This window comes from Mytilus edulis, chromosome 14 (genome assembly GCF_963676685.1).
Source record: "Mytilus edulis chromosome 14, xbMytEdul2.2, whole genome shotgun sequence".
NCBI classification, from domain to species: domain Eukaryota; kingdom Metazoa; phylum Mollusca; class Bivalvia; order Mytilida; family Mytilidae; genus Mytilus; species Mytilus edulis.
This window is the reverse complement of record NC_092357.1, coordinates 45,988,453-46,060,541: the sequence shown is the minus strand read 5'-3', so window position 1 is coordinate 46,060,541 and position 72,089 is coordinate 45,988,453. Positions and strand designations below refer to the sequence as shown.

The 72,089-nt window shown below is 32.2% G+C and overlaps 3 protein-coding genes across 3 annotated transcripts; 2 read left to right on the top strand and 1 right to left on the bottom strand.

Annotated features, from left to right (window-relative positions):
• Positions 1-3,089: 3,089 nt before the first annotated feature.
• Positions 3,090-4,145, bottom strand: LOC139504258 (putative nuclease HARBI1). Its single transcript, XM_071294326.1, has one exon. It carries the CDS (start codon positions 4,143-4,145, stop codon positions 3,090-3,092), a length of 1,056 nt encoding a protein of 351 aa, XP_071150427.1.
• Positions 4,146-31,925: 27,780 nt separating this feature from the next.
• Positions 31,926-60,070, top strand: LOC139504257 (obscurin-like protein 1). Its single transcript, XM_071294325.1, has 7 exons — positions 31,926-32,004; positions 37,136-37,372; positions 38,760-39,032; positions 44,824-45,096; positions 50,398-50,655; positions 54,509-54,766; positions 60,039-60,070. Exons 1-7 carry the CDS (start codon positions 31,926-31,928, stop codon positions 60,068-60,070), a joined length of 1,410 nt encoding a protein of 469 aa, XP_071150426.1.
• An 81-nt stretch (positions 60,071-60,151) lies between these two features.
• On the top strand, positions 60,152-71,681 carry LOC139504256 (probable serine/threonine-protein kinase pats1). Its single transcript, XM_071294324.1, has 4 exons — positions 60,152-60,398; positions 68,401-68,613; positions 69,715-69,845; positions 70,458-71,681. The coding sequence occupies exons 1-4, from the start codon at positions 60,170-60,172 to the stop codon at positions 71,679-71,681; spliced, it is 1,797 nt and encodes a 598-aa protein (XP_071150425.1). The 5' UTR covers positions 60,152-60,169.
• Positions 71,682-72,089: the final 408 nt, after the last annotated feature.

Genomic DNA, 72,089 nt, shown 5'->3' with positions numbered 1-72,089 from the left:
AGGCCAATCAAAAGACGGCATTTTTACATGAAGTATAATAAAAAAAATAATAATACACAAAAAGATCAAAGTAATATTTAAGAAAACAGTGATGAATAAATATTATTTTATATTAAAAAAAGAGTTAATTGCAATATATATTATCACAGATATTGTGTAGTATACCTTTGCATATAAATCTTAAATAACTATACAAGGAAACAAATTTCACTTGTAAAAAATTAGTAGAATTATCTTGAAAGTACCCTGAAATTATAAATGCATTTGATTGTCTAGTTAACACTTGTATAGCATACATAAAATTGTTCCAAAATTTAAATGCACATGTAAAAAGCAAATTTACAAAAATACCAAATTAACTGATCACAGTTCAATCACTTTTAACATCAATTCTCTGTAAGCATGGTAAGGATGACCCAAATTTAAAAATTAATGGCCAAATTAATTTTTTAAGAGTTATGTTTTTTTGGTTTAAATTAAAGGAATGAACCATGAGAACATAAAAAAGACCAACATTTTTATTGCCGTGGTCTTGTTGCCATGGAAACCGGGCTGTCTTTGGATAATATAGCCAGGGGGAGGGGGGGGGGGGCTGGGTCATGACATAAGAGCTACATGTATGGTTTCAGAGCTAGGTGGAGGGTACATTGTATCAATGGGGTCCTTCATTTCTGTATTATATAAATTTAAGGACATTTTTCATTATACTTGTTTCCCATTTTTATCCATTCTTTAAATTTTAGGACCTCAGTCATTATTCTCTATAGTTTATTTTTAAGGTCTATTAATTCATATTTTCCTACATTTATTTTATATTATGTAAACACCCTCATTCAGAATTCACAATACACATTATACAGCTCATTTCCATTATCAATTTTATGAAATATTATTTTATTTATGACTTATTGCTTTCCTCTATTAAATATCAAATGATAGGACTCTCATTCAGCTGCTCTAATTTGGTTTGTTTATACTCAACATCTGCTAAAATATACCTTCTCCAATTTACCAATCAATTGAATTCTAAAAGAAGTTGATTTGTTCTTTGTACGAATACATGAAATATTTCTCACTGGACGTTATGTTTGCAGCCGATCAAATACAAATCTATAGTATTTAATGAAAGAGACTAAATAATATATTTCTTTATTATTATTCTACAAATACTTGAAGGATCGAAATAATCAGTTCTACAAATGGATGTTATTTAAAGACTTGAAATTTTACAATTATCACATGCATCTATGAAATGTTTTATCGACGCACCAATCTTTTCCCTTTCATCGTGCATGGCTCATTTTCCGATTCACTTAAGGTTTTTAACGATCTTCTTACTTGTTCATTACATTCTAAAATTAAAATCCTAAACAAATTGCAAAAACTTTTATTCTCCGGCTAGACAGAGTAAAAGATGAATACTGTTTTGTTTGTGTTTTGAAGGCCGACATCCAGTTTCGCTAAAAACAGTATTAATTTGCGCCACAACTTAATTACACCCAGTTTCGCTAAAAAAGAATTAATTTGCACCAAAACTTAATTACGCCAGAGACATATACATGCACTCTTTAGTATACATGTCTCTGATTACACCAATTCTTTTTTTGCATCACTGTATTGTAAAAACTGCAGCATTCATTTGCGCCAATAAAACAATCATTTAATTGCGCAAATATTATATACTTGTTTTCAAATGTTTGTTCTTAGTGCACTGAGGAGGTTCTTTCCGGTATTTACAGGTACAGATACCACAAAGGGCCTTCTTAGTGCACTTAGAACAAAATAGTGCACTAGGAACCTGATCGAAAGATAGAATTGACAGAAAAACATGGCATACGGAAGGAGAAGTACAACTGAGAGCAGAATAAAAAAGGAAAAAACCAATTTCTGACAAGTGCAATTAGAGGCTAAATTTGGACCAGAACGTAATAAATTTATTCTATAACCCATGTATTTGAGAAAAAATCATGAAAAACAAAGACAATTCTGTTATATTAGTATTTATTTGTTACATTTCAAAATAAATTTATACTGAATTCTGCACTTAGCTGTCCATTTTTAGTCAACTCTCTGTAAAGGATGCAACATAGAATAAATATGTTCTAAATGCATGGTGCTTTATGTATATGACCATTTATAAAATAAATTTATTATATAGAGCCTTTTTTATATCTGTTATTAGTTCGAGAAAATCATAGAATAAATTTATTCTACATTTAATGTGATTTATGATTATAATAATATATAAAATAAATTTATTTTGAAAGTAAAGTAATCTGTATGGTGAGGTTGAGACACAGAATAAAATTATTCTATGTTCAATGTGATTTTTGTCTTGTATAATAATATATAAATTAAATTTATTCTGAAAGTAAAGTTAATATATTAAGGTGGAGACACAGCATAAACTTATTCTACATTCAATGTGGATTAAAAGTATTATGATATATAAAATAAATTTATTTTGATAGTACAGTAATTATGTTAAGGTTGAGACACAGAATAAATTTATTCTGGTTATAAAAATATATAAAATTTGTTTAGGAAAAAATACACTGATCTGTATGATTTGTTTAGGCTACATAGAATAATTTTATTTTAAACCAGCGGTGTTTTTGATAATATTTGATATGTTCACATAATTTTACCTTGAAAATACATTTAGGTCAGAAAAAGATGTGTTCCTATATAATTTTCAATCTTTCATGTCTATTTACATGTCAGACATTGAAAGCCAGCGGTTTAACATTGAACAACAGAAACACCAACTGTATTTGGCACAAATGAACATTAATTTAGCACAAATGGGGGTTCAGGTGTTAGACCAACAAACACTGAGCACACCTGATGATGACTAGGTTTAAACTTTATAAAACTAGTATATTGTTATACATGTATTACACCTTTTTGTTAATGTTTCTTTCTTTAAATTAATGATGAGTCTACAGTTGTTTTTTTTCAAAGTTGCCAACCTAAGCATTGAACGATTAATAAACTTTTTGCACAAAGAGTTAAGAAGCTAAAAAATATGTGGTAGTGGAAAAGGTAAAAAATACAACATGTTAAAGTAGTTAGATGATACAATTTATTTAATGTCCAAATCTTCCATTTATCAGCCTGTTTCTAACATTTGCACCGTCATTCAAAATGCCCATATACTGTTGTCTGTCTATGTGTCCTTGGTCTGGGCGATTCACGTCAATGTCTGCCGGCAATGGTATTCTATTTGCTATACACATGTTATGTAATACAGCAACAGCAATAAAAATGTCACAGCATTTCAATGGTCTGTAAAGCAATGTGCCAGCACTTGCATCTATACAACGGAAACGTGATTTTAGAAGTCCAAAACTCCTTTCGACAACGCTCCTCGTCTTCATATGGGAAGCATTGTATCGTTGTTGATTCCTCGTTGTTGGGTTAAGCACAGGAGTTAGAAGCCATGGTCGAAGTGGATACCCACTATCTCCTATCAGCCAGCCATGATCGATTGTTCCGTCCTCAAACATTTCACTTAAGCTAGAGTTAGCCCAAATGAAGGCGTCATGCGTTGCACCTGGCCATTTGGCTACAATGTTGAGAAATGTCATGTTTGAGTCACAAACTCCCTGAACATTAATAGAGTGATAGTTTTTTCTATTTACATATAAATGTTCATCTTCTACTGGCGATTTAATCCTAATGTGAGTCCCGTCTATTGCTCCAACGATATTTGGGAAGTCATCAGTGCTATAAAAGCCTTCCATGATGTCATGCAGCTGTGCTCGATCAGTTGGCATCTTTATATAATTATTGCATACACTTTTCAGACACATTGTCACATCACGGGTAATTCTTGAAACACTAGAGATTGAAATGTTGTGAACGTCGGCATTGACCAGCTGAAAGCTACCAGTTGCAAAAAATCTCAAAGCAACCATGACTTGTAAAGAGACGGGGAAAGCGCGAGATCTCCTCGTTGGCCTTTGAAGATCATATTCAAACATTCTGCACATATCAATTATCATAGGACGTGATAGTCTGTATTTTCTTACTATATCTATGTCATCTAGGTAATCCAAAGGATTGTCAGGGTCTCGGAAAATCCGATTTCTGCGTATGTTTTGATTTTGTCTTCTAAGGTGCATGAACACTACAGCTGCCATATTTGTTTACAACTCATGTTAGGACATCGTAACGATGTCTTAACTTAGGACCATCATAAGACCATCATAAGACACCTCTTGTGTAGTCCTAACTTTATGACCAACTTTAAGAGATGTCCTAATTTAGGACACCTTTGTGAAACCCACTTAAGACTAAGACATGTCGTAAGACCATCCTAAGACATGTCTTAGTCCTAAGACAGCTTCGTGAAACAGGCCCCAGATTCATAAACATGTATTTTATTAGAAGTTGCGATGTGACTGTTTATAAACCCAACTTAAGACAATGCATATATCTGCTATCAACAATGCAAAAGGACACTCCCCTTGAAATATGAAAACATCAATTTCTTCAGCTGATTTTGTTATGTGGGACTGAGTAGAAATACTGTGCAGCAATTTAAAAAAAAACAAAATATCAATATATGAATGTAAAATAAACAGATAAGAAATAGTAAAAGTTCAACAGGTTTTTCTTAAATTTTTAAAACATGTCTCTCTCTGTAGATGCACGTGCTAAAAATTGTCTTTTTTCTTGCTACTGGATAGGCCTGGTCTGAAAGAAATAACGACAAATTCAAAACAGTTTCAAATAATTTTAGTAACCATACCAAAATTTATAATCTTTAATAAAGAAATTGTCTGTCTTTCTTTTAATCTTACTTATGATGTCCATTTTGTTTATATAATATTATTCACTCTCTTTATTGTAATTAATAATAATTTTTAGTCTTCCTCTGTGTTGAAGTCCGTACTTTGACCTATAATGATTTACTTTTTTAAATTGTGATTTGGATGGAGAGTTGTCTCATTGGCACCTATACCACATCTTATATCTATTGCCTCTGGATACAGAAAGATAAAGATGGCTATGCTATGCACTTGAACAGTAATTATTGAATTTTAATTTATACAATAAATGGATTAATTTACAGTAACTAATTAAACTTTTACAATTTAAAAGTCAACAATCTATCATATTAAAACCTCATTATTACATACCTAATCTTCATAATCAGAGACACTGAATAAGTCAGGACTGAATAACAATCTAGTCTTTTTTGCTGGTGTTTCATAACAGTTTTCTCACTCTACAAGAAATATTTGAAGTTTAAAATGCAGGAACACTTACTCTGTTATTGTTTTTCTTCAGGCATATTTCTTTATTTTTATCAGGATTGGCATGTATCATTCCCAACTTCCTGAATATGCATGTAATATTTGCCATTGGACATTCAGCCAGTCATGATCAATCAATCAATCAATCATAGAGTCTTTAAACAGATGAGTGGTTCATGCCTAGGAGACAGCGAACTGAATACACACATAACAATTAAAATCAGGTTTCATTTAGTCTTAAACAAAACACAGGACTGGTGTTAACAATACTTTTACCTATCCCAATTAACATACCAGAAAACAAGTAAGACATGTTCCAAAAGGAACAGCAGCTTCCTCAGGTAAAAATGTGAGTAATCATGTACCCAACACATTCTCCTTTCAACAAAATATTCATTTTCCTCTCAAAACGTTAAAGATGCGCGTTCAGCACTCTGATACAAAAATATATTGAAATTTAGGTACATGTACTTTAGTCAACACTTTACACATTTTATTACCAAAATATGAGTGCAAATGTCTCGCCTTTGTCTTACTTATCATTGAAATCATATTGAAAGTCTTTAGTACAATTATCAGGTATACAGTACTTAACTTTATCAATGCACAACTTACTAGTACTACAATGTATGACACAACTAAAAATTGTCCAATGAACCATAAAAATGAAGTCGAAGTCAATTGAGACCTGTCAGACGGACATTTCCAGCTGACAATGATTCCATACATGATACACCCTATATAGTGGTCCTACTGCTTAAAGTATCTGAGAAATTGACCATCCCACAAACTCTATACATTGGCCAATGAACCATGACATTGAGGCCAAGGTCAGACGGAACTTGTCGGGTGGATATGTACACCTTACATTCATTTCAACAATTCATACACCAAATATAGATGACTTACTAGTTATAGTATCTAGATAAGGTCTTGCTTAAGTTACTTTATTTTTGATAACTGATCCATGGAATAAGGTCGAGGTCAGGTTAACCCTACATGTACCTATAGCTGACGAACATGTCATGTTGCTAGGAACCCATATACCAAACAAAGTTATCATATTACTCATAATAAGTGAGTTTTTCATTTAACAAAACAAAATGTATCAAGCAGTTACTGACCATAAAAAATGAGGTTGCCGGGACAATGACATATGACAGACGGAAATTTCGTAACATAAGGTATGAAGCATTTAGATTGTCTAACTTATAAAATATAATGCAGAACACACACATTTGACAGATGAATACAAATGATACAAATAGTTATGAATTAATTCTATAAAATTGAGGGCGTATATTGCCTGTTACTCAGATATGTAGTACCTAGTTTGGTGAATCCAAAGTTATAATATAATGAGTACAGTCTGATGTGTAAATAATGGTATACTTATCCCCCATATATATATTTGCATGCTGTTTTTTTTGTGTTGACGTCCGAAATACTGCACTCACGGTAGACTTACAGTTAGGGTTTTTTTGCTTGTGAGAGAAACATGTTTAACCCCGCCACATTATTTATGTATGTGCCTGTCCCAAGTCAGGAGCCTGTAATTCAGTGGTTGTCGTTTGTTTATGTGTTATATATTTGTTTTTCGTTCATTTTTTACATAAATAAAGCCGTTAGTTTTCTCGTTTGAATTGTTTTACATTGTCTTATCGGGGCCTATTATAGCTGACTGTGCGGTGTGGGCTTTGTTCATTGTTGAAGGCCGTACGGTGACCTATAGTTGTTGATGTCTGTGTCATTTTGGTCTTTTGTGGATAGTTGTCTCATTGGCAATCATACCACATCTTCTTTTTTATATTAGCTTATTGTTCCTGCTTTCCGTAAAAAAAGAATGGCTTTTCCATGATATTATATGTTACATTGCTCCTACCAAACAAATAATGAAGGTTAAGAAAACATTCGTTTATATGTAATGAAAGCATTTGAAGACTTATGTACGATTTAAGTTAGAATAATGTGTCTTGGCAGAGTGGCATGTCTTCTTACAAAGTTATTTGTATCTTCTGAAAAAACGCGTAAAAAAATCTGACGCAGTTTGTCTAGTACAAAACGTGTAAATAACATAAAGCATGTTGTCATTCTGGGTGTATGTATGTAAAAGCTACCACTGGACATCAGACATCGTTATTATCGTCATCCTCATCATTCTTTATATATATATATAAATAATGACCGGAGTATCTTATGGTAAAAAGGGACATAAAAAGGTGGTTAAAACTTTGCTCCATCATGGTTATCAATCTAAATATATATAATTCTCTAATTTCGTTATCCTCTTATAAAATACAAGCACTACATGTATCATGGTTCTGGAATGATTTATCCGGGCTATTGTTTCATATGTAAATTTTAAAATAATAAATGGCGAATTAACTAAAAAAATATATAAACTATGAAAGAACGAAGCACTTACTTCAAAGCTGATTAAACCCGCGGGGATTTCAAGAAAGCTTTTTACACAAGACAAAGTCAATGAAGAGATTTCATTACGAACCTATCTTCTGGATTTATTGTTATTTTGTTCAAGTCCTGAATATGCACGTAATTTTAGCCACAACACGTTCAGCAAACTTAAAAATAGTCTCCTTAAATATTTTTTTATCTGAAAACGATGAAAGCTCATTTAGTCGAGCGTTTCGTTGTATAATTAATCAAGCCCCCCCCCCCCCCGTAGTATCTTTGTCCGCACTGATGTCGTTTCCTGCTTCGACTCACTAAAAATCGAGGTATATTAGTCAAGTTACCGCCACTGGATATGAAGCATGTACAATGTACAGATTTATCATTAGCTTTGAAGAGAATGGGATACCAAACAACATATCCATATTTTTGTTTCGCCTATATATTTTTTCGCCTTAAAGGTCTTTTACATATTTTTAAATTGTTGAAATTTCTATTACAATTAATGCACTTTTGATTATAAGTTGAAACAATATATATATAATTAATTATATATAATATTACCTTAAAAACACATGCAAGCGATTTTTAGTTTCTTGATCTTTTCGTTTTTAGGGGCCTGAGGTTGTGATGGTTCAAACCTCGCACATGGCAGTTGCGTTCAAAATTCAGTCTTAAAAAATAAAGTTGAGAATGGAAATGGGGAATGTGTCAAAAAGACAACAACCCGACCATAGCACAAACAACAGCAGAAGGTCACCAACAGGTCTTCAATGCAACGAGAAATTCCTGCACCCGGAGGCGTCCTTCAGCTGGCCCCAAACAAATCTATATACTAGTTCAGTGATAATGAACGCCATACTAAACTCCAATTTGTACACAAGAAACTAAAATTAAAAATAATACAAGACTAGCAAAGGCCAGAGGCTCCTGACTTGGGACAGGCGCAAAAATGCGGCGGGGTTAAACATGTTTATGGGATCTCACCCCCCCCCCCCCCCCCCGCTCCCCTATATCTCTAGCCAATGTAGAAAAGTAAACGCATAACAACAGGCACATTAAAATTCAGTTCAACAGAAGTCCGAGTCTGATGTCAGAAGATGTAAACAAAGAAAATAAACAAAATGACAATAATATATAAATAACAACAGACTACTAGCAGTTAACTGACATGCCTGCTCCAGACTTCAATTAAACTGATTGAAAGATTATGTCTTCATCATATGAATATCAGGCACAATCCTTCCCGTTAGTGGTTTAGTATCATTTATTTAGTAATGATTCTTTATGTCGTATATTCCGTTCCCTTTTCAGGAATGTGACTCACCGAATTATTACCGAGTTTGAAATAACATGACCAATACGACGGGTGCCTCACGTGAAATTCTTCCCTATAGGGGTTTAGTATATTGATTGAATATAATTATCAGTTTTCACGACAAAAATCTTAGATTCTCTCTTGGCATTCCGGCTTTCTCCACCATTACAGTTTGATAACCACGAAATGAACAATATTGTGCTGAAAGTTACGTTGAACACTAATAAATCGGTATTTCGGTTTTAGCACCCAGACTCAAGGCATAGGGTTTGAAGATCGATTGGAAAAAAGCAACCGTTTCTAATCACAATGTTTCATAATCAAAATAATGCTTTACTTTGAATACATGGAGGGCAAGGCCTTAACCTATATATACGTTCTCACAAGTACGAGGGTTAGGATGGGGTCAAATTTCAACCATTTTTCTCTTACTATTCTCTCTATTTTTTTGTTCATTATTCTCTATTCTGTAAATCCCCATCCACAGCCTCAGGTATAGACGAAGTGTCATATATGTGGTCTAGTAATGTCAGCAGTGTGATCTGCACATTTATCATTTTGTAGAAAAAGATGAACGGGTGGTGTTTATACATTGTTTTGATGTAAGATATGATACATCTTTTCTATAAAATCGATTGATTGACAGATTGTTGGTTGCTTAACGTGCAGTGTCAAATAGTTCATGCATGCATGCATGCACGGAACGAGAAGCTATTTTAAAACAATACATACCATGGGGAATACCTGTAATAAGGGTAGACCGGGATGAAGTGCGGTAAGCTTTTTATAAATCTTTAAAAACAAATAAAAGAAAGGATAAGACAAAATGGTACGCATTCTCAAACGCCTATTTATCGGTAATAATACTTGAGGGTCTTGTTGAAGTTGATAGAATATCGAATCACGGGACTGGGAAACGCAGAATAAAGGACAAAAAATATAGCATATACAAAAAATATAAAGAATAGAAAATAAAAGGATGATCAAATAGAGAATAATGAGCAAAATTATAAAGAATAGAAAATAAAAGGATGATCAAATAGAGAATAATGAGCAAAATTATAAAGAATAGAAAAAATGTTTTAAAAATTAAAAGAATACCAAATCGAGGGACCATCCATCCAGACCATTATACTTTTGTAGTTGTCAATTTTTGATTAACTGATTTTTTTATTAGAATGATATAAAATGACCACACATTAATAACCTCTATGAAATGACACAGATTCAAATAATTTACAATCTTCGATTTGTTTAATTCATGTTAGCAAACAAGTGCCGCATATCTGTCTGAAGTTGTTAAAATAATTATTGCTAATTATAACAAACGCGGCTTAACAGCCTTATCATTTTATGTAATGCACGCGTACGTTGATTGTAGGCCCCTAGTGTTACCACATGCCGAGAAGACTTCAAATGGAAACACAAGATAATTAATGACAAGACGTAGGACACTGATCTGTAATTTTGTATGATATGATCACTTGGTATTTCTCTCTATGTACGTGCAATGAAGATGACAGACAAGTGGAAATTAAAAGGAGGGAAGACAAGTTGAACATAGACAGAATAGTTTTCCAGTTTCGTTTATGAAACATTCAGCACAGTTCAAGAAATTGGAGGTTAGTTTTGCTCAGTATACTAGAGGTGGGATTAGGGGTGGGGTCAAGGATACTGGGATCCCCTCGTAGATCCCCGACATATATGCTAAATGCATACTAGACGTTTTACAAGTCTCTGCGTATGCCCCTTTTCAAATCCTCGATCGATCTGCATCTGCGAATACCAATTTGCATATTTTTCTACGATATTACTATTACTAGATTTATTTCACTTGACTGGGCGGAGTTTAAGAAGTTCGCTTATTTAAGACCAGTCCATCTATAAACAGGAGTTTTGGGATAAGATCATCAATGAAGTGTCCAGTTATTCGTCTCATATCATACACTCAGTTCTTTTGTATATGCGTTTGGTGACACTGATTAGTGATTAGAATTCAATAATAATTATAACGACAATCATCCTTATCACACACATCTTCAAATAGACTGTCCTTATGCGAATTAAAACATAAGCTCCGCCCGATCAGTTGAAAAAAAACGTTGGTAAATATACATCAGAATATCGATCATTCCATAATAAACAAGAACAATTTGGAATATAACATTTATGGAACGCCACAACTGCCTATGATAACGATAATCATATCATTAAGGAAAGAGGTATAGGATATAAAGTACTAAATGGTGGCCCCATTGCCGGCAATGCTATTTTAGCAATTATCTCCTTAAAAAGCGCTTTTAATAAACTAATTATGGAAAAACTGCTGTTGTCTAATTGAAGCTCGATATCTATTTGCGATTTTACCGCACTCAAATATATATGGTCCCATGGCTTTTCTTGGTGAATTTTGGGGTTTTTCACGATACCTGACGATTTCGCAGAAAAATTTCCCTAATTTTGAGCAACATAAAAAAAATATTTCCGGCCCTTCATACTATACATTTAAGGACAATTTTGTGCTTGCATGAAACTTCATTCATAATGCTTTCCAGAAGAAAAATATATAAAAGACATAACAACCAATCACAGAGAGCCATCTATTTTTATCTCTATGTCATGTTCCCTTCATAAAATGGCTGCGCCCATGTAATTGTATTTGTTACATTGTTACCTATATCATGAAGCAAATTAAATTAAATGTTCATTCTATAACTAAATTTGACTATACTACTCTGACAATTTGTTATATCACTAAGATAAATTTATATACTACAAGTGTGGACACAGATCAGTGTGGATAGTATGTTTGGATGTTTGACAGTGTTTTGTAAGACAAAAGAAGTTCTATGTTTTTCCCATAGGGTTCTATATTATTAACTATGTTGCATAATATGACAACCAACTTGAGCATTAGGAGAGTTGTATATTTTATATTTAGTTTTTTATGTTCAAGACGGGCATACAAGAGCTCGAGACACTAATTGCATTAATTACCAAATGATTATGTCAGATAGAGTATGTTCCAAATTCTTGATTTTGGATATATTTTGAAGCTAGTAGAAGAGGAACACATAACAAGTTAATTTTTTCATGGTGTGATTTTTTTTTATATTGAAGATGGTATCTGAAAACATGTATTTGCTTACTATTTGTATGGTTCTATTTATATTACTTTGTGGAGAATCAACATTATCATAAGTAAAAAATTTCGTTTAAATGTCGAAATTGTTTCTCAGATAAGAAGACATTTAATAGTTTTTAGTAATTAATTTACTCAGATTAGAAGACATTAGTAATGACAATGCCTGACATGATGCTTGGGGCTTATTTAGTTTTATTGTTAAGTACCCCCCCCCCCCCTTTTTAACATCCCTGGATCCGACTCTGAAGACTATTAATAATGTTTCTAATTGGTAATCTCATTATTATTTACTACGGGTGAAAGTTGAAGTAATCTTTAAACATTTAAAAAATTAAATGTTCACCTTCTTTACGCTTAGTCTAAGAACAGCTGTTAGGACACACTAGCTATGAAATTGTTGCATAGAAAGATGGAACATGTACCTATTATTTGAGCAAAAAGTGAAAGATACCCAGGGGCGGGACCAGCCATTTTTAAAAGAGGGTTCTAAACATTTGTTCCAATTTAAAACCATTGATCGTCAAAAAACGGGCGTTCAAAGCACGGAACTCTAACTGGCTCCGCCACTGAATTCAAAGGATATTTATACTCATAAGTCTATGAAACAATAAAACATCATTGCGAAAAACAAATAAACGACCAATAGACTATTTTATGTAAAAAACTAGTTTTGAACATTTTCATAAGTACCTAAAGAACTGTACTCACACTCTTATGCAATCTGTTTGGCACACAGAATAATTGACAAAAAGTCTCCATCTTCATGGATAATATGACCATTTCAGTCAAAATATAATACGCTGTTCTTTATAGGTCACCAGACACTTCTATCAAAAGGAATTTATAAAGAAATACAAAAGTTTAGAAGACAGACAAAATGACAGAAGTTACTACAACCACAGAGAACATTAGTGAAGGATACATTTTGAGAAAAATCTACAGAGGTAATTTAAAAGATTAAACTTGCTGAAATTAATTAAGAATCACAATTGTTGTTTTATTAAAAGTGTTCCTTATTATCTCATCGCAAAAGGTTTTGAAAGTGCTAATATAATTCATATTTTGACAATTGTAGTTCGGCCGGAATTGTTATTAGTGAATTAAAAGTCATTATTTCTTATGCGTGCAATGTATCGGTTACTCTATGAAAAGGAATATATTATGAATTTTAGAGCGAGGGCCTGATATGTGATGTGCAGTTGTACAATCATTTGCATATCTTATTTATACGGCGATCAGATCCGGCTGCTCCTTTAGTCCTTGTACATCTCTCTGAAACATTTGCTTACTTTACAAGTTACAGTTCGTTTTTGACAAGGTTAGTGTAAGATGTTGCATGGGTGGCACAACTTTTACCATCTTGAGTTATGCCCATTTATAAACAAAAAAAATGCTGGATTTTTCGCTTCTGTTCTCTAACTTTAGTTTGCCTCAAGCAAATGTAATAAATCGTATACACAATGCATATTACCATAAAACACAGATCAAGGTTTAAATTGAGTGGCATCAATTCTACCGTTCTTGAGTTAAGGCCATTTATAAACATAAAAAATGCTGAATTTTTCGTTTCCGTTCACTAACTTTAGTTTGTCTCAACCGAATGTTAAAATCACAAATCAGTCTTAACTACTTTAATCCTGTACATGTATCTGAATGTGGAAGTTGACACGTGTATATTTACGAGCGGGGGCATTTGTAGCCCATAGACACATTTTCCAATTTTTTTTATATGCACTGTATTTTTTATTTGATCTTTCAGATAGTTTTGGTTGAACGGAACAATGGAAACATGTATTTGGGAATATTAGAAGATAAAATGTTGACATTTACAAAGATAATTGTTCGAAAAGTTAAGAAGAGTTTGAAGATGAATAATTCCAACTACAGATCTGTATGTCACTAAAAGATCAGATTACTTAACGATTAGTACCAGTTGCATTATAACGAAGCTTGTCTCTTGTGTGAAAAAAAAAACAAAATTATTCTAACAGATGACCAGTGACAAAACATTGAACAAAATCTTCAGGATTATATAAGCAAACAAAAAAGACTTAGATGTATTTTTGAACTGTTTGTATGCCATCACATGACAAATCGAAACGATAAGGAAATTGATTTTTGGCCATATAGCAATTCTATTGTTTTACATGCATTCTGAACTGTTCCGATAGAATATTTGTGATAAGATAAACTTGACAGAAATTTGGTTGGCGGGGGGGGGGGGGGGGGGAATAATTTTCACTCAATACAGATTTCAGAAATTGAAAAAGAAAATTTCAAATATCATGTTGCCAAAAAAAAAGAGGGGCAAGGGTATATTTTTTTGGGGTGAGGGTTCAAATAGCAACAGCATAGTGTATTGAACAAAAGCATAAAAAGAGGTAAATTTATTTATTTATATTTTTTTTGGGGGGGGGGGGGGCAATTCGCAACAGCATAGCGTATTGCATAAAAGCCAAAAATTAAATATAAATTCAAATGATATAACCAATTCTAAGTTTTTTGGCTACCATTATTCTGTGTCAGAAACCTATATTGCATCAAATATTTAATTACAATCCAAATTCAGACCTGTATCATGCACGAACATTGTGTCTATTTTTGTCCCAAATGTTTAGGATTTGACCTCTGCGGTCGTATCCAGCTGCGCTTGGCGAAGCAATTTATTGTATCAGTTTGTCTGTAATAAATAAGACCGATGGAATTTTCTTTTAAATTATTTTAATTTTTTATCATGAGATATTTTTAAGATTATTTTTATATAGAACAAAATTCATATTGAATGTAGGATAAATTAATTCTGTGTCTCAGCCATACAGATAACTTTACTTCAAAATAAATTTATTTTATATATTATCATAATCCGAAATCGCATTGGAACTAGAATAAATTTATTCTGTGTCACAGCTTCACCATACAGATAACTTTACTTCAAAATAAATTTATTTTATATATTATTATAATCCGAAATCGTATTGAATGTAGAATAAATTTATTCTGTGTCTCAGCCTCACCATACAGATAACTTTACTTCAAAATAAATTTATTTTATATTTTATTATAATCCGAAATCGCATTGAAACTAGAATAAATTTATTCTGTGTCACAGCCTCACCATACAGATAACTTTACTTCAAAATAAATTTATTTTATATATTATTATAATCCGAAATCGCATTGAATGTAGAATAAATTTATTCTGTGTCTCAGCCTCACCATACAGATAAATATTATCATAATCATAAATGACATTGAATGAAGAATAAATTTATTTTATGATTTTCTCGAACTAATAATAGATATTATGGCTCTATATAATAAATTTATTTTATACATGATCATATACAGTAAGTACCATGCATTTATAATAAATTTATTCTATGTTGCATCCTTTACAGAGAGTTGACTAAAAATGGACAGCTAAGTGTAGAATTCAGTATAAATTTATTTTGAAATGTAACAAATAAATACTAATATAACAGAATTGTCTTTGTTTTTCATGATTTTTTCTCAAATACATGGGTTATAGAATAAATTTATTACGTTCTGGTCCGAATTTGGCCTCTAATTGCACTTGTCAGAATTAAGAGTGAAAAAAGAGGAAAATTGGTTTTTTCCTTTTTTATTCTGCTCTCAGTTGTACATAATTTCAAATTTTTGTCATTTTAGTAATTATAAAGTTATTTAACAGTTGAAGTCAGTATTCTTATGTTACATGTACGTGTAAATAGGTTAATCGTTATGAGGTAAATATGACACAATTAATAAAATTGAGAAAGGAAATGGGGAATGTGTCAAGTTCCATTTATTGGCGCAATTCATATTATGAAAAAAAGAAGAGATGAGCGCGATTCAAACCTTTACAATATGACAAATTACTCCTAACCGTTTTGACAAACCAGTAAATTCTTCGCTCGGGAATATACACCTGATAGTAATCTTCATTCAGTAACTTTACAATACCCAGTCGTGTCATTTCCGTATATTGTACATGTAGATAGCACGTGTGATACATGTACATACACCAAAAATACCCATTCAAGTGATTTTTATTTTTAGAAAAACTCCATTTCGGATAAACATATATAAACATAAAATTACAATTGAAAAAATGTATTAATAAGTTCAAATGTTGTTTTATTAAATGCACCTAGGTATGTATTTGTAAACTTATGTTAATTCGTTATTTCATGTATCTTTTTTTTTCTTTCTTCAATTACTTTTTTTATCTTATTGTCTTATTCGTAAATCGAAAAACGCACACATCTGAATAGAATCATATGGTATTGAATGATTTCTTTAACTCAAAACTAGTTATACATGTACATGTAGATGCCTCTTAAATTTATTTTTTTCTCATTGGGTTGCTTGTCCATTATTTGACGTTTACGCTATATTCTTTTGTTCTGTATATTGTGAAAAACCGCTCATCTATCAATTTCACAAGAACTATAATACTCGTAAGTCCTGAACATTGAAGTTTAACTTGCTATCAATTTTTTGTATAGTATACGCACACACATAAAATAAAATGAAACACTTTAAGGCAGTCTAAATTATGCAGTGCATTTTGAAAATGTAGTTTTGAAAAACCGGTTATTTTTGTTTCATACTTTTCTCTCCCTTTTCTTAAAAATAAGGACACGTGTCACTGGTTAATATAGAACTAGTCAACCATGAATATTCCCAAACAACAAATTTTTAATTGGTTTGTCACACTTGCTTATATTGTCAATATTACCAAGGAGGTTATATTAGAAGGAGAGAGAACACTCTGCTTGATACAAAATTAGCATCCCCAGGATAGCAGTTCGATCAGAGAAAACTGATCAAATTATAAAGAAACCGACATGTTTATCATCCACTTGACATCGCCCTCTGATGTACCAGGCTGTTACCGCGAGCAGTTCGGGCTAATAGATAAATTGCATATGTCACGTGGTTTTTATCAGTGAGTGGGTCATTAAAGTTCAGGTGTATTTTGGTAACAATGCAGTATATAGGTGTTATTGATGTGGAAAAAGATTTGACGCGCAATTTCAAAATCAACCGTCTGTCTACGGTGAAAAAAAGATCAAGAAATGACAAAGTTATGAGGGTTTAAGGGAAAGTAAGTATGCAATTTTCATTCAACACTACATTGCTTTAAACAAAGATTTTCGCTTCACCTGTCAATTTCTGTTTATGAGAATTGGCAGGTAATAATCATAGAAAATATAAGAATATGAAAAGTACTTTAGTTACTTAAATGAACAGTTTTGTCCATATATTTGATATATTAAATTTACTCACATATTGAGATTTTATACCTTTAGGCAAAGTAATGAATTATATGTTAAAAGGGAAAGATAATGATTTGTTCAAGTTATTATCTTTTTCTCCACAAAATTTGTACAGGTTATTACTTGTACAATTATATTTATACAAGTAATAACCTGTATGATGGCATCATACAAGTAATTACTTGTACGAAAATTTTGTACAAGTAATAACCTGTTCAAAATAATAACATGTACACGACATATACAAGACATGTAATATACTTTGATAGACGGTAAGATTGAAAAAATTGTTACATACATTTGAAAATTGCCTAATTCACTCAATTTATAGGTGCAAATAATATTAAAGTTTGATGTAAAAAAAAAAGCTGATACATCACTCTTTCATCTGATACCAATTTTTTTTATGATATCTTCATTCGGGAATTTACAATTAGCGTTCCCGTGTTTGAAAATAAAAAAATAAAAAATCAGAAAATCTCATTTTTGCGCGTTTTACAAAAAACTGCACCGTGGGAAAACTCTACGACAGGGCTTAAATGAAAGTATAACGTTTTCTCCATCTTCATGTGCATTTTGAGCCGTGAGGTATCTCGGTCCAATCAAACTCTTTAAATAAGCGACTTTTCACGATTTGTCACTCCACTATTAGCCGTATTTGGCACAACTTTTTGGAATTTTGGGTCTTCAATGCTCTTCAACTTTGTACTTGTTTGGCTTTACAACTATTTTTAACTGAGCGTCACTGATGAGTCTTATGACGTAGACAAAACGCGCGTCTGGCGTACTAAATTGTAATCATGGTACCTTTGATAACTATATGCAATCGAAAATGCAGTTCGCACAGAGCTGGATTCTATTCCACCACGCAAATAAAATTCGAAGTAATAGATATCGAGTCATGCATCATAATCAGCTAATTAAAGACAGACAAACAAATTACACAAAAACTTATTAATATTTGGAAACAATTTTTTACAACATTCTCACAAGCATCATGCACATATTATCTCTAATAAATCAAAATACAATTGAATAATAAAACAATAACATTTTATTATTTGTCGCAAATTATATCATCTGATATAGTGCTTGTCTCACATCATCAGTCATGAGTTGTGTTATAATTCTTACTTTTGTTAATTTTTAGTAACCTCGATCACCGCAATTGAATACTTCAAAGTCTTTATCATCCATATGAAACAATATCAGACGTTTTTCACATTTGTATCCAATCAATATTTCATAACGACCTCCTGCTTGTTTCAAAAAAAAATTTGGAGTTAAATTTATATCAGTTGCCAGTTTTGACGGAAATATTTGTTAACTTTTGTCATTATCTTTCTTTTAATCTATAGCATGATTGCACACATTTAGATGTAGCAGATAAAATATCACTGTTATTTGCTTTTCTAAACGTAAATTCTGAAAGTACATCATCTCCCTTTTATTAATACATGTAGTATTTTTTTCAATTTTGTTAATGGATAATCCAAGTTTTACATTGTTATCAATTTTCCAACTTGCACAATTAAATGACACAAACAATTCTTTACCTGTATCGATTGAACACTGTTTTATATTTTGAGTTCTATACCGGTTTCAATGTTACCTGTACATGATGTAGCGGAATCCTCGAGCTCAGACGTGTCATCTTCAATGTCCATTATTTAATAGTTATCCCATAAGGACGCAGTGTGTCAGTGTAAGATCAACCCGATGGCCGGAGGCCAGAGGGTGATCTAACACTGACACACCAAGTCCGAGTAGGATAACTATTTTACATCCCAGCTCTTTTAGAATAGACGAAAAACCATTTACATTTCAAAAAAATCTAGTTTAGAAGGGCACACAACGTTCCATTACAATATACTTTATTTATTACTAAATGATGTATACCCTTTATGACCCCCAAAAACGATGAGTAGATATCAAATAATGATAACTCGCCCCAATTGCCAATCGGCCTACACTATATCGCCATTTTATAAAAAATCGCCCCACTCTTGTTTAATGACTCGCCACTTGAAAACGTGTTAAATCAAATAGAACAATCAGTCTGAAAACTCACTTATTAACGAAAAAGGTTTAAACCCCACTGAATAAAGGTCTGACAACTCGCCCCACTTAGTTAGTAAACGGTTCATAGTTTTAAAAAAATCCGATAAAATCGTTGAATGTAAATGATATGAACCTCAGAAGTCTTATATATTGTCTTTTGATATAAGACTGGAGGTTCATATCATTTACATTCAACATTTTTTTTCGAATTTTTGTTTACTATCAATGTTGAACGGTTGAACGGTTCAACATTGGAGTTAACAAAAATCCGATAAAAATTAACGGTTCAACATTGATAGTAAATAAATCCAATAAACATGTTGAATGTAAATGATATGAAACTCTGAAGTCTTACACTATAGGACTATCGTTTATTAGTTCGCTATCCTAACTAACTGATTTTGTGTGGTGTATATTACACAAAAAAAAGGGGGGGGGGGCTTTAAAAAAACACCAAAATACCCAATCCTACAGTATATGTTTCTGTTTACAGAATAATAGAGATATTTCGTATTCTAAAACTATTTTTTCTCACATGTTTGTTAGATATGTTGAAATTACAGACAAATGTTTAGGACGTATATCCATCCCCTCTTTTCCAATTCATTAGTTAAAGATACAGCTCTGAAGAATATGCAATAACATAACATTGATAATTTAGCTATTAACAATAAATTCAGTACATTTTTCTAACAAGTGAAGACCAATGAAAACATTTAATATGATTTGAAATTAAGTAGGATCTTGTGCATGGTTTCGTAGATATAAATGATAATTCAACATTTTCGATTTATGTTTTTCTTTATTTCATATTCTAGTATATTTCATAACATGTTAATATTTTATGATGTATCTGATGTATAAATCCAGTGGCAGATCCGAGAAAGCGCTCTGAGTTCCGATCCGTTTGTACGGGAAACATGTGGTTGCAATCCCCTCTTTAATTTTCCTGTTTGATTTTTTTTTTGCAGTGTCGAAAAGGGAGATAGACAGCAGTTTTATCAAGAAGTTATGTGATAATGTGAAAGTTGTGCTATATATCTGACAGTCAGGACTTATTCTGAAGTACACATGTCGACCAGAGGCATAGAACAGAGAGGAGAGGTTTTAAAGTACCAGATGCTGATCTAATATTCCAATTTGAACTAAAGAAAGCAACATATAAAGATATGAAGGAGAAATAATCTATATGAATAAAGTTATGCCAGAAAAAGAACTTGTTTTTTTTTATATACAGAATTTGTCAAAATATCCATAACAGAAGAGCTGAGAATGCATCCTTCATAGTTTTGTAATACTGATGGTAATAATTTATATAATTTATGAGATGATATAGCAGTGCCATTGGTTTCCCCTTTATCCCCGTTCAAAGAACTTAATCATCTGATTTTTTTAATTGGAGCCCTGTTCAAGAACAGTTTAATAAGCATAATTATGCTTAATTTCGTTATCTTTTAGAATCATCCTTTTTATCAAATAAAACAGGTTGTACATTCTACATAAAATATGCCAGTCAACCGTAAATATTAACACCCGAAAAACGTCTCTAGTATATTAATTTTTCACCTTACAAAACATGTCAAAGGTTTAATTAGGCATCCCAAACATTACCATGTGACTTGAGTTTTTGATTTGTCAATATTTAAGCAAACTCGATATTTTCCATAACATCATAATAGTTTCGTTTTTATTATTAAAACAACAAAGTACTAACTCTTGTACAAAACTGTAAAAGATTTGCAAAGACTGTCTAGTACGGTACAATTTAAACCCAAGCCGCTGCTCTTTTAAGCACCGCCTTAGCAACGACTTGGTTGATTGTAAGTGTTCGGTGCAGCGACTAAAGACTTGAGACAATAACATGGAGGTAAGTTTGTATAAGAACAACGTTTTCAAGAATATAGGCGGTTTTTTTTTTTGGGGGGGGGGGGTCTTTCGTCGGGAAAATATGTTTGATTTAATATAGGGAATCACTGAAGCATGACTGGAGCGACTGTAGTATAGGTAAACTATTAAGCAGAGAAAAAGATATACATAGTAAATTCAAATCGTATGAATCGTATGAATAATATTGGCGAATAAAAAAAGTAGCACATAATGGTGACGGACAAGTCATATGATGTTACATATATAGGACGGGTGTGTTCGATGCGTAAACTAATTAACAAAACCCCGTCATATAACATCCAACTTTGAAATTGCGTACACTTGTCAAATTTAAGGGTGCTACTATGGAAATGGTCTTAAACGATTGACAATTCATTTCTCAATTTTGGTAGTTTTTCCCATTTTTTTTTCAATTTCGGACAAAAATAAGTAGCAGTTTATAAAGAGACCCCCTAAATGACGTAATAACTTGACTTGTGTTCGTTATAAAAACGATTGCTTGCAAGTTGCATTATTAACCAATGTACAATATGAAAATTAAACAACGTAAATGCAACTATTTATAATGACTTTACGGAAAGTAACTTTTGTGACATCTTGACACATATTCAGTTCACTTTTCTACCTTCTAAACACAAGAGGTCGATTTCTTTTGTTCTATTTAAACCGCATATCGGACTGTATACACAGCTTCAAAAAGAAGAAAATGATTGTATCGACACAGTTTACATGTATAATTAGGCATTGGACATTTTGACAAAGGTTAAATATAACTTTAAATGTTTCTATATCTTCTATTGAAATTTAAAAATAACTCTAGTAAGTGTTTTTCTTGCTTTTTTTTAAACAAAATTACCTATGTAAATACTTTCAAAAGATACTTGTTTAAGTAACGCCCATAACTGATAGTTCAAATTTTAATAACGGCAATCTGGATTTCAGATTAATATCGACAAACATTTTAATCGTTAATGCTACCGTTCTGCTTTGTTCTTTAAAAACAAATAACCATTGATTAAAATGATAAAACGAGCTAAAATATATTCGATGTTAACTTCAAATTGAATTTAAAACCTCCACAAAGGTATCACTTGAATAGGTTTTGTAATTGACATAATTAAACGCATAGACAATCCGTTTTAAATGTCGAGGTTCCAAGAGGGAGTAAACTAATAAAAACGAGAAATGTGTATCTAACGTTATTCGTCCTGTATTTTGTATTGCAGTATAAATGTCAAACTGCTGCGTTATACATGTTATATTTCGTTAACATATTTTTTTTAAAATTAATAAGGCCACATTTGACAATCTAAGGAAACGTGTCTGCTAAAACTTTGAATCCCCTTATCCACGTAAAAGACGCCATTTCAACAGTCGTAATAATATTTTATAACTTTGGAACACCTTAACTGATTCGATGAGAATTTATGGACGACTGCAGTAAGTTTTATTTTTTTATATTAATTCTAGGTAAGGGCATACTATATCAAATAGCTGAAATATAAGAACAAACTGATCCTACAATGACAAATATTTTATAAAAATAATATTGGCCATTGTTATATTATAGTTCGTTTCTTTGTGTGTAACATTTAAACGTTTTGTTTCCGTTGTGTCGTTTGTTTTCTCTTACATTTGAGTGTGAATTCACTTTACTATAAGACGTGTCACGTTGATTTTCTATCCCAAATTCATGTATTTGGTTTTTGATATTCTCATCGGATTTTGTCTAATGCTTAGTCCGTTTCTGTGTGTTTTACATTTTAATGTTGTGTCGTTGTTCTCCTCTTATATTTAGTACGTTTCCCTCAGTTTTAGTTTGTTACCCCGATTTTGTTTTTTGCCCATAGATTTACGAGTTTTGAACAGCGGTGTACTACTGTTGCCTTTATTTATATTAACGTAATGTGTGTTATGCTTGTAATTGTTGATGTTTAACCATCCTTAATTTTTAGCTAACCTGATATGCTTAAAAAAGGCAAAACAAACCAGTGTAAAAATAGGTGCAAGATTTGTTTCTGTTCGGCAGAATGAAAAACTAGTTGAAACATTTTAGTTTAGAATAGCTCAAACGAATACCTGATTTAAACATATGTATAAAAAGTCTATTCATTTTGATGGAAACGTTATCACGGTAGGTATAGTGTCCAGCTAGGATCGTGGTTTTTCGAGTGATTTGGTCCGGGTTTTTTTCGAGTGCAGTTCGGGCGTTTCCGAGTGATGAAACGTGCGATAAGTTCAATTAATGGATAATTCGTAATAATAACAGTTTTTAACATTACTACCCATCTGATATTGAATACTTTATATGTTTTGATCAACAAAGAAGCGCAATTTCCTTGTATCTAATAAAAACAATCAGTGTTTGTTATTGTTTGGGTTTTTTCGAGAGCAACTCTGAAATCGTTCGGGTTTTTAGACAAATAGTCCGGGTTTTTTTACAGAAAATTTGAATATGAAAAAAGGTATTCTAGACTGAAAAAATTACCTTTTCTAGTTTTTTTACTGTAATCAAGTGAAGGACAATATCATATATTCCCAATAAGTCATCAAAAGCATATCAAAATTGATATTTTTTTCAATTTAATGCAAATTTTCTGTCCGGAGAGCGTTATAAAACTACTGTCCAATGTTTATTAGAAATTACTTGATCCTTATGGTATGTGTGTATTACAACTCCAGTTTCAAGTGCATGTCAAAACATGGAGGGAAACAAAATAGTGCATTTTATCTGAATTTTTTTCTTAACTCAATTTTTTTTTAATTGATTATAGGTTTATGCTGAATTGAAACATATGTATATACTTTCAAAAAATCTTGCATCTTTTGGGGGATATCAATTCAGGAAAATGGAAGGATATTATGTGTACTGGAAGTTGTGCGGCCTAGTAAATACAGCAAACAGAAAGTAGAAAAAATTATTTGACCTCAGGTTTACGTAACTTTTTCTTCTTCGTGGGATGACCCACTTCTTTTTCGATTTAATCCCAATTTCACATATTAAGTACATACATGATATAAACATGAAAACATTTGTTTATGTAGCATTTTTATTTTTGTTATTTTCAAAGATCAGCTGTTTTGCATGTAAGACTATGGAGCAGTCAATTACAAGACTGCAACCTGCATAGGGTATTATTTTCATATGTTATGCAAATAAGTAGCTCATGTGGACTTTTGTGGTCCCAGAATAATAAAACATCATGATTTAATTACTTTTAAAGAGAAAAAATCATTGGGTATCAAGTTTCACTAAAAAACTGAAATTATGTAATGTTTATGCTTTTTCACTAGACACTATTCAAAAGTATTTATAGATACAAAGCACAACAGTTTGAGGCAAATTGAGATTTTGATGGTATTACTTACATGATTTTCAATTAAAAAGAACATAGAAAGATTTTTTTTTCAATAAAATCTTCTTCTTGTGATAAAAATAGGTAGAATATGTATTAAATGACCTTTTGGTGAAACGATTTTCAAACAATTTTCATTTTTCATGAGTCTATACTTCTTTTCCTGTCCACGGCACTGCATGGTTTATTGAAATTTCTATACTTGGATTAAAAATTTCTTTAAAAGTAGAATTTTTCTAAAACTATCCTTCTTGACAAGGATTTTTGTGATTAGGTGTGACAAATAATCAATATTCTTACCAGAAACACCAACTTGAGTATTCATTTTGTTTTTTCTTGAATTATATTTCAAACTTGATATGCATTGGTGTGTCAAGTACAGTCTAAAAACCATTATATACATGTAGTAGTCATGTATAAAGACCAGTATAGTCAAAAAAGAGAAAGGTATGATCTTTCTAGTGTTCAGATAGTTGTATTGTAGAAAATTATTCAATATGAAAAAGTTTTGGGTAGTTTTTCAATTTTGATTTAAACAAGAACCCACTAGGGTAGATTTCATTGACAAATGGGGGAGGGTAAACTATTGAATGTGCTTGAATAAAACAGAAGGAAAAAAATAAAAATAATATATAAGAATATTACTCTTCTAGCTTCACAGTATCCAAATAATAAGAAAACATTCATAAAGATAGACTAGAATGAGATTTACAGATCATTTGAAAGACTTAAATATAGGAAGATGTGGTGTGAGTGCCAATTAGACAACTCTCCATCCAAATAACAATTTCAAAAAAAGTAAACCATTATAGGTCAATGTACGGCTTTTAACACCAATTTATACACTAGATACCCTTAGGAACATTCAGTTAAAATTTGAAGGTATTTGGCCAAGTAGTTTCAGAGGAGATTTCGGACCCGATGAGCTAAAACGATAAACGAACAACACGTGTAAATTACATAAACAAACGACAACTAAGATGAGTATATACTCATTTGGTTATTAACGAAACGAGCCATATGAGTATTAGGACTATATAGGTGTACATTCGAAACGATTCAATAATACAATAAATTTATCTATAACAATGACGGTTACATGAAATGTATTAATTTTATAGTTCAGAGGCTACCCAAAAACAACACAAGTTACAAGTTTAGACACATTGACTTTCAATTAATTGTCTTAACATTTGTGTATCAGTTTTTTGTGTGTTGCTAGTATTAATAATTAGATTCTTTATTATATTGACTTTTCTTGGTAGTAAGTAAAACAGTTGAACTCTTGTTGACATTTTTGGAAGTTATCTTCCAAGTCGACATTTTGCTGTTCAGTAATAGTTATCCCATGAGGTCTAACAATACTTATATAGTCCGGAACATTCACATTAGATTGTTGACATCACGGATATATACTGTACATGCAATTTATAAGATATGAGAAAAAGAATATATACAAATGAACGATACTTGTTAATAAAATGCAAGTGTTGATACACCATGTGCCTTGAAAATACTCAATTTGAGCCTTTATTTTATACTTTTTAAACGTAAACACATAATAAGTCTAGCTATAAAAAATGTATATAATCACTCGGTAAAAAAGGACACACTCGAAAAAGCCTGGACCGCTCTCGAAAAAGCCCGGACATGAAAAATGTATTTTAGTCTCAAAATGTCGTTTTCAGTGCAGTAACTATAGTTTTGGTAAAGTGTCTGTATATCTAAGGATATATAGATTCCATGTATGCATTTCCGTCGACATGTGTATTGGTATGTGAAAGAAAATGGCTATATTCTGCACTACACAAGTCCAAAAGTCTTTCCAAGATACTAAGTGTTTACAAATATAGTCCCTACTGTTGACCCTGTGTAAGTATCTTTTTATGCCCTTTCCATTATTTTTGGGCATGCTGCGCCTATGTTCTAGAAACAACTTTAACATTATTTGAATACATTTAGCACTTTAGTAAGATTTCAAATATCTTTGCTCGTATGATTTTCTAGTTTTTGAGGGTATGAATATATTTTTAACCGGAACTATTTGTCCCTATATCCTACTTGAGCCGAGTTGTTATTATTTTCTGTTCTTGAAAAAAAAATATAACAAAACATCGAACTCCAATGAAATTTTACAACGGAAGCAGAATAATTATGGTAAAAGATGTTTACCGCAAATTTATAGATTAAAGCATTATAGGTTGACCACGAAACACGGTTCATAAGTCCCAAATGTCCACAATTTAAAACATGTGTATCTATCGTTATGTATATAATGCATTGCGAAGTGCTAATGCTTGGAAATATTTTGGTAAACAGTATTACATGATTTGCAAGATGATATCAATCGAAAGCAAAAGAGATTTGGCTTTGAATTCGACTGTGCATTTGCATTGCCTTTCTTAAAAATGCATGACCCTTATAGTTTTAGTGTAATGGCATGCCGTATTTGCTATTTAAGGCATAACACATCAATAAATACATTTGGAAAGGGCATAAAAAGATACTAACACAATGTCAACAGTAAGGACTATATTTGTAAACAATTAGTATATTGGGAAGAAAACTGTTTTCCCGCCCCTAATAGGATAGAAAGACTTAACTAAAATTAAAAAAAAAATATGGTATGACCAAAGCGTAATAAATTGCAGTCTTTACGAAAAAAAACATTCTGTACAATTATACAAACTTCTAATTGTCTGTACCCAAGTTTGTTGATAACGTAGGTACAAAGAAACATGAATAATCGCGATGATGAGACGAATAACTTTTAACTAATTATACTTTTTTACCTAATCGCTAGACTAATGAGCAGGACTATTTTGAAGTTTGCAAGTCAGTTGTAAGTTGTCAAAGAATAAAATAGTTGCATGGACTTAAATTCCCAGACAAAAATGAGTATTGTATACCTTTGTTCTTAGAATGATGATATGTGTCAAATATGCAGATTTGGCTGTTGATACATGCAAATATAAATTGAATTATCCTTTCGAAAATATTCCGAAAGGTCAACAATTATAAAGTGATGAGTCGTTTGTGGGTCAACAACAAATATATAATACATTTTTGTTTATAAATGTCGCCTTCCAAATTGATATAAAAACATTATTTTACTTTCCCAAAATGTTACACTGTTTTAGAGTTGATTCATCGACCACCATCATGTGCCACTACTGTTACATGACACTCTCCGGAGTGTATCATCATCCTTGTGAGGATTCCGTAATATTCTTGTTGTAGGTAAATATTCTGAATATTCACGGTTTTTAAATCGTTAAATTATCTTAAATATTAATTTACAACCATTGATGTACCATCCGAAGCTGAAAGCGTCTTGCGTACCAAATAATCAGTCTGTATCTTTGAAGCATCTTTTCATCATCTTGGTTGATTCCATGTATAATGGAAGTTTAACCTATGCAGTAGTTATCTTCTATGTAGTCACATGCCCTATACTTGTAACTGATATACTCTACATTCTCTTTTTATGTCTGAATGAAATCTTCTAAATCAGAATGGGATGTTGATTTTTCGTATATGTTTTGAACGCTTACATTTAGTTTTAAGATAAGTTTTGCGTACCCCTAAAAAGCATAAGGTTTGTGATGATACTTAAATATTTTGTAGATGAAGTTTCTTCGTGAAGGACTATTGTAAAATCAATGTTGATCAGATTCTGGATTCTGGTAAGTGTCACTCTAAATAATATCTATGTGGAAAACAACACATCAATATTGTATCAAGTTTATATATATATATCATTTATTCTGGTATCACCTAAGTTGGACAAAGGTATACAGAAAAACACATTAGTTTACATTACATTACATATGAAATGCATGTGTCCATAGAGTTTTCCTACATTTATCTTTATTATGAACGCTAAAAGTCGAATATTTGAAATCTAAGAATGATTAGGAACTGAAGCATTTGAAGATATTGTGACAATAAGGACATTTGAATAGCTCATAAATCCATCTAATATCTTTATATCTGATTGTTTTGAAACTTCAATTCCTATCAATGTGTGCATTTTAAAACCAACCATTTCTGAAATGTTTGAAACAAAACATGTGAGTTTAAAAGTACTGGATTATATGCTGACGATACACTGAGGAGATAATAGTCCAAACTGACAGAAACAATCAGAAAGTAGTCAGAAAATAAAAGAACATCAATTACTTTACCACTCTTTCCCTGTACGGATTCCATTTTTTTAAAAGAGGTACTCACTTGGATCTATTTCATACTTTGTCTCTCTTGCTGTTGCAACTGTTTGCTTCGCTGTATTTATTATCTATTAATTATTTATTATTTATCATGTTATTGTTTTAAAGGGAAGATAATGTTTACAAATTGACAAGGTTGACCCTTTTGGTGTTCTGGATTTTGGTGAAATTTAACTAAATCAGCTAGATTTCACCAAAATAAAGTATCAGGAAACATAGAGCGCAGGCGTCGACAAGCTTAATATTCAAATAAGACATGTGAAATGTTTTCACAAACATTATTTGAAAAGATATTTGTTGTCGATGTATGCGCTCTATGTTTTCTGTCCAATAATCTATGGAAATTTACCCATTTTCATTGATATTTTTCGTGAAAAATCAATATGAGTACAACTTGTGACGTCATAATAAAACGCAGAAACGTAAAATTTTCAACAAAATGGCTTATATCCTATCTAGTCAATGTATTAGCTATAATTTATCGTGATATTGGTCAATAAATCCGAATTTGAAATTTACGCTAAAAAAGGGTGCCATTGTAGGACCTTATCGAACATACTCCTTTTTAACTTTGAAATACTTTTTAAATATGCACATTTTGAAATGGTACTGTATCAATCCAGGAGTATCCAATGCTAAAATGAAACTTGCATACACTCTTTAAATAGTCATATAACAACATATATATTTTAGGTTCACGTTTGTTCCGCTTTCCCATTAAAATGTCCATGTCCGGCACAGTGGTCACTCCGTGCAAGAAGTCATTGTCCTGATCCGTCTAAGTATTTCTGCCTTAAAGATGATCTTATCAACGGTTATTCTGAAAACTGTACAATATCCGATTTTCTACAGCCAGGTATGTTATTTTTTATTATGGAGATTATCACAGCAAAATTTTAAAAACTACTGTCAGGATAGATAACACAAACGCCTCATTTTGAAACAAAGCTGAATGAAATTCAGAATGAAAAATGGAAATGTTTCAAAGTTACAATAAACGGTCTTCACATGAAGTTTCATTAGTTATTGAACATTCACGTCACACTTAACTACAATTAAAACAGGACTAACAAAGCTAGAGGATCTAGGCTTGGGACAGCCATAAACATGAAGTTTTCTTCGTAATTATCGCATCGAAACACTTATTGAATCGTATAAGTCATACCAGTATAAATCGTAGCTGTTATCCATGATTGATAAATGCACACACAGTTCAATTTTAAATTATTTCTTAAACAGGTAGAAAAAATGTTCTTCGTGGAGGTTTAGATGCAGACGTATGTTCTTCAGCGCGTTACCAGCCATGGCCAATTACATTCTACACAAATGCCACTTCCAAGTGCATCTTTCTCAAAACGGCATGTAGTGAAGAAGGACAAGTAGTAAATGATAATGGAAATAAAAACACAGATACCACCTGCAAATGTGACTACACAAAAGGTTATGATTTCCTCGTCAAACCTCGAAATCCATGTTTTTGTGTACCATCAGAAGAAGATTGTTCATGTTACATAAAGACATGTCTTGATTCAACATTCCAACTTACATCAGGTAATTTTAAGGACTTTTTTAAGTTTGCATTACAACATTAAAATACTGACATGAATTACAAAAGATAAGAATATATATCTCGTGGCATAAACTATCGTCCGGCAGCATCCAACAATCAAACAACCAAACCACGAATAACATATATTACACCGTGTGTATATTTTGTTGTTCATACTAGAGGTTTTATGAGGTGCACTTTAATTTGAATTTGTCTATAACTTGTTTATTTATCTTTTACAAAATAACATGATAAACACACGTGGAGGTCGATAAATTTTTGTAATGATGCTACTTGTCATTGTTGTTTCTGTTTGTTTTTAGATTACAATTGCATTCATTCAAGACTGAACATAACGATGAGCCAATGCAGTCAAATTTTGATTGGAAGGTAATCAAAAATTAAAATTTAAGACAAATGAACATTTTGTCATACCCTAATGTATGTGTGTCTTTTTTTAATGGGTATGTTCCATTCACACCATCTAACCGTGATTGTATTCAATACATAATCTAGAAGGTTAAAACACTTGAAAAATAAGGCATTATCATTTTTTTGCAATCAGTCAGCGATTATCGATCAGTTACTGATCAGTCAAGTTCGGACCAAACACATGTCACCAATCCGTCAAATTTGAAGTTAAAATCTTTGACTGATCGGACTGACTGAACAGTATGGCAGATTGACCTTTCTGAGGTTTAACACTCTACTACGTCATATGTTGGACTTATATAAATAACCGGAGTTTGGAACCTTTTTCTCTTATCAAAATGGCGCCCCAAAATTACGGACAACTCAAGTACGGGAGACCGACAATCAATCATTGACTATTCTGAAAAAATTTAAGGATTTATATTTTGTTTTTTAGAACAGAACAGAGATATGCAGATAAAATGTATATCTTTTCAAAATGTTATCGAGGAATTTTGATTGTCGTATGTATTTGGCATGTTTTGATATTTTATTTCAATCCCGGCATATTATAATGTTCTTGTTTAGATCTGAAGACATTATGCTCTAATTCAGTATTATCGTTTTGCTGTGTATCATATGTGTATTGTGTAAACAACAGGCCTTTATTTTTTCGTTTTTCGATTTTATGCCACTGTTAAAACAAGTTTGCGGTTTGGCTAGCTATAACCTGGTTTAATCTACCGTTTCCTACATCATAAAATGCCTGTTTCAATTCAGGAGTATTACAGTTGTTATAGATTCATTTAATATGTTTGAGCTTTTGATTTTGTCATTTGATTAGGGACTTTCCGTTTTGAATTTTTCTCGGATTTCAGTACTTTTAATATTTTACTTGTTATACGATGATTTGTTTTGTTGATGATTTGTACTGATGTCAAAGCGTTTTCTATGCCTTTCCTGTTCTCTGGTAGATAGTTCTGCTGATATGTGTACAATAAATTAATCATGATGTATTCCAGGGACAACAAAGATAAAAATCAAAGTCAAACACAGTATTCACCGAGAAAAGACAATATCTCATCCCCAGGTATGAATAAATGTAACACTCAATTTTATTTGTATATATTTAAGCTTTTTTTCCTATCTATAAAATAGTGGTCTAATATCGCTCGCGTTAGTAATCTTACAGATGATTGATAAAAAAAATATTCATGCACATTTTGACCCAAATTTCTTGAATGACGGTAAATCTTGCATATACTTAAAGGGTTCAACATTTCAGCATACTTGTAAAATATAATATTTTTTTTATAATAAAATTTGAAGTTTTACACATTTTTTCAAATGTATATCTTACTCAACAATATGCAACGTATCATTGAATCGTGTGTACTTTGTATATGCTAATGATGAAATATATATTTGTTCACAGTTCTATGGAAACATTTTGCAGGGAAGGCTACCTTTTTTTTCTGTTTAGGTAAGACTTGATTAATAACTAAAGTCAAATGACAATTGATGAAAATATATTAAAAAGATACAATTAAAATGCTAAATATGGTAAAAGAAGATATATTTAAAAACCTTTTACAAAACAAGAGTCTAGTAATACATGTTAAAGATAAAATACTTGTAATACACACTTCATGCCGAAGTGACTGGAATGAAGTTTATATTATTAAAAGAAGGTAGTGTGTGGAAATAAAAACATAAACGAGGTTTGTACTGACTCTTTGTGTTCTTTTTTTTAAAGTCATCATTTCACGATTAATTTCATTTAAAACATCGAAAAATCTTTGTTATGTTTATTCTACAGTTGAAGTGTCCATTTTGGTTTCTATATTCAATATATCACCTATATTATGGACACAATTGAAATACTCGTATGCAAATCATATTTCAGCAAACGGACAACCTTATCTAAAACATATCACGACCAGTGTTAATATTGAACCGGATTAAATGTCCTTCTGGTTAAAAGTATCGAGAATAAACATGATGTGTAGACCTACTACCCTTTGTATGTGTAATCTCGATACTAGAGCATAATTATGGAGCAGTATTGCCAGCAAAAAATCGAAAACGTAGCTACATGTACTTAATAGTGTTTTCCTTTGTTAATATGTTTGACTTTTCCAGTTTTCTAATGTTATTCTTGTTAATTAATAATATAGAAAAAGAAGATGCGGTATGATTGCCAATGAGACAACTCTCTACAAATGACCGAACTAACATAGAAATTAACTATAGGTTAACGTATGGCCTTCAACAATAAGCAAATCCTATACCGCATGATCAGCCAAAAAAGGCCCCGAAATGACAATGTAAAACAATTAAAACGAGAAACTAACGGCCTTATTTACAAAAAAAAAAATGAACGAAAAACAAATACGTAACACATAAACAAACAATAACCATTGAATTACACTCTTGACTTTGGATAGGCACATATATACGTAATATGGTGGGGTTAAACATGTTAGCGGGATCCCTACTCTCCCCCTAACCGTAGGGAGCATCTTTAGAGGGACGAATCGTATGCTGTGTTTGTACATTTCGTGTTGCGCACACAAAGCATCGTTTTGTGACAATAAAAGGAATTTATGGCTTAATCAGTGACTCGTGTTTAATATAGTTTTCATGAGGATAGATGCAAAGCCAACATGTAGGATCGCTAACTAAAAGTACATATATCACCTTAAATAACTCAGCCTTTATATATTTAGGGTCATTTTTATTGTGAGAAGGGTTCCGTTACTACACAGATATATGTCAAAATGCATCCTTGGGTTAAGTTTATAAATTCTGAGCAAACGGTTTAGTTGTTTCGACGATGCATCTATAACTGTTTACAAAATTTTGAATTTTCTTTTAAATAATGAGGCTTTTCTACCTCAGGCATAGATTACCTTAGCTGTATTTGGCAAAACGTTTGGGAAGTTTGGTCCTCAATGCTCTTCAACTTCGTACTTAATTTGCTTTTTTAACTTTTTTGGATTCGAGCGTCACTGATGAGTCTTTTGTAGACGAAACGCGCATCTGGCGTATATACAAAATGTATTCCTGGTATCTATGATGAGTTTATTTACAACAACCGGGTCGATGCAACTGCTGGTGGAAATTTATTTCCCGAGGGTATCACAAGCCCAGTAGTCAGCACTTTATTTGCTGACATGAAATATGATTGATATGGTTATATTTATAAATTAACTGTTTACAAAACGTTGATTTGTTTTTTAGATACTAAGGCTTTTCTGCCTCTGGCATAGGTTACCTTAGCTGTATTTGGCAAAACGTTTAGTAATTTGGGTCCCCAATGCTCTTCAACTTCGTACTTTATTTGGTCTTTTTAACTTTTTTGGATTCGAGCGTCACTGATGAGTCTTTTGTAGACGAAACGCGTGTCTGGCGTTTATACAAAATTTAGTCCTGGTATCTATGATAAGTTTATTTACAACAACTGGGTCGATGCCAGTGCTGGTGGATATTTATATCCCCGAGGGTATCACAAGCCCAGTAGTCAGCACTTCATGTGCTGACATGAATTATCATTGATATGGTTATATTTATAATTAAACTGTTTACAAAATGTTGATTTTTTTTTTAAATACTTAGACTTTTCTACCTCAGGCATAGATTACCTTAAGTTAGCTGTATTTAGCAAAACGTTTAGGAATTTTGGTCCTCAATGCTCTCCAACTTCTTACTTTATTTAGCCTTTTTAACTTTTTTGGAATCGAGCGTCACTGATGAGTCTTTTGCATGTTTTGTAGACGAAACGCGCGTCTGGCGTATATACAAAATTTAGTCCTGGTATTTATGATGAGTTTATTAACATTCTTTGTCAAAATTGCAAACAAATATTTTGAGATATTGAGATGAAAAATTGATATGTTTTATTTTGAAATGTTGACCTATATAAGATCAGACCTTAAGGGGGAGGGTTGATGTTTTTTTTTAAAAGTTTTATACCCATCTTATTTTAATTTTTTTGGAGATGATCATGAAATAAGCATTTAGAATACAAAAAATGTATACATATGACCTTTATTTGTTTATTTCAACAAATATTCTATCGTCTTTTGTTTCCAGTTTCAAAAGGCATTTTTTAGGTATATTTCCTTTAGCAGAATATTGGTGGCTTAAGTAAATGTAAAAGGTGAATTTAACCTAGATACGCACGATCACAGAAAAATGTGGCTCCTACATTTAGACTAAGAGGACTGAGGACAAAATTGTCAAAAAACAAACAACATAAAACCACATCAAATGTTCCGTGGTGTCATCATCATTTGTCTTGATTTTGTAATTGTTATAAACTGAACTGCTGTTTAAGTTATAAATTTCATTTATATTTTATGACAATTTTCAATGCATTTTGTTCAGGTTTGGTACTCGTGTTTTGTGGAAAGGAAACATCGGACAAATACTACCGCAAAGGTAAGAATATTTGTGTTAGTCTCTCAGTACTTTTTTTTTATTCATATTTAATACGTTACAGATCTATAAGCATGATAAGTACAAATATTTCCATACATTGTGCAATATTTCTTTAGCTTTGCTTTCAAAAATATAACACGTACTGTATAAATCACAATGAATAAGGTGTAGTTAAAATCGGAAAAATATCATCAAGATTAAAGAGAGGCGAAAGAGGAACAGTCAAACTCATAAATCAAAAATAACCTGACAACGCCATGGCTAGAATTGAAAAATACAAACAGACAAATAATAGTGCACAAGAAACAACATAAAAATACAGACTGAGCAACACGGACCCCACCAAAACTTGGGATGATCTCAGGTGCTCCAAAAAGGTAAGCAGATCCTACCCTACATGTGACATCAGTTGTGTTGCCCATGTTATAACCAACCCGGTAAATAGTCTTATTTGGTAGGTCACATTCATGAAACGGGAAGGGATTGTGTTTATAATGTTCCCTGTTTTTTAATTATCCATGTTATGTAATAGAACGGCTTTTTTCGCGTTTGTGTTATAAACTATTATTCATTATTACAAAAAAAACAAGTCTGCTATTCAAAGGGCACAATTGATGACCCTATGTATACATATAAACTGTTGATAAATGTTATTGCAGAAAGGGAAAAAAATGTACAGCTTTGATCATCTGAATACACATCCAATACATATATCTGGTATATTTACTTTGTATAGTATATTTCCAATACGTTTCAAAAGTTAAAAAAACTTAACTTTTGCCAAATTTCGATTGATAGGAGCAGTTTAGTATTAATTTGAACATTGGAAGAGCAATAGAATCGTTCCTTTAACACATTAAGAAGATAATAGTATTCTGTTCCTTGTGTGTGTGTTTTGTGTGTACATGCAATACAATTGATATTCTTCTCTTGTAAATCATCTTTCTTTGAAATGATGAAAAATTCGAAACAAATATTTTTTTTCAACTCACAGGTATAGCTTAGAATTGAATTTACCGGCCAATCTGTTTAATTTTATTGCAACTGAGGATTATAATGTAAACAACATTTGCGTCTGGTATCATAAATAAGTTTTATTCATCAGCTATCGATCGTTTGAGCAGGCTAATTCTATGCTAAGTCATCATTCAAAAACATCGGTATCAATTCATAACATGGAATGATCCTGTTCGGTACTATAATGTTTGTCGTGTTCAGGGAATTTATTAAATACATTCAGAAGACCATTGTATTCGTCTACATTTGAAGTCTACCTCAATCAAAGATATGTTGTTTAATTAATTGCGAACACTTACTAATATACAGATAATGTGATTTAGTTCTTGTTTTTTCTAATCTCATACATATAATGCTATCTTTTTAAAACTAAAACATAAATATTTATGTAGGTGGTCCAGTGCTCTAGTGCGTTGGATATAGTGCAAGGTGATTTGGTGCTACGTTATATCAGTAGGATGAGTTCGACATTGGAAGAATAAAAAAAAGTTCTATATCGTGGCACCAAATCGCCTTTCACTATGTCCGACATATATGACGTTCATTTTCATTGGAGTAGTGCGAGATATTTCTCTCTGTGCTAAAACTAATTTGCCGCATTGGACAGTTGCTGCTCTTTGGTGGGCTGGTGACTCTTTGACAAATTATCCATCTTGATTCTGAACTTTATATATATATTTGTGATATAAGTTAAAGGGGTTTATCATGAAAGTGACATATTTGAATAATAGTTTTTTTTTATTATACTTATTTATTTGCAGCTTACTTTATTTTGGAGCCAACTGATGAAATTACGATTTTCGAGGGTCATTTTGTACGTCTAGAGTACAAGCTATTGATTAACAGATTTCCAATTGAATTTAAGAAAAACAATTGTTCTATAGAAAAAGCAGACCATATCGATATAACAGAGACTGGACGTTCAAAGACATTGCTGATCGAACCTATAGGTCTGGATGATGCCGGTGAATATTGTATGGATGTGGCAGGCGTCAAAAGTAAACCAACACACGTTATTGTTAAACGTACGTCCTAATATATCGTAATAAGATTTGGTTTTGTTTCAAATCGTTATAATGCAAAGCTCTAGTTCCTTCAAATATTTTTAATGAAAATGTTTGTGCTAGCTTGAATGGCTCTCTATTCACAATCTATTATGTTACAATTATAAACATGAAATTAAGTTGCTGTCCATATTATTGTAAATATCATTTTGCTTAGAAAAAATGAAACAGTAAATTTATTCATTCGCTTTTTAATAATAAAGATTATTATTATTTTTCCTTTATAAATACATGGATACAAATAAATCTTCGGCTTTTATAATCCCGCCGATTGTTATAAATTCAAAATCTTCGGCTTTTCAAAATCTACGGCTTTTCGAAATCTTCGGCTTTTCAAAATCTACGGCTATTCAAAATCTACGGCTTTTCAAAATTTGCCGCCAATTATTATTATATTATAAAATCTTCGGCTTTTAAAAGTCAAACTCCCGCCGATTATTATCAATTGAATATATTGAAAACATTAAACACGCAACCACATGCAGACTATATAGTATGTACATTGTATGTATGTATATATATGAGTGGGTGCGTTTTTAAGCCACCCTAACAAATTAGGGGATGGCATAATAATTTACTCCTCTCCGACTGTTCGTCAGTAAGATGCATTGTTTGTCCGGTCATATCCAGATGTATTGTTTGTCCGGCTAACTCCTATAGTTTTATAGGTGCAACTTTTATATTTTGTAGGATGTTCATACACATAACAAAGGTGTACATGGCCATAGGCATTTTGGATTCTTTCAAATATTCTGACAATTACAGCTGATCACAGCTGTAGTTTGACTTCGTTATTTTCTGGGTACTACAGCTACACAAAGAGATCTTGGTTTGTCCAGCTATCTCCTCCCTTCTTTAGTTAAATCACCATATATATAATTAAATTTATTATTTCCTAGACAGCTTACAACTATTTTCCTAATGCATGTAGTTTAAAGGTTTGGTTGGCTTGCTTGTTTTGTTTTGATGACTTTGCTCAAGCATTTTGAGTAAGTTTTACAATGCAATCAATTGAAAGGTTGTGCTTCAGCTTTTATAATGCTATTGGATGCTTGTGCACACATTTATTAAAACACAGCAAGCAAGCCACCCAAACCTTCAAACAACATGCATTTTAAAAATAGCTGTACAATTTCATGATTTTGACCCTTTTTAGAGAGCTTCATTCATGATTTATGAGTTTGGCTGTCCATCTGGTATCTTTCGTCTCTCTTTCTTAAAGCAAAGTCTACTTACAGGACAAATTTGACCAAACATGTATATTTAAAAACATCTTCTATCAAGTAAAGTATATGTCATTGTTATTTTTTGTTTTACACAGAACTATTCAAACGACCACTGACAGATATAAAACATATCGAAAGTTTACACACAATATTTGAATGTGAAACAGAAAAAGAAAACAGTGAAGTTGAATGGTTTAAAGAAGACGATCAAATTACTCATAACACTACAAAGTATGAAACAGAAAAGATTGAAACAGAACAAGGATATATTTATAAATTAAAAATCAAGTATACAAACTTCGGAGATAAAGGAAACTATAGAATAGGAAAAAAAGGCATTTGGAAGAAAGCAGCATTAGATGTTCAAGGTAAATAATGATAGTCCTTTATAATGATTTACACAATAAGTCAATTTCATAAAGAGGAGAGAGTCAAGATTCATAATTTCCTGGTTTAACCCGAACATGTATAAAAAATGGTTTAACATTCCTTATGTAGACGTTGTTGTATGTTTTTCGTTTCTTTTTTGTAACATTGATGTGACTTTCTAGATAATGAGGCATTTTGAATGTTTTGTCCCGGGAAACAAAATCAAAATTCGTTAGACGTTCACTATAGGTTTAACTTTAGAAAGTAAATCAATAAAAAACGCTGCGAATCCAAACAATTTCTAACGGATGTTTTCGGTTTATGAACGCACTGGGTTGATACATCTGCTTGTGGCATACATGTAAAAGTTCCAGAGGATATCACACCTGAGTAAACATATAAAATCACTGACAGGAAAATCAAGCCGTTTTTTAGTTGTCGGTACAAACATTTGTAAATTATTTAGGAACTCATGTTTTTTTTTTCTCTTTAGTACAAAGCTAACCTAAGACAAACTTTGGCTAATTAGTTTCTCATTTCTAGTAGCACTTCATTTATTTCGGTTATTTTACAGCCTTGTATTTCAATGAATTAACGCATTCATGATGGACGTTAATCCAGATAAGAGCATCGGGCTGCATGTTCTTTATGACATTTTGTTGACAGCGTTTGTAGCTTTTGTTTCACATTTTGACATGTTGGGTTGTCTTTTTTGCTTTGTATAGCGAACGAATTGTGCTAATTAACATGATAAATTATAGTAATTCGGGTACATCAACATCATTTAAACTATTTAGGGGGCTTGAGGGTATAAATTCATTTTTTTTTTAATAAAGGATTTTACTATCTTTTTCTATAAATGAACTTCAGTTATATTTTAATAAATTTTTACAGTTGTTTAATTTGAATATAGCTTATTGGAAAACAATTAAAGGTCACCGATAAGCTATAACAAAATTTAAATTTTCATGCAAAACAATGTCATTTCCCCCAAAGGGAGATCATTTGGAGCTTTTCCAATGATAGAAACATTTAAAATGTCATCATGGGCAAAAACGAATCGACTGTATTGGTTGATTTTTGGACCATATCATAAAATAACAACGAATATTGCAATAAATAGAATTTGTAATGAACACAAACTTTTTCAATTTTGCTGAAATGTTTGTACCGCTGAGCCTCCTTAACCGATTTGTTTTTGTCATTGGAGATCATAAAGCATTTCATATATATTTAAGGTGTTGGTCATTTTTGTATTGCACACGGTTTTGTTCTTCTTTGATTTTTTTTTCTTATTTTTTCTTTAAATTATTCTTTTTTGGTTAAATTCTGTGTTTCTTTTGTGGTGGTTTTGCACATATTATGTCGTCTGAAAGAGTTTGATTTAACCCTTTGAATATTTTTATATGGTACTACAGATGAGTGCAGTTCTAATCTGGACATCAAACTAACTTGATAACCAGTCATCTTAACTGGTTAAAGTTAACCTGCGACAGGATTAAGAACTGATCAGACCAGTCATAGAACGACAATCTAATTAAATTGAAAAGCGAAATGGGTCCTAGGTCTGTTTTATGTCTGCAGATAAAGTAAATTCGATAACTGGTCCGCTACTACAATTTAAGTTTACTTCAAAACCAGTCCTTCCAGATCTAGTTGGCTGCATGATTGGTCTTTTGAACACCAAGTTAATTTGTAACCAGCACCACTCTTTATCAATTTTTTTTTAAATATTTTTAGATGTCTTTTATCTCGGTGTCAATATAGAAAAATAAAGTCAATATAATTCATTCGTATTTTAAACAATACATATTAGGTACATGTATAAGTAAATAAAGTAAAATTGAGAATGGAAATGGGGAATGTGTCAAAGAGACAACAACCCGACCATAGAAAAACACAACAGCAGAAGGTCACCAACAGGTCTTCAATGTAGCGAGAAATTCCCGCATCATAGGCGTCCTTCAGCTAGCCTCTAAACGAATATATACTAGTTCAGTGACAATGAACGCCATACTAATTTCCAAATTGTACTCAAGAAACTAAAATTAAAATAACACAAGACTAACAAAGGCCAGAGGCTCCTGACTTGGGACATCATAAAATATATGAGAGGAACATAACCCGTGTCATGCAAACAACTGGTTTTAGAATAAATGTGTTTAGTTCCGATGCAAAGACCCTATAAGTGAATCAATATTAACGCCAAAATATGCAATCTTTAATGACCTGACAACAGTATCGTTACTATATCCCTTCTTAATGAGTCTATTCAAAGGTTTTGTTAGTTTTTGGGGTGAATACTGACACCTTTGTGCTTTATAAAGAATATTTCCATAAAAAATTGGATGTGAAATACCTGAACGTAGAAGTCTGCATGTTGAGCTATATTTACGAATGATGTCCTTATACCATTGTATACCGATGATAAAATTTAGTAAATGTTTTGACTAGTTTGTGATACCGAAAACCCTGGTGTAATAATTTTTCAGTAATACATAAATTTCTGTCGTTAATATTTGAATCATTGTTACATACACGAGTGAGTAGTACAAGTTGAGATATATAAACACCGTAAGATGGTGACAAGGGAACGTCACCATCTAAAAATGGATAATTAACGATAGGAAATGAAAAATCATCTCTTTTATCATAAATTTTAGTATTCAGCTTTCCGTTAATGATATAGATATCAAGATCGAGGAAAGGGCAGTGTTTATTGTTAGTATTAGCTTTATTTAAAGTAAGTTCAACAGGAAATAAGCATACGATTTTGTTTAATTGGTTTAAATGGTCAAAATGCAATCAGCGCTACTTGATTAGTGAAATACATTTGTAAATATAAATCAATTGCTTAAAAAACACGGTTTTCCCCTTTTAAACATTGTGGGGAAAAAAAGATGAACTATATGTATACCCTGGTGGTTGCAAAGTTTTGGGTCGATTGGACATGTATTTTTAGTATAGTAGCGGACACATGCATGTAATTTTAGTGCCAACTGATAACTTATTGTACGTTAAATTTCACAATTTATGGTTTCTATCAATTTTTGATTGAAATTAGGTAGATAAGTTGTTTCTTCCGGTTTAAAAAATATCATTTTTGGTCTCATTTGATTGTTTACTTGACACTGATTCAAAAAATATATTGTTCTATGTAATATTACAATAGATAAGTAAAAAAAAATGGCTACTGGCAGTTTACAAAAAGTCACTTGCATTTGATTCTTCAAGGTCATGCAACCTAATGCACAAATCCAAAAGGTTTATTATGCATCAATCAAACATTAAAGCAAAGGTCAAAATCTAGAACGTCAAAATCCAGAACGTCAATTAAAGCTGTGACTGTGACCCCAATAACAAGGTCATGAAACAAATGTCACAAATCAAAAGTCTCTAGGCTCTACTATGTATTGCTAATGAATTATGTAACCATAGGACTAATATTCCGTACAAAAGGGGGAAAAACTCCGACGTAATGTCTACGTACCCTTTCAACTGAAAATTACGTGTTACGACATGTTGCAACTATCAATTGTCTGAAAATTAGTAATAAGAAAAAAAACATCGAAATGACTTAGACCTCATTTTCATTTGTTTGTACTTTGGACCTCAAATTAAAAGACCCTAGGGTTTTCCAGTTACAAATACCTTTCACTGATATCAAATACAAAAGGGAAAATAGCTCTCATATGGAATCTTAATACGGCTTCGGTCAAAATTAAACGAAACATCAAAAGGATATAACGAGCAATTTGGAAAAATAAATTTGTTGGTTTCTTATACGGTTGTGAAGTTTAAAAAATAACAAGAAAAACAATGTTCGGGGAGATAACTCTTACATGGAAAAGTATTCGGTTACACAATGTCAGTTTTAAAAGCGTACAAACTGTACGATATCATAATACAGATACCTTAGCGACATCTTTTGAAACATCACAACAGCGAAGGAAAAAAAGGTATCCGTTGTTTAGTGGTTGTTGGTTGTTGATATGGCTCATTTTTTCTTAGGTCTTATCACTTTTCGTGGAAAGACCTTTTGTTTTTCTTCTGCAAATGTTCTGATTATTTTGTTTTTCTTCTGCCATCTGAGATGCTTTTTTGACTTACAACATATCGAATTGATTTTTGGCCAATGATGTTGTACAGTAATGGGGGTATAAAAACTCAGCCTGTGTGACCGAACACTTATTCTTATAGGAGTTATCTTCCCGCGTCCCTTTTTTCTTGTTATCGCTGTATCTCTAAAACCGTAAAATATTTTAACAAACTGTTTTCATCAAATTGCTCGTCTAGACTTAAGAATGATTTAGTTTATTTTGACTGGAGTGATTGGAAGACATCTCATGGGAGTTATTTCCCTTTGAAAATTGAAGATAGGCGATATGTTGGAAAAATTTATACGTTTTAAGTTGACGATGCCTACAGTATTTTGATATGCAGTCCTTGGTCCATTTGAAGGAAATTAAGGTCAAGGTCAAAGGTCAAGGTCATGTTATAAATTTTGAATTTTGCTTCTTATCGTTATTCAAAAGAAACTGTTACAGTAAATGATATAATGTGTTTGCCAAATAACTGTTTACAATAAGGCGCAACTTCAACCTATATAAGTCGAAGAGTTTTTGTTAACCCTTATAGGAGTGTTCTCCCCTTATGTATTTGAAATCATTTTTTCTCCACAACCATACAGTCAAGTGATTGACCTGGGGTCTTTCGATTTGAGATCACAGAGGTCAAGGTCAAAGGTCAATTTGACGTTCTTGATTTAGACCTTTGCTAAAAATTCTTACTGGTGCATTACAATGTATAAAACAATAAAATCTTCTGCATCAACCTATTTATCTTATTTTTTAACCATATCAGTTTGAATTACCACTTTACATCAACACGGAGTGACATTTTCTAACATCATTTTTAAATTTCTTTCTTATTATCGAGGTGGAAAGACCTTCAATTGTTCTCTGAAGAATTGGTTTTTAATTTTTTATATAGATTATAACGTTATCATGGTTATACCGTTGGTTTTTTGTTTGACTTATTTCACAATAGACATGTCTGTGATCTGTATAGCTAGAGGGGTGATAGGAGTTAAAGCTCCAAGTTAAAGTCGGTACTTTTACATGTATTTGTTTGACTAGGTTGTTGAGTTGTCTTATTGGCACTTGTCGAATTATTCACACGAAAAACTATGTGTCGACATCTTCCTGTAGAATATAAGTTACGTAAACATCTAAATGATCCATTGAAGAAATGAATGTAATACTTTTGTCTCGTTTCAAGAAATTATGTGTGTCTTTTGATTTACATTCTGCTATGAACATGATGGTCTTTCACTACATATTTAAATACGGAGACGTTGTTGAACGCGTCTATGTCATCAAACTTGAAGTATAGGATACACAAGTTACAGATAAGTCTCCCTTATTTTTTTACTTTTTATCTAGACATTGACAAGACCACCTGACATCACCCCCTGTTTTCTCGGGATTTGTGTTGCTCCGTCTCTTGTTTTCTTTGTTATGTTTTGTGTACTATTGTTTGCATGTTGGTCTTTCAAAAACATGTAATTTGGTCACATGTTATACAAGAGAGTGCTGATGAACTCATATTATGCTAAAGTAAATATGTAAATATGCATGCAAACGTTGATAAAGTACATATGTAAAAATTAAATTATCTATGTTAAGCAAATTGAAAAGTCTAATTACAGACAAATTTAACTAAACATGTAATATAACAAATCTACTATCAAGTAACTTACATTTCCTTGTTATTTCATGTTTCAAACAGATCTATTTAAACGACCACTGAAAGATATAAAAAGTATCCAAGGTTCACACACAATATTTGAATGTGAAACAGAAAAAGTAAACGGTGCTGTTGAATGGTTTAAAGAAAAAGATAACATTACTCATAACACTACAAAGTATGAAACAGAAAAGATTGAAACAGAACAAGGATATATTTATAAATTAAAAATCAAGTATACAAACTTAGAAGATAAAGGAAACTATAGAATAGAAAAAATTGGCATTTGGAAGGAAGCATCATTAAATGTACAAGGTAAATAATGATATATAGTTGTAATTGTGTTGCAAAAATGCAAAGGTTAATGTTATTGAAAAATAAGGCTACCAAAAAATTTCCAAAATTAGAAACAATTTAAACATACTTGTAAAAGATACTTATTTTTGTTCAAAATTATGATTTTTAGCTCACGTGGCCCAAAGGGTCAAGTGAACTTTTCCCATCAGTTGGCGTCCGTCGTCCGTCGTCGTCGTCGTCGTCGTCGCCCTGAAATTTTCAGATGAATCCGACAACCCGTTGTTGGGTTGCTGCCCCTGAATTGGTAATTTTAGGGAATTTTTGCTGTTTTTGGTTATTATCTTGAATATTATTATTAGTGGAAGATATTAGCAAGCAAAATCGAGGGAATTGTGCAAATGATGATACAAGCATGAAAATTACCACAAAGCATCATTATTATATACTTTGTAAGAAATAACTGCTGGCCATTAAAAAAAAAATTTCAAGATGGCCACGGCCATTTTCTAAAATGTCTGTTTTCTTTAGTTGGTAATTTACTGATTTTTGTGAAAAACTTTTCTCTGAACTTCTTTTAGTAAAAACCATTTACCAGGTTTGGTGGCTACCTTCCTTACATCACATATTTATTAAAAATGAATATTTGATATATCCAGTATTTGTGCATGCGCGAAAATGTAACAAAATTCTTTGAAAAACATTTGAACTATTTACTACATATTTAGTGTTTTTGGATTTCTAATGATATTATGAATTGGTTTTATAACATGTTTCAAGGTTATGATACACATGTGTTTCACACTTTTGCGCATGTGCAAACTATTTATAGACATCAAGAGTGATTTGTATGCACTACCAGGCAATTCTCAGGTATTCGATGGTTAAGGCGAACATGTAGTTAATCTGGAGAAAGATCAAATGTAACTGCAGATCAGCCACTTTTGGAAATGCCTAAGCAAATTCAGTGGGAATGGCCTGATTTGTAAGGAAAATATAAGTGTATCGTCATGTTTGGTAGATTGCACATTGAAATTACTTGTTATAAAACTCTAGGTGATATATTGCTTGATAGGGGATAGACATGTTGTCTTACTGAAGCCAATATTGCAACACCAAGGACGGCAGATTCTTTTTATGTATGTTCAAATGTACCTAGGACTAGACAGGTGCATCAGACAACTGCATGTATTTTGCTTAAAAATTGTTAATTTCAGATTATGAAAGCTAAACTCAGAATATATAATTATGTCATGACTCTGTGACGTTCAATTATTTAAAAGACTGGTGTAAGAAAATAGGGTCATCTCGACCACAGTTTAATTCCTGGCGTTCAATTATAAATTAAGAACTTCTTCGGATTTTGGTATTACGCTCATGGCATGAGTTAGACAGTCCATATAAAGCATGATAGCGTATTGTTTTAGGTCTTGATCGTGTAAATTATGCTCGATCGTTACCGACTCATCTCCGAGATATGACTTGGTGGCAATGGAATTTGAAAATGATAATTTCACTGTACGTAAGACCAGTAAATTTCTTTCTTGTAACACAATTGATCAGGCACAAAAACAGAATAATGAAATTGTGAAGAGCGATATTGGTGCCATAGGATTAACCGAAGATCCCATTTAAACAAATGGATGGTAGCTGGACCAGGAGTCAGTTTACTAGGAGATTAATTTGAAAGATCTAGTGGTTTGGGTCATTCTAAAACAGACGAACGACATAATGAAGACTCTACGAAAACACAAAAAGATTTCTTTAAACAACTTTAAAGGCTTTGCACGAGTTTGGAAATTCTAGAGTTCTAGAAGAGTCGTCAGATTTGAAAAAAAATACTTCAGGAAACAGGTAAGATATGTAAATAAACTCCAAGATATTGGTCCAAACAATTCGAAGATCTTTTGAAGCAAATGCAAAACGAAGGAAAACCTGCTTTTTATAACCAAATAAAAAAGAACAACTTCCTATTTTGGCCGCAAAATGAAACTGGAAACGTCTTTGTCAAAAACAAAGCTAGAGAACCTTAAAAGTGATTGCGATATCTTTTCTAGACTTTTCATTTCTTGTCACAGTAGACAGTTTTACTTGGAATATTTCTTTATGCATAGAAACCAAACTGCTCCTCCGTCTTTATCTCAGGATGTCACTTGAAATAGTGGTATTAAATCGCTGCAAATGGGTTTACTTGAAACATTCTGCGATTTGCTGATCCGAATTCGGACGCATTTATCATTGGTGGGGCAGCAATGTTTAATTCCAGGTCACAAAGTTGGGCAAAAATATTTGATGATTATGCTAATGATGTCATACTGCCATATGTAAAATCTTGCATCGATAAGTATTCAAAATATGACATTGTATTTGATGTTTACTAAATGAATAATTTAAAAGCTGTGATAAGACAAAGGCAAGGTTCTTGTGCCAGATGGAAAGGTGTTGGTTCTGGTAGAACACTAAGGGTATGAAGTAGTTTTTTCTGTGAAGATGACAACAAATCGAAATGTTCAAGTTTCTTGCTGACAAGATTGCTTCTTAAGAGACTAATACAAATGTGTATGTTACTCATGGTGAAAATATTCCTTGCAATTTCAATAAAGATACTTGCTATCTATCCCCTTGTAATCATGAAAAAGCAGATACACAAATGTTTGTCCTTGTTCGGCATGATTATGAAAAGTGTTGTAAAATGTAATTTTAGGTAGTACTGACACAGATGTAATAGTATCAAGAATTGCAGCAATCGCAAAATTAGGTAGAACAAATTGCGGATAGGTTATGGAAGGAATAACGACTTTTGATGGCTTCCTTCACGTGACATATCAAATTCGTTTGGTCCTTATGTAGCTGCTTTTCCTTTCGTCCATGCATTTAGTGGATGTGGCACTTTGTCGAATTGTCATGAGAAAGGCAAAAGGTCAGCTTGGCTAACAATGGAAGGTTTTCCAGATGTAAAGGATGTTTTTTTTAGGGTTAAGTATGGAGTGAGTCACGATGTGAATTGTTTGCCTGGAAGCAGCGGCATTGTGATGCAATACCGCCTACAAGAGGATCTTTTTCAGAGCACATCAAAAGAGAAGTATATCAGGGAGGAGTTGCTTAGGCTCAGCCTGATTCATGTATTCGACAGGTACGTGTTCCAAGTCATGAACACTGTGGTTGGATGAAAGAAAGAATCAATGACAGTTGGAAACCAAAATGGACTTCTTTGACTGCCGTTGCATCCTCGTGTCAGAAAATTTTGAAATGCGGAGCCGAAAACCGAGCTGTGTTTGTAACTTTAAATGCTACCGTTCTGGCCTTCCTTGTACGGGTTGTTATATAGGCAACTATCAGTTAATTATAAAATAAGCAACCTGTCTTTCTAACCAAACTAGGCATTTAAACTTAACAAAGAGTGTTAACACTTGTTAAGTTGATGGAATTATAAAAATATTTTCTACTTATTTGCCGCAATTTTGGAAACGGAAGTCAATATTTTTCTTCATTTATGTGTTGTTCGTCGTACTTAGGAACTTTTTTTTAACGTTTTATCATAACTCACATTGGATAATACATCTCTTGTGAAGTTGCTTGAAAGTATAATGAATTTTTTGCCGGCATTTTGAAACCGGAAGTCAACTTTAGTTTCATTAATGTATTGTCTGGTCGTAATTTAGGAACTGTCATTTACTTTTTATCAAATCTAACATTGGATTTTACATATAACACACCTTTTAAAGGATTAACGAATTATTTTCAATTTGTAATAACGCTATTTCCGAAATGTGTGGTGGCCATCTTGAATTTTTTTTTTCTGGCTAGCAGCGGATTTTTTTTTAGTATCATTTATACCAAATTTCATGCTTGTATCACGATTTGCACAATTATGTCCATAATATCTCCCACTATATGGATAGAGATAAACTGTAAACAGCAATAATGTTCAGCAAAGTTAGATTTACAAATAAGTCAACATGACCAAAATGGTCATTTGACCCCTTTAGGAGTTATTGCCCTTTATAGTCAATTTTTAACCATTTTTCGTAAATTTTAGTAATCTTTTACAAAAATCTTCTCCTCTAAAACTACTGGGCCAAATTAATCCAAACTTGACCACAATCATATTTGGGGTATCTAGTTTAAAAAATGTGTGGTGTGACCCGGCCAACCAACAAGATGGCCGCCATGGCTAAAAATAGAACATAGGGGTAAAATGCAGTTTTTGGCTTATAACTCAAAAACCAAAGCATTTAGAGCAAGTCTGACATGGGGGTTAAATTGTTTATCATGTCAAGATCTACCTGCCCTGAAATTTAAGATGAATCAGACAACCCGTGGTTGGGTTGCTGCCCCTGAATTTGTAATTTTAAGGAAATTTTGCTGTTTTTGGTAATTATCTTGAATATTATTATAGATAGAGATAAACTGTAAACAGCAATAATTCTTCAGCAAAGTAAGATTTACAAATAAGTCAGCACGACCGAAATGGTCAGTTGATCCCTTTAGGAGTTGTTGCCCTTTATACATGTAGTCAATTTTTAACCATTTTTCATAAATTTTAGTAATTTGTTACAAAAATCTTCATCTCTAAAACTACTGGGCAAAATTAATCCAAACTTGGCAACAATCATCTTTTGGGTATTTAAATTTAAAAAATGTGTCCGGTGACCCGGCCATCCAACCAAAATGGCTGCCACGGCTAAAAATAGAACATAGAGGTAAAATGCAGTTTTTGGCTTATAACTCAAAAACCGAAGCATTTAGAGAAAATCTGACAGGGTTAAATTGTCTATCAGGTCAACATCTATCTGCCCTGATATTTTCACATGGATCGGACAACCCGTTGTTAGGTTACTGCCCTGAATTGGTAATTTTAAGGAAATTTTGCCGTTTTTTGTTATTATCTTGAATATTATTATAGATAGAGATAAACTGTAAACAGCAATAATGTTCAGCAATACAAGATCTACAAATAATTTTTACATGACCAAAATAGTCAATTGACCCCCTTAAGGAGTTATTACCCTTTATAGTTAATTTTTAGCATTTTTCATAAATTTTTGTAAATTTTTAGAAAATATTTTCCACTGTAATTACTGGGCCAAGTTTATTATACATGTTATAGATAGAGATAATTGTAGCAACAAGAATGTTCAGTAAAGTAAGATCTACAAACACATCACCATCACCAAAACACAATTATGTCATGAATTTATCTGTGTAAATAATGATTAATCAAAAACTGAAATGATTTAATTCGAGTACAAATCTAACTAAATTACGATGTAAAACCTACTTCTTCATACATCATCTTTCATCTTTCTTACTTTCAAACAGTTCTATTCATACGACCATTGCAAGATATTACAATTTTGGAAGGTTCACACACAGCATTTGAATGTGAAACAGAAAAAGAAGACGGTGTTGTTAACTGGTTTAAAGATGACGTCAAGTTGACTGTTGATTCTACAAAGCAGGAAACAGATCAAGGATATATCTATAAACTTGAAATTAAACATGCACTTGTAAAAGATGGAGGCAGTTATCGAATAGAAATAAATTGCATTCGAAGCGAAGCGGATTTAGAAGTTGAAGGTAAAAATAAAAGTTTTAAGTTTGGTAAAAATATGAAATAGTATGTTACTTAATGATGTCCGAGTTCACAAATCTAAAAAGAAATATAAAAAAGCAGTAGTGTTTCCTGTATCATTCCGAACATTTTAATGGGGTTTAATTCCTCATGTTGTAATTGCTTTGGGTTTATTTTGATTTTTTCTTTATTTTTCTTTATTTTTTCTTTTTTAGCTCACCTGGCCCGAAAGGCCAAGTGAGCTTTTCTCATCACATTGCGTCCGGCGTACGGCCTCGTTCTGCGTACGGCGTCGTCCGGCGTACGGCGTCGTCCTGCGTACGGCGTCGTCCTGCGTCCTGCGTCATCCTGCGTCCGTCGTCGTTAACGTTTACAAAAATCTTCTCCTCTGAAACTACTTGGCTAAATTAAACCAAGCTTGGCCACAATCATCATTGGGATATCTAGTTTTTAAAATGTGTCCGGTGACCCGGCCGGCCATCCAACCAAGATGGCCGCCACGGCCTAGAATAGAACATAGGGGTAAAATTCAGTTTTTGGCTTATAACTCAAAAACCTAAGCATTTAGAGCAAATCTGACGAAGTTGAATTGTTTATCTTTTGTTGTTATCTTGAATTTTATTATAGATAGAGATAAACTGTAAAGAGCAATAATGTACAACAAAGTGAGACCTAAAAATAAGTCAACATGAACAAAATGGTCAATTGACCCCCTAAGGAGTTATTGTTCTTTATAGTCAATGTTTAACCATGTTCATAAAATTTGTAAATTTTCGCTAACATTTTCCACTGAAACTACTGGGCCAAGTTCATTATAGATAGAGATAATTGTAAGCAGCTAGAATGCTCAGTAAAGTAAGATGTACAAATACATCACCATCACCAAAACACTATTTTTTTTCACGAATCGATCTGCGTCCTTTGTTTTATATTCACATAGACCAAGTTGAGCGACACAGGCTCTTTAGAACCTCAAGTTTGCCAATAGAATGTTTTTATTGTGAACTTGTTCTCGTCCTGAATATGCATGAAATATTTGCCACTGGACGTTAGGCAACCAACAATCAATCAATCAGTCAAAAGTATAAAAGATCGATAAGCACGCACTATCTTGAACTTTAACAATCACATATGCCTTCCAATTTAGCTGATATGTAAAAATAACATCTAATTGTTTGTTCTTACCTCGCCGGGATTCGAACCCATGCTTCTGAGATATTAAACATTAAATACCTTATATATCATATGCTGTAGTACGACGCTTGATTAAAACTGACTTGGAAAGGTAACACCCGGCCACCGAAAGCTTCATTTATATAAAGGTCAGGGGATGGTGTGGTCTAGCGCGCCGGTTACAGTGCATGCGATTTGGTGTGACGATATCACAGTAGCATGGGTTCGAATCCCGGCGAGGGAAGAACAAAAAATTTGCAAATGCAAGTTTTCAGATCTAGCATTGTTGGGTTGATTTTTAGACGAGTTGTATATACAGAATGTACACATCCATGTATCACCATCACTGCTGGTTATCCGAAGGATAAATCTGTTGTAAAGTTGTCACTGGTTCAGACGTACTTATAAATATAATTAATTATGTGACTGTATCTTACATTAATTTGTAGGATCCTTTACTATAGATCGTTTACCTGATCTGCATAAATATTTTTTGCATGCCTTATATATTATGTACTGTAGTACGACGCTAGATTAAATCTGACGTGGAACGGTAACACCTGGCCACCGAAAACTTCATTTTAATGAAGCCCAGGTGATCGTGTGGTCTTGTGCGCCGGTTACAGTACATGCGATTTGGTGTCACGATATCTCAGAAGCATGGGTTCGAATCCCGGCGAGGAAAGAACAAACAATTTGCAAATTTCCAGACGTACTTATGAGTCTAATTATTTTTGTGACTGTATCTAACATTTATTTGTAGGATCCTTTACTTTTATAGATAATTTAGATGATCTGTAAATACACCTTTATGCCATATATATCATATATATCATGTACTGTAGTACGACGCTAGATTAAAACTGACGTGCGCATGTAACACCCGGCAACCGGAAACTTTATTTTAATGAAGCCCAGGTGGTCGTGTGGTCTAGTGCGCTGGTTACAGTGCAAGCGATTTTGTTTCACGATATCTCAATAGCATAGGTTCGAATCCCGACGAGGGAAGAATAAAAAATGCAAATTTACAGATCTAACATTGTTGGGTTGATTTTTAGACGAGTTGTATACAGAATGTACACAGCCCTGTATCACCATCACTGCTGGTGATCCGATTTATAAATATGTTGTAGAGTTGTCACTGGTTCAGACTTACTTATAAATATAACTATTTCTGTGACTGTATCTTACATTAAGTTGTAGGATCCTTTACTATAGATAATTTAGCTGATCTGTAAAAATAACATCTTCATGCAATATATATCATGTACTGTAGTACGACGCTAGATTAAAACTGGTTTGGAAAGAAAACACCCGGCCACCGCAAGCTTCATTTTTATAAAGTCCAGTTGGTGGTGTGGTCTAGCGCGCCGGTTACAGTGGAGGCGATTTGGTGTCACAATATCTCAGAAGCATGGGTTTGAATCCCGGCGAGAGAACAATAAAATTTGCGATAGCAAATTTACAGATCTAACATTGCTTGATTGATGTTTGGACGAGTTGTATATACATAATGTACACAGCCATGTATCACCATCACTGCTGGTGAACTATATAGAAGCTGTTATAATGAAAATAGAATTCCGAAAAAGTGTTCTTTTTTGTTATTCGGTCTGATTGAATAAAAATGAGGGAACATTTTTATTATCAAAGGAACCAAACGAAACCAAAGTCTGCTCATTGGTCTGGTTGTTGTCTATCTGATATTACCCCATTTCTATTTCAATTTTATATATTTTTTCTACGATTGTTATTTGAACTCATAAAGGAAGAACCATTATCTAAAATTTTCTATTTTCTTAATAAACTTGAGAAAGGAAATGGGGAATGTGTCAAAACCACAACAACCCGACCATAGAGCTGACAACAACCAAAGGCCACCAATTGGTCTTCAATAAAGCGAGAAACTTCCGAACCCGTAGGCGTCCTTCAGCTGGCCTCTAAAAAAATGTGTATACTGGTACAGTGATAATGGACGTCATACTAAACTCCGAATTATACACACGAAACTTAAATTAAAAATCATACAAGACTAACAAAGATCAGAAGCTCATGACTTGAGACAGACGCACAATTGCGTCGGGGTTAATCATGTCGATGAGATCTCAACCCTCCACCTATACCTCTAGCCAATGTAGAAAAGGAAACGCATAACAATACGCACATTAAAATTCAGTTCAAGAGAAGTCCGAGTCCGATGTCAGAAGATGTAACAAAAGAAAATATATAAAATGACAATAATACATAAATAACAACAGACTACTAGCAGTTAACTGACATGCCAGCTCCAGACCTCAATTAAACTGATTGAAAGATTATGTCTTCATCATATGAATATCAGGCACAATCCCTCCCGTTAGGGGTTTAGTATCATACTATCATAAAATATATGAGAAGAACATAACCCGTGTTATGCCAACAACTGTTTGTTTAAATAAATCTGTTTAGTTCCGATGCAAAGACCCTACAAGTGAATCAATATTAAAGCCAAAATATGCAATCTTTAATGACCTGCCAACAGTATCGTAACTATATCTTATCTTGATAAGTATGTTTAATGGTTTTGTAAGCTTTTGAGGTGAAAAGTGACATTTTTTTGCTTTGAAAAGAATATTACCATTAAAAATTGGATGTAAAATACCTGAACGTATAAGATGTTGTATAGTTGGTTTTTTTTTCAAAAAGGGCTGTTTAAACGACAATTAGAAAATAAAACCATTATGGAAGGTTTAGATATACAATTTGAATGTGAAACAGTAGGAAAAAACACTTCTGTTGCATGGTTTAAAGACGGCATTCTTACCGAGCTTGATACTGAAGACACTGAAACATTGGCAGGAAATATTCACAAACTTACCATTTCACCTGCAAGAATACAAGACAGTGGAACATACTGGATAGTAAAGAATGATATAAGGAGCGAAGCTGTCTTAGATGTTAAAGGTAATAAAGTAAAATTATTTTAAGCTTCAAGAATAAAAGAAATGGGAAAAAGAGAAAAAGCCACAAACTTTCTGATATAGGGTTAGAAAGAAAATAGCACCTTATTCATTTTGTTATTATTTTTGTGTTTTAAGGGGTTTTCTTGCATTTTGTTATCTGCATCAGGAATGCTCCAACACATTTGATAGCAATTGGTGGATGATAAAAATACGCGCAAGGCAAGAATATTTGGATAGTAAAGACAATACAGAATTTGAAGAACATTGAGGACCCAAATTCCCAAGTTGAGCAAAATACACATAAAGTTATCTATGACTGGGATAAGAAAATCCTTAGTTTCCGAATAATTCATACTTTTACAGGCTATTCATAAAAATAAAATTGAGAATGGAAATGGGGAATGTGTCAAAGAGACAACAACCCGACTATAGAACAGACAACAGCAGAAGGTCACCAACAGGTCTTCAATAAGCGAGAAATTCCCGCACCCGGAGGCGTTCTTCAGCTGGTCCCTAAACAAATATATATACAAGTTCAGTGATAATGAACGCCATACTCCAAATTGTACAAAAGAAACTCAAAATAAATGTAATCAATTATGCCGATTAAGTTTATTTTCGTTTTTGCAATCGTTGCACTTAGATAGGTTTATGCACCTGGAGCGTGATTCATTCGTGCGGATTTCAACTAATTTGTTTAGACCTTCATGCGTTACAATCAAAGTGCCACTTTTGAATCTGGTATAGACGAAATGCACGCGCAGTGTTTTAAATAATGTGTATGGTCTATTTGATGAAGTTAACAATCACTGCCTCGGTTTTTGGATGTACTTATTTATAAAAAGAAAACAAGACGTGTGTTGAAAAAAGATAGCATTATCTAGAGTAAATTTTCCCCTTTTTAAATATATGACATATGTAGTGGATGTCGTTTCTTGCTGTATATCATATTTGTTTTACAATCATTAACTTCAACATAAGTCATGCTGCTTGTTTTCCCGGTGGAATTGTTTACCCTTTTCATCTGAAAGTAAAAATATCGTCGGTCTGAATTTGTTTTATTGTTCAATGTTGCCTGGTGACCTTTATTTGTTAATTTTTGTGTCATTGGTGGTCTCGTTTATGATAAGTTGCTGATTGGCAATCATACCACATTTTTTTTTATTAATATATACAATGTTCTGGAGGTTTAAGTTTACAATGCTATTCGTATTAAGGTCAATGACACCTACACATATTTTAATGAGAGCATAAGAAATAACAAGCCTTGTATTATTAAAGAGTTTTGTTTGTTTAAAAGGATACCAATGTTAGCAGTGTCTTTTGTAATTCGTATTACTCAACAATTTAAACCTGATACTAGGACTTTTAACAACATAAAACCACATATCAGTCTTCATGCATATAAGGAAAATCAGTAGCAGTTTAAATTTCGATCATACATGTACGTAAACGTTATAAGACATTAGTCCTCTAGCACCAAACTATGCAAGATAAAGTTTTAGATTTGAGCCCTGTGACAATGTTAAAACCGAAACCCTTTTCTTTTCTAGATACGGAATACCATTAACATTTTTAAGATTCTATTCCAGCGCATGCCTGTATAAAGCTGCATGAAAATAATAACAATATCTTCATTTTCTTTTATTTACAAACTTTTCAATTCTTATAGTTTTAATCTTAGCATTTGTTTTCCGTTCATACTACATGTATTACATTAACAACAATACACACGTTGAGTATGATATAATGTGTCAAGAATGACCTGTCCGAAGTAAGTGCATCCTTAAAGTTGTCTGTGTAGGTTTAATTATAGAATAACTAATCGAAGAAATAAAATAGTGAAAAATATTCAAGGAGTGACCGAACAACACAATAATTTACAAATGCACGTAGCGCATGAGTTAATTACCAGTATTGTTCGATCACGAGTTGAATATTTTTCAAGATTTTAATTCTTTAATTAGTTATTCTTTTTATTATATTGGTAAATGGATTTTTTTTAAATTAATGTAAAACATGTAAGGAACTATATCTTTTTTTTCTACGCATTCACAATTTGTTTGATCCGCCGTTATCGACGTCTTGTCAACGCCTACTGTTCTATGACGTCAGAGAGTGAAATGACCACGTTTATTTCACATGTGAAATTATTGGTTTGTATTTAACTGGAAAATCAATGCAATTCTTTGCAACCAATGCAATAGTTTTATTTATCAGGTTTTGATTTATTCCAATATTTCATCATTTGGCAATGGAAATTTAAAATCAGTGTTTGATACATTAAAATTGTCTGTGCATAGGTTGATGGGTAGCCACTCTTCTTGATTGAACTTTTATGAGTACATGTTGCGATTGTATTGTGATTTCCTTGTTTATGACTTTGTGGAACATTTGGAATCTGGTTTTTAACCTGCGTTATTCATGTCAATGAAGTGTTTTCCAGTTTAGATTATGAAGCAGGTCCTATATATGTGTAAAGTATATCATACAGCTCTTCTTTTCACTTGTTCATATACTACCTAGTATCTAACATTGTGCGGTTTCAAAACAGGGCAGCAATTTATAATCTTTGGTCCTGTTATAGTTTGGTAAGCTTTTTTCCTTTTCTTATATTGATTTGATTTTTAGATTTCGTCAGAGGAATGATCAAATTTGCTTTTGCTTCATACTGTTATATATATTTGATCCATTTGAGGTCTAAACAAAGTGAAATTACTAAGGTATTCCGCTGAATTGGACTCATTCTAGGATATGTTCAATCATGTTTTTCTTTATAGAAATAGACTTGTTTTTGTTTTCTTTGTTGCGACTCTAATGATACTATAAATATGTAAGCGATCAATCAGCGGTCAACGATCTGTCAAGTTCGCGTCAAACTCACGTTACCAATCCGTTAGACTTATAGTATATAAATTTGACTGATCGGACGGATTTGACAGATCGGACCGATTCTAAGCTTTATTTCATTACATTAAAATGCGCCATGGAAAATACAAAAACGGTCAAATTCAAAATCTGTTCATATTCTTTTTGTAATCATTCAGCAAAGTTTAAAGAATTTGAAAATAAGAGAAATATGCAGATCAACATGATCAAACTTAATTTAAAAAGTATGGTCCATACTTAGTATTTCCGACCAACATGTATATTATACGTTAACATACTTAATCCCTGTGATTTATTTGATTTTAGCTTGATGCATGTTTTTTTGTTATAAATTGTTTTTGGCTTTTAACTAGCTTTTAGTTAAAAGTAAAATCACAAAAACTCTGAAGTCAGGAATATAGCATTTGTTAGCCATTCGAATTTTGAATTTTCCTCGTTAAGTTAAGTATTTTCGTGATTTTACGTTGTAAGGATAATCCAAAACGGAAAGTCCTAAATGTATAAAGTTATTGTATTATGCTTCTGAGATATTTCTAAATTTTAAAATTAAAGATATTATTTTACAAAAAGTCGATAGTAGTAAGTGCTTTTTGTGCTAAAAAAAGATCCAAAGAAAGATGATAGATTAAGAATAGGTAATAATTTCATCGAAATAGGAAAGTCAAGTACACCTTTTTATCTCACCTGGCCAAAAGTGTCAAGTGAGCTTTTCACATCACTTGATGTCCGCCGTCGTCTGTTAACTTTTACAAAAAAAATCTTCTTCTCTGAAACCACTGGGCCAAATTCAATGAAACTTGGCCATAATCATCATTAGCGTATCTAGTTTAATCGATGAACCGGTCCTCGAAACAAGATGGCCGTCATGGCTTAAATATAACATAGGGGTAAAATGTATGTTTTGGCTTATATTTGAAAAACCAAGACATTCAGAGAAAATCTGAAAGCTGTAACATTGTGCATCAGGTCAAGATCAATCTGCCCTGACATTTACAGATGCATCAGACAACCTATTATTGGGTTGCTGCCCTGGATTGGAAGTTTTAAGGAACTTTTGGAGTGTTTATTAATTACCTTGAACATTATTATAGAAAAAAATAGGTACTCTGTAGACAGCAATATATATGTTTAGCAATCTATAAATAGTTCAACATGAACAAAATGATCAATTGACCCCATATGAAGATATTGCCCTTTAACATTGTTTAAAGAAAATACTTAACAGTTTTTCATAAATATTTGTTATCTTTTACAAAAGACTTTTGAAACTAAATCAAAGTGATAACAGTTTCATTTTTTATTAATCAATTGTACATAAAAATATCAGGTGAGCGACACAGGCTCCTTTGAAACTTTAGTTATGTTAAGGCGTGTTTGAGTTGACTATTCTGTATTTGATATAACATTTCACTTCAGATTCTATTTTTTTATATATTTAGACTCTAGGTTACAATAACCAAAAAAAATGTGTCAGCACTAAAAGATAAAATATATAGGTTACGTCAAATAACTTTCTAACAACAGAATAGGTGTGTTTGCTTAGCAAATGATTACTTAAAGTACTGGACGACTAACTTTTCAGCTGAATCTTAAAAATGCATAACTTAAAAAATAATCTTCATTTATTTGCTTGTGTTTTCTGTTGAATTTCATCAAACATCTCTTTCAATGTGTTGTATTCACTTCCAAACAATACTTAATTACATTAATTCAAAATATTTTTGACTTTCGAACCCCCCCCCCCCCCTTTACATAGGGAATACAAGTACATATTGGTACTCAATAGATAGCTAGTACATACGATACATATGACTTGTCAAATTTAACTTGCAAATAAGGATCGTTATGATTCTATGTGGATAAGCTTTAAGTTTAAACAGTTTTCAAAAGCTAAATGACACTACAATGGCTTTCACTGGGTCGATGCCAGTGCTGGTGGAGTGTTTTTTCCCGAGGGTATCACAAGCCAAGTTGTCATCAATTCTGTGCTGAAACAAATTATCATTGATATTGTCATATTTATGAATTAACTGTTTACAAAAACTTTTAATTTTAAAACACTTAGGCTGTTCTACCTCTGGAATAGATTACCTTAGCTGTATTTGGCAAAACCTTTAGGAATTTATGTCCTCAATGCTATCCAACTTCATACTTTATGTGGCATTTTTATTTAAAAATGTTTGGATTCAAGCGTCACTAGTGTAAAAACAAATATAAATCCAGGTTTTTATGATAAATTTATTTTCACGTTTACGATTATAAAAATAAGTTGGCATAATGGGTGGCAACTTTGACGAAGAAGAAGCCTGTCTTCGAAAGTGAACTACAACGTATATTTATGGCTTTAAACTTGTTCATTGAGATTTAAGAACTTATTATTACAGTTGACAAAAAGCGAGAGGAAGAATGGAACTAGTCTGTTTAAGTGTAATGAACATTAATTTGATGGTCTCAACGATTAAATTATGCCCTTGTTATTCTATACATTACAGAGATGCCAGAGACTATAAAACAAATGTCAAAACACGATAGAGAAGAATTTCTCAAAGCAACAAAATCTGGTACAACACAACGATATTATATAAGAGTTATGATTGTTGGTAAAAATTCAGCTGGGAAAACATGCTTACTAAGACGTTTAATGAATAAACCAATAGATGATGTCATCAGTACCGATGGATTAGATATTGAAAAACGAAAATGTCAGGTTGATGTCAAAACTGGGGAATGGTATTTTCCGACCAGTAAGTAGTTACTTTGTATTTAATAAATATGCACATTATGGTATTATTTCTGCATGCGTTGTGTATTTCCATCAATGTAAACTATTGGTAAATCTCTAGTTTGAAAGTATTTATATATATATATATGTTGTAGCGAATTTTTGGTTCTTCCCTCGCCGAGATTCGAACCCATGCTACTGTGATATCGTGACACCAAATCGCCTGCACTGCAGCCGTCCCGCTAGACCACACGACCACCTGGGCTCTCAAAAAAGAGCTTTCGCTGGCCGTGTGTTACCTTTCCTCGTCAGATTTAATCTAGCGGCGTACTACAGGGATATCGTGACACCAAATCGCCTGCACTGCAGCCGTCCCGCTAGACCACATGACCACCTGGGCTCTCAAAAAAGAGCTTTCGCTGGCCGTGTGTTACCTTTCCTCGTCAGTTTTAATCTAGCGGCGTACTACAGTACATGATATATAAGGCATGAAGATGTTATTGTTACAGATCAGCTAAATTATCTATAGTAAAGGATCCTACAAATTAATGGAAGATACAGTCACAGAAAATAATTATATTTATAAGTACGTCTGAGTCAGTGACAACTCTACAACAGATGTATCCATCGGATCGCCATCAATGATGGTGATACATGGCTGTGTACATAATGTATATACAACTCGTCTAAACATCAACCCAACAATGTTAGATCTGTAAATTTGCTTTCGTAAATTTTTGGTTCTTCCCTCGCCTGGATTCGAACCCATGCTACTGTGATATCGTGACACCAAATCGCCTGCACTGCAGCCGTCCCGCTAGACCACACGACCACCTGGGCTCTCAAAAAAGAGCTTTCGCTGGCCGTGTGTTACCTTTCCTCGTCAGTTTTAATCTAGCGGCGTACTACAGTACATGATATATAAGGCATGAAGATGTTATTGTTACAGATCAGCTAAATTATCTATAGTAAAGGTATATATATACATAAACAAGTCTTAATTGAAAACTACGTTCAAACCTATGATTGTGTTGGGCTTGTATCATATTTTCCCTCCGGTTTATATGATCCTTTCTTTCATATTGACTCTTAAAATTCAAAAATGAGGGTTTCCAAATACCGTTTCGATCCCTAACATCACTGAAGAGACATTTATTGTCGAAATCCGGATCTGATGTTCAAAATTAATATTGACACCTTATGATTGTGGCATAACATCGTGGCCACAAGTTAATTTGTTTTCTGTTTAGTATTAAATTTATATAAGATTTATTTTCGTACATCTTGTGATCAATTTTATGGCAGTCAGCAGGGTTAAAGAACATCTACTTTTTCACTTTGTAGGTCTTTTGGAAAATGTTGTGTGTGCTGTTTTAGACTCTTCTACAACGTTATTGTTCATGTAACTACTAAGCATTAAGCTTGGTGTCAAACACTTATATGAATTTTCTTTGGAATAATTTGCCAAATGATATAAAGGATTTAAGACATATAGAAAGCTTTAAGATGAACTGTGTTAATCTTTTTATCATAAAACAAAATGAGTAGACAAACTTTTTTGAGGACATTCTTGCCATGCTAGTTCTACAGTCTGTTTTCATGCTTGTGTATATATATATTTGTAATTGTGTACATATCTATTGATTATTGTTATATATGCATTGATTGTTATATGAATTATTCATTTAAATGTTTTCTTGCATTAATTTGTAGGATCCTTTACTTTAGATAATTGAGCTCATCTGTAACAATACCATCTCCATGCCTTATATATCATGTACTGTCGTACGACGCTAGATTAAAACCGACGAGGAAAGGTAACACACGGCCACCGAAAGCTTTACTTTTGTGCAGCCAATGAGGTCGTATGGTCTAGTGGGACGGCTACAGTGCAGGTGATTTGGTGTCACGATATCTCAGTAGCATGGGTTCGAATCCCGGCGAGGGAAGAACAAATTTTTTTCGAAAGCAAATATACAGATCTGACATTGTTGGGTTGATGTTTAGACGAGTTGTATATACATATATATATATATATCATGTATATCTGGGTAAAGTCCTTTATGATAAACAAAATTATCTGATCGGAAAAATGGACCGCCTTCTTGCCACTATACATCATGAACTGTGTTACAACCTAATGTAAAGCCGACGAGGAAAAATCCAGTGGTCTTAGGCGCTGTAAACGGTGCAGGCGGTGTTGACACAATGTCAATGAAGCAGTGGGTATAATTCCGTTTAGGAAAGCACTTAATATGTTATGAGGATAAATCAATACAACCTAATGTAAAGCTTGAGGGCGAATTCGATAGCACGGGAGGTAACTAACCCATTGTGTTGATACACACATCAGAGATATCACCTTTACTCTACAAGTATTTACAAAAGAAAATGACTGTACCCAGTCAATCTAAATTGTTGGTCTAGATTTGAATCTTATCAAATTTCTGTGTAAGCGGCAATAAGAGAAATAAGGCATAAAGTTTAAATCTTATGCACTAATTCGAAGTCTTAACAGTAATAAAATTGCCTAAATAATGTTAGGCATTAGTCTTAAATCCTAGGATTAAGTCCAGGCGTTAGTGTTAATAAAATTGAGAATGGAAATGGGGAATGTGTCAAAGAGACAACAACCCGACCAAATAAAAAACAATGTTTAGATTGGAAATGAGTGCATTTGAAAAAAAAATGTATTCAAAGTTAAAACAGACAATATTTGGTACATAACGAATGTAAATTACATGAAATAAAATCAACAGTAAAATATTGATCACAAAATTCATTGAATAAACTTTTTAGAATATATGTGAATTTGGTTGCAAAGTTGTTTCATTCACATTCATACCACATATCAATATTAAATATTGATAGACAATTTTTATTGAAATTTATTTTCTTTTAGCATTAATTCTGAAATAACCAAAACTGAAAATCGCGACCTTAACTAATTTGCTAATAACCTTATCTGATTTTGATTAACAATCCATCAAATCAACCTGTTTTTTTTGTATAACTCTTTAGATAACATGTGTTGTATTACTACCCCTTTCCTTTGTGCTTTTTAGCGTGTTTTAAGTTTTACAAAATTAAAAATATATGGAAAGCTTTCTTATTTGTTTTCTTTATTATACGATCTACAATCATAATAAGCCACACTGTGACCTTTTTTTCTGTATGTGTTTTCAAACAATATGATACATTTCCTTAAAAATAAACTTTAAAGATGTCGTCATCATTCCTGTTTACTTCAGTAACTATGGTAACTATTTCTTAAAACTCCAATGTTGTTATAGTCCATTTCCATAAATGCATTCTTATCGGATGCCAAAAGTTTAATACTTGTCAAATGAGTCTTGTACTTTTGCCTTGGGTATATGATCTGCAAAGGTTTAACAAATTTGTTCTCGCTTGAATGGTAATAATTTATACATTGATATATTATAATTGAAAAATACTAAACATGCTAAATGGGTTTTTAAGAAAATTGTCACCCTCAACCATGTCAACAAAATTAATGGAAAGAAAATGTGACAGACAAAAACAAATCCTATTTACAGTTGTCTATATGTGGTCAGTCCAAACCGTGTCGATTACTTTAGAGCAAATATTCGTGAAATAGCTTTCAGATAGAATCTTTAATTTTCACCTTTTCTATCAAACAAAATTACTTGTTTAGAGCAATTATTTTTTCAATACCACAAAAAAATACAAATAAATTCTGCTTAGATAACGAACAATTGAAGATCTTTCGAATCAATTTAAATCAGTTTTTGGAATATGATTATTAAAATATTTAACATAAAGAATACTTCACCGAATGTAGACCTATATAATTGTATATAGTAATATAAAAACAAATTTCCTAAGTTTAACTTATTGCCTGAAATGATGTCCGGTAATAGGTTAAATAATCGTCAATAGATTTCAGGGAATAAGCTTAATGCCTGAGAGATTCAGACAATAACGTAAAGCTTATGTGGTAGCCTATTTTGTATGTTTTAGCTTAATGCCTAATTCCACTTATTGCCGCTAACGTATATAAATAAGTGCACAGCTTGATTGAAATCAATTGAACATTATTTAATGACAATTACAATATAGAACTATTGACCAGTTGAAACCGGTTATTTTTGTTACTTTTGAAACTTAGATTAAAACCAAGAGGTTCTTTATAGAAACAAACCAGCTGTAAGCACCAAGCGAATGATAAATTTTTAACAATTTCAAAGGAAAATTATCTAATATACTACACTTCAACCCGCAATTGTGTCAATAGGGTTATATCTGATCAGAGTAGTAATATCTCTTCTAAAAAATACAAATTCTTACTGAACTACTCACTAACTGTTCTTTGCTGTCAATAATGACTTTACGTAAAGCACGGTTAACACTACTGACAAACACTACTGAAAAACCTGCATAACAAGATAAGATAATAACCACTAAAAATTTATTGCAAAGTAAAATTGAGAATGGAAATGGCGAATGTGTCAAAGCGACAACAATCCGACTATAGCACAGACAACAACCGAAGGTCACCAATGGGTATTCAATGTAGTGAGAATCTTCCGCACCCGGAGTCGTCCTTCAGCTGGCCCCTAAACATATGTATACTAGTTCAGTGATAATGGAGGTCATTCTAAACTCTAAATTATACACAAGAAACAATAATTTAAAATTATACACGTGTCTAATAAAACATATGTTTCTGCGACAAGTATATAAAGATTTGGTACGATTACGATGAAGACAATTATGCTTGACAGTCATTTCTTTATCTCATGTTTTGAACCCTAAAGAAGATCGTAGGAAATATTTCCCATTTATGTGTAAAGAAGGGCGAAATATACCATTGGGACATGCAAGAAGACATAGTTTTTGTACGCATATAACTTTTATTTGATTGGAATTTATAAGGAATAATTTTTAGCTTTGAAGAAATCTGTTAAAAAATGTTGATGTTTCTGTTTTATAAATTTAAAGATGTATCAAAATCAGAAGACGCGAGATGATTGCAAATGAGAACTCACAACTACAGACCAATTTACATAGAATAACACAATTCAAATCAGAAGCTAACTACCTGATGTATGTACAAAACGAGAAATAAATATGATATATAGAACAAAATGATTACCACTGAATTACAGGCTCCTGCATTCAAAGATGTACTATCAAACCTGAGATAGTTGTTTAAAGTCACAACATAAGAACTAACGACTAACTATAAAAATCAACCGAAAAGGGCTGTACTCATTAAATCAGAAGGACACCAAACAAAAACACAAAATATACGTTGCAGAGTATACAACCCCCACAACAAAAGTGTCACAAATACAGGTTTGAGAGTATTCACAATTATCAACAGCCAGTTTAAAGACAAAAACAAATAATCTAAAAAAAAACAAGCATATTCAACTTACACATTGATCAGTACACATCCTACATTCATTTAATGTAAAGACGTAATTAATAGCAAGGAAATAACACGATCTTGTACAATGCCAGACTATGATTGAGATTTCATATGTGCAGGGTTTCCGCTGGCGGTAAAACATCGTTTTTTGCGAAAGAATTTTGCGAAAGAAATATAGATAACGGTTTATTTTTCTCCATCTTGTGTATTTAATTTATGTTACTTGGCGAAATAAATAATAAAGTGACGAAAAATATATATTGTTTTGGCAAATGAGGTGGCGAAAAACATACTAGTAATTGACCCAGGGAAAACCCTGCATATGTGCATATGTATAAAAGAATAAAATGTAATTTTAATATTAATTTACTGATAACAAGCTTAATATAAATACTAATAAGAAAAATGTTCAAAAGATCTGATTACAAGGCTGAATTGATTAACTTTTTCAATGCTTTGTATATAAGGATTGATCAGTTTATACGGATCGTATCTTAAATGTTTGTGTCGATATAAACAAAAAATGAAATAATTGATGCAATCTATATTTTTTTGTAGTTTAAACATATATAAGTGATTTTTTTTTTCCCCGAGCGACAGTGAGGGCAAAAAAAAACCACGAATATAATTCCTAACCATATCAAAACTACAATAAAGTATTGTAGCTTGCATCATTTATTTTGATTCTGATTAGGACAATTTAGGTAATTTTTAGGTCCGATGTGTATAAGAGTAGAGCGTTTGTGTAGGCTATTCCATGAACCTCCCTTTTTTTGTAAACAAGCAAACGAATGGTAAAGTGATTTTTTCAGAGGGAGGAGTTTTGAACGGCCAGCATGAATGGTTGTCGTATCTAGGACAAATATGTCAATTTCGAATTGCAACACATTACAGACATAACAAATGAATTAATAACAACATGTGCAACATTTAAGAGTTTGGAAGTGTTTTAAGTTAATAAAATATATAAAAAACATGTACTGATTTGATTGAAATAAGGTAATTTACAACCAAAAATCCTAAGTAAATCTGCGTATTTATAAATAATTAACATGATTTAGGAAAGGTTTAATAGCATAGCTAATAAGTTGTGATCTATAAACATAGTAAGTTATGGTAAAAAAATCAACACTGTCCAAAAAAGGAAATTTAACGCAAAATAATTGTTCTTTTTGTCGTTAAAGTTTCCATGTAAAACTGAAATGTCTAAATCTAGGAAAGGACAGCGATTGCTGTTTTTTTTTTATTTAATTTGAATTATAGTAAGTTAATTTTTATTTCAATTTAGAGTTTATGTCACCCAACATTTCTCATGTTTACCTGTAAAGTACAAAATTGTTTTGTTTTGGGCTGAAACATATTTGTTTTTCAATCTATATCCGAAAGTTTGATTGTCCATTTCTTTTGCGATTTTTGTCATTGCACACAATTATGAATATTATTTATCCTATAATGATCATATTAATTTTTATTATTAATTGCATCCTCATAGTTATCTACTAAAAAGTAATTTGACAAACATCAGTTCAAATGCATTCCATTGCAATCTACGTAAAATAAAATATTGCGGTAAAGTTGCACCAAATTTTCTTGGCGTCCATTTCATCGCGACTTTTTACTAAGCAGTTACAGGTTTCAGCAGAGTAACCAAACATTTTAGATAGACAAAAACATAGTTTATGCACACCATTGGCAAATATTTATGGTTAGATCCGAAAAATTAAATATGCAAATGATTCCTTGTGACAGCATTCCTGTTTGTGACCTTTATCTTAAAAAAATAGTTCGCATATATATAAACATAAAAAACAAAGTTTGAGTTTAAAAAACTATACCATTTAACTGTTCTTTTTAATACAATGGTTAAAAAGAGCGAACTTGAAATTTATTGACCATTTCACATTCTAAAAATACTTAGATGTGGGATAATGATCACTATTTTATATTACTAATTCAACTGTGTGACCGTGCACAATGTCCGACTAAGAGTAGTAAGACATATATTTAGATCTGTAGGCAGCATGATTGTATAATATGTAATTTAATTTGATAACCAAATAATCTTTCACGGTTTTCATGAATATTTTTACAATTCAAATGTAGGTATTGTTCAGTCATAAGAAACTTTCATTTACTGTCTTTTAAATACATGTGGGGTTCGTGTTGCTTTTTCTTAAGTTTTCTATTGTGTGGCATGTGTTCTTTTGTTTGTCTGTTTGTTTTCTTTCCTTTTTAGTCAGGCGTTGTCAGTTTATTTTCGATTTTTGAGTTTGACTTTCCCTCTGGTAACTTTCGTCTCTGTTTTATAGTAACACATGATTACATTTTCAAAATTTTAAAGTATTTTGAGTGATAAATTTTATCTGACATAATTTTTACTTTTACATTTACATGAAATAGTTGCTATTGATGCAAAAAATCATCAAAACCAAAAAGAATATGATGTCCTATGTGTGTAAATGTATTGTCGTTATTTACCAACAATTATTGTATTTGTAGAGAAAATACAAGATAGAAACGTATGAAATAGTATTATTCCTGATTGATTTGTACAAATATTCATATGTCTTGAAGTTGAGACCTGTTAAATGTGACTTTTCTATTTCAGCCCATATAGATACTTATTCCGTTTGGTCTGGTAAAAGTGAACAATTTGCAGACTGTGGATTTTGGGATTTTGCTGGACAGAAGGATTTTTATGCAACACATCAAACATTTCTCAGTACAAATGCTGTTTATCTCCTAGTTACAGATGTATCGATTGATTTTTCGAACCAAACATATCATAAAATGCTTGAGGACAAATTCGATAGCGTCGGAGGTAAATACAGTGTATCTAATTGTGTTGATATACATAATAAAGGTATCATATTTACTTCAAAATTATCTGCATAAGTAAAATCTTGTCCTAGTCAGAAATATATAACAGTAGTTTTCCGCCAGTTTGATGTGTTGGGGCTTTTGATTCAATTCATTAGAAATAGGATTTTCCTGTGATCTGTTTTTTTTTTAGAATAACAGAAATCGATTAAAAAGCATTATAATGACTCAAAATTGCAGTTTTTACAACTCTTGGAAATAAAAACAGTACACTCAAAATGTACAATAAAGATGTTTTCTAAAAACTATTCTGTTTCATAACTACATATATATTGATAACTTTCTTGTTAGATCATAAATACATTGAACAACATTATCACGCACATTACTAAATATGTATTTTTAAACTACAGACTTAAATAAAAATAGATTTAAAAGACATTCTGAAATGACTCTACGATGGAACAAATACAAAGGACACATTTCTAATTTTATTAAAGCCTTAAAGTATTAGCTCGATTATTAAGATTAAAAATTCATGGTAAAGAATATGACATCTTTTATGTTTAATTCAATCAATGAAAAACAAAAACAATATCAATCTGTATATTTTCTCAAACATGTACAATCTAATTGCATTTTCATTAAAAGATGTAGAGAGACGAAACCAAACAAAAATTAATTCAAATCTAAATGTTCATATCAAATTAAATGACTTAACAATCAGAACAAAATGTTGTTAAACAGAACTTAATGTAAACTGAGTGCCAGTGAAAATGCAACACTTTGGTTTTTTTTTTTAAATCTACAAAATATCTATTTCTTTACAGTATTTTGTAATGACAGGAAATGGGTTTATCTAAAGTTCAAATTCAAACAACAATGTTAAATCAACACGATTCGAATGCAATGCGTTCATGCAACACAATGCTACAATTCACAAACTTACAGTCACAAAGACGCAATCTCTACAACGACGTGATATTGACCTGACCAGACGTTGGGTACGGTGTTGTGAAATGTATGTCAATGTTTCTTGACCAATTTGTCAACAGGTTACGCTATGTTTTTGAGAAAATAACTTGTTTTCTACACATTTCAGGTTACATTGACTTTTGGCTTGATAATGTACATTGCTATAGGACAGATGTTCATAACGCATCAAATCAATGCAGTGTGGATCTAAACCCACCAGTTGTAATAGTTGGCACAGGGATTGATAAAATTCCGTTGGTATGTTTTTTTCCTAATGTTCAGAGAAAAAATTCTAGACGATGCTAGCTGCCATTTAAGTTTTTGAGTAGATACGTTTATAGAAGTTTTCACTATCCAACACATTCTGTTATTTGTTGTACATGTTGTATGACACTTAAATACATCAAAAAGAAATTGTTGCCTTTCAATATGTTCTATTTGTTTTAGTTAATATACAAACCCACAACAGCAAATATTGATTACCTTTATACTTTTATCAATGTCTTATAAAATTGGCGTGTCAAATCTTTTTTAGTCTATGTTTAATATATTCTCGGCTTTGGAATGCTATTGGAGATATGGTCATGTCGTATTGAATAGACAGCTGTCTATGATTGAAGACCGTGTGCTGAACCTCTCTATATACTGTTTGATTGTTTTGTTATAGTAATTCGACAGGACTAATACTTTTACAGGAGACAGGCGGATTTTTTGTCCCCTACATGTGTACGCATGGGCATATATTTCGATTGAAATTCAAGTTTAATTCCCAGTGAAAAAATGACATAATATATTCAATCTGCTAAACTTATTGGTGTATTTAATTATTTTTTATTTGGATACGTTCTCTTATGACTTTATCTTTTCTAGGATAAAAGAAAAGACCGTCAGCAAAACTTTCAAAATCATTTGCGCAAAATTCTCTCTGTTCAAGAAAAACGCAGACATCTTCGGAAAACCCATTTCTTGTCTAATACATGTCCATCAGATAATAGAGAGGAATTCAAACAGCTGCGAAAAGAAATTTTTGATACAGCAAAGGCCTTAAAAAATTGGGGTGACAATCTTCCTTCTCGATGGATAGTTCTTGAAAAAGTAATTCACAGTAAAATATCTGGAGCAAACTATACCATGTCGTATGCTGAAGCTATAGAATTAGCAACAAAGTGTTCATTTCCAGATCTCGAAAATACCACATCTGAACTAGACTCTTTTCTAAAGTATGAGCACGATATTGGTAACATCATATTTTTTGAAGACGTAAAAGAGTTTATTGTATTAGATCCACAATGGCTAGTTGACGTATTTAAATGTTTTGTAACCAATAAATATGCAAACGATCTTATAATGATGACAGAATGGTCAGACCTTGAGAATAAAGGCAAACTGTTAGACAAATTGGTTGAAAAATTACTAGAAAAAGTTCCGCATCTAAGCTTGATGAAACATAAACAATTTGTTTTACAAATTATGGAAAAATTTGATATTATAGTAAAACCAAGAAATGACCAGGAGTCGAAAATCTTGTATATGCCTTGCATGATAAAACCTGCAACACTAAGGGACATCTTTATGGAGATTGGTGCCAAAAATTGCAAAAGGAAAACATCGTGGTTCATGCTGGAGTTTGATTTTTTACCCCCGTCCTATTTCAATCATGTATTAGTTAGCTTTGTCAAAGAGAAAAAACTATCAACCAAAAAGAATAATCAACTTTGTATTTATCGCAATATAGGACTTTTTGATATAAATGAAACAGGAACTGAAGTTCTCATGATTTGCCTCTCACAAAATGCTATTGCTATGCAAGTCTTACAGTGGAATTCTGAACGTCGTTGTTACTCTGACTTAAAAAACAAGCTCATAGATCTTGTTCGTTTAATGAAATTACGGTATCGAATAGATATTACCTATACCAAGCAATTCAAATGTTATGATGGAAATTGCTTTAATAACGACGGGAGAGTTGACTCAAGTACTTTACTGGCTGGGAGTGAATACCGCTGTAAAGAACATAAGAATACCCACCACAGCAAAGATATCCTCGAAAGTTGGTTGACGGTATGTTTACCATATTTTTTATATTACAAATGAATATGCATACACTAATTAATATGACAGAAAAAGGTCAATTAGCGAGCATACAAATAACCAACGATATCATGTCTTGAATATAACATTTTGTTTATGTTCTTTTCTCGGCCAGCTCAAACGAAATACTTGACAACCTGGAAATTTGCTACTTCTGAACGTTTACTTTGTCTGCAATTCAATTATATAACTATTAACCTGAGGGTCATGACATGTTGGAAGCACTTGAACCCATTTACTATAATTTAGGAAAGTAGGGTAGTCTGTTATTATTCTGTGAAAAGGCCTAATATTTACATGCTGCATATATATGTTTGAGATACATTTGGCATTTGTACCTACATATGCCATCAAAACCAAATTTGGCATTGATAAGGCGATTGAAATGCGCACGAAATAATAAGCCAGGTG

Excerpts from the sequence above, each read along its gene's own strand:
- LOC139504257 (XM_071294325.1), top strand. The coding sequence starts at position 31,926 with ATGTATTCCAGGGACAACAAAGATAAAAATCAAAGTCAAACACAGTAT. Across the intron at positions 37,373-38,759 it reads GGATGTGGCAGGCGTCAAAA|AACTATTCAAACGACCACTG; the intron begins GTAAACCAACAC and ends TGTTTTACACAG. Across the intron at positions 39,033-44,823 it reads AGCAGCATTAGATGTTCAAG|ATCTATTTAAACGACCACTG; the intron begins GTAAATAATGAT and ends TGTTTCAAACAG.
- LOC139504258 (XM_071294326.1), bottom strand. The coding sequence starts at position 4,145 with ATGGCAGCTGTAGTGTTCATGCACCTTAGAAGACAAAATCAAAACATA.
- LOC139504256 (XM_071294324.1), top strand. The coding sequence starts at position 60,170 with ATGTCAAAACACGATAGAGAAGAATTTCTCAAAGCAACAAAATCTGGT. Across the intron at positions 60,399-68,400 it reads GGAATGGTATTTTCCGACCA|CCCATATAGATACTTATTCC; the intron begins GTAAGTAGTTAC and ends TTTCTATTTCAG. Across the intron at positions 69,846-70,457 it reads GGATTGATAAAATTCCGTTG|GATAAAAGAAAAGACCGTCA; the intron begins GTATGTTTTTTT and ends TATCTTTTCTAG.